This window comes from Eurosta solidaginis, chromosome 3 (genome assembly GCF_040869045.1).
Source record: "Eurosta solidaginis isolate ZX-2024a chromosome 3, ASM4086904v1, whole genome shotgun sequence".
Lineage (NCBI taxonomy): Eukaryota > Metazoa > Arthropoda > Insecta > Diptera > Tephritidae > Eurosta > Eurosta solidaginis.
The window spans coordinates 213853436-213914383 of NC_090321.1; the positions used below are offsets into that span (position 1 = coordinate 213853436).

Here is a 60948-nt window from a genome sequence, read left to right on the forward strand (position 1 = left end):
TCAGCCAGCAACAACAACAACAATCGCAACAAGTTGAAACTTCTAAACAATTAATGACTAGTGAACCACCAACATATCCGCAATATGCGCAAACATCAACACCAGCATATGTCGCCTACTTTGCAACACGGTGAAGATGGCCAAGGCCACTCTGATTCTAATACTGATAAAGGCGATCCATTGGCAAATTCAAAAACTCAAACAGACCACGAAAAATGTTGATGATGGTATTAGTTCTAGTACGGATAGTAAAGAATTTAAACCTAGGAAAAAAGCTAAACTTGATAAAAACTTAACCGAAGATGACAATGTTTCTAATTCTAATACTAAGGAAGATGAACCTTTGATAAATATGAAGCTTAAAACAGAGTTATCAAAAAATGACGATGATGATAATGATGTTGATGCAAAGTCCAATGTTGAAAATGATGAAAATTATGAAACAGAATATGAAAATAGTATGTTTGTGGATTATAACCTGAAGCATACCTGTCATATACGGTACGACCAGAATTAGATGTTAAGAAAAGAGCCTACATAAAGAGGCTCAGTATATTTATGGAAAATTTATCATGAGACATGTATGTATTTCAATTAAATTCAGCACATTGTTGGAAAAAGCATCTGAACTTTATGCATCGTGTAGAGAAACCAGAACATTTACAATTTAAATATAACGAACGAGGTGCAAAATGTAAATTTTGTGATATTCAAGCAGCTACACCAAGCTTCAACAAATTATTGGACCATGAGATTTCTCATATGCCTAATAGTCATTATTTAAAATGGAAATTATGCGATTGGAAGACGAAAATACATTCAAGTATGAATTTTCATTTACGTGTACAACACGCTGAAACAATTGATGTAACAACGAAAAGTTTAGAATTGACTGTTTGTCCATATTGTAATCACAATGGTATTTACGCAAACACTTAATACAGGAACATGAGAAATCAGTGGATGAAAGAACATCTTTTCTATGTTTAGAATGTGGTGAACAATTTAGAACAAATACAAGTTTACGTGTACATGTTTATGAAAAGTTTGCTCATTGTACACCACAATATTTGAACGGAAAGATCTTGAGGGTATGGTTACACCTATGTGGCATCTACAAGCTATTTATAATGACTAGTATGGAATGAATCCGGATATGGAAGAAAACGGAGGTGACGAAATGAATCACCATGCTTCTTTGGATTCTGGTGATACTCCTGACATGCTTCCTAATTTCGCTACGTCTGATGTTACTATACCTACCAAACTAATATGACTCTGCAAACTGATGAGCAACACAGGAAAAATAAGAACTTCAAAACAAGGTTTCGGAAAGGACACGACTATGAATAGACGTTAATGTATTTATATAGTTTATAAATATAAAAATTCACATATGTAAAGTTCACTAGAGTAATAAGCGAATAATTTAAATTGTAAAAAAACATTGTATATATGAACAATTTATAATTAAATATTATCTGAACATAAAGGACGCGTTTCATTCATGGAAAAAGCGATTTGACAGAAGGTAACCGATACGTGTAACCGATAGGTCAGTTACCCGTGTTGTTGTTGTTGCATATGTTTTGGTTAGCGATAACGAAAACATAACTGATGAAGTAACTTAAAAATGTAAATAACATCGAGCGAGAAGGAATGTCGAAAACACTATAGGTAAGAGCGAGAAAGCGAGTCACACGTACACTATTTTGAGAGAGCGCATGCGTTGTTGGTGAATTTATTAACTTTTTGTATATTTTATTTATTGTTTTTGATACGTTTTGACGATGGTTCATCTATATACAGGTTGGCTCATCTGTAAAGCAACAAAATATGCCTGTTCAAATCGTCAAAACTGTGTATTGGTGTTGGTGCGAATGGTATGGAATGGAAACATAAAACTTAGCAGTTTTTGTATGTGTAAGTAAAATGTTGCCAATGTGTTGGTTTCATTTTGAGTTTGCCATCTCCTTTTGACAATCCCTTCGACCATGCAATGACATAAATAAAATCAACTGATGAGATGAGCCAACCTGTACATAATTGAACCATGGTTTTGACTAAGAGACTAATTTTTTGTGGAATATGCTTGTAATTTTTTGCGTTTTCTTCATTTTTATGAAATCTTCACGAATTTTAGGTTAGGGCACCATTTATCGATCACATTGTAGATAGTTATGGACACAAATCACGCACAGAAGATTGCGCATTGCGCATGTAATCAAAAGATCAGCTGTTTTTTATAAGCAATTTTTACGTCATTTTCCTTCATCCCTTGTTTTTTCTCTTCTTTTTTCATTCTCTCAAGCAGTCTACTGTGACATATATGCGCAAAACGAAGCAATTTTGAACTCGTGAATGCGCAATCTTTTGTTTGTGATTTGTGGGTTATGGATAGGGTATGGTTACGACTATGGCGTTAGGATTAAAGGACCAATTAAATTTCCTTAACCCTAACCCCATAGTCGTAACCATACCCATATCCATAACCATCTCCAATATGATCGACTAATGGTGCCTTAACTTAAAAATCGTGAAAGTTTCATAAAAATTAAGAAAACGCAAAAAATTACAAACATATTCCACAAAAAATAAGTGTCTTAGTCATAACGTATGCATAACAATGAATAAAATCTACAAAAAGTTATTAAATTCACCAACTCAAATATTTTTAGGCTATAGATAGAGCGACAAACCAAAAACCAATTGTTTGGCTATGGTATGGTTATGGCGTTAGCGTTATGGTATGGCACCGTTAATCGATTACATTGATTTCCATAAGGTAGGTTCGATCAGCTGTTTTATCTGGTTATGGTTTTATGGTTATAAGTCACCATCATAGCGGAATGATACAGGTGGCAGCATGGTGACATACCTACAAACATAAATAAAAATTCGATGTACTTAGCTTTCGTAAATTCGATGGACAAATGTTAAAATCGTACTGCGCCGGAAGTTGATGTATCAAATCAAATAAAAAAAAATTTATAATCAGCTGTTCCATGCTGCCACCTTGTATCGTTGCGCCATGGTCACCATTAAGCTGGAGACATTGGTGCTTTATCGGTAACCGTATCGGTAACCTTTTAACAGCTGATTCGACCAACCTTATGAGAATCAATGCAATCGATTATTGGTGCCGCTAAGGTCGTAACCGTATCGTAGCCAACCAATTGGGGTTTGGTTAACCGTCGTAACGATAAACAGCTGATTACGTTAGGGATACGACTACAGCGATACGACATACGGCACCAATGACTCCCGCTTTAAGGGCGAATTAATGGTGACTTATAACCATAAAACCATAACCAGATAAAACAGCTGATCGAACCTACCTTAAGGAGCTCAATGTAATCGAGTTAGTGTTATGGTATGGCACCATTAATCGATTACATTGATTTCCATAAGGTAGATTCGATCAGCTGTTTTATCTGGTTATGGCTTTAAGCTGGAGACATTGGTGCTTTATCGGTAACCGTATCGGTAACCTTTTAACAGCTGATTCGACCAACCTTATGAGAATCAATGCAATCGATTATTGGTGCCGCTAAAGTCGTAACCGTATCGTAGCCAACCAATTGGGTTTTGGTTTACCGTCGTAACGGTAAACAGCTGATTACGTTAGAGATACGGATACAGCGATACGACATACAGCACCAATGACTCCAGCTTTATGGTTATAAGTCACCATTAATTCGGCCTTTAATTAGCCCTCATTATCGATTATACGTAGCCAAATCCAGTAACAAAGTCGATCAAGCTGTTACATTCCTATCGAAAGGGCCGATTTGAATAAGCAAAAGAAAAAAACGCCGCGCAGTAGTATTTATTAAAATCGCAAAATTGTTAAAGCATATTTGAACAGAAAGCACGTGCCACATAGACAATGGTTTTGGCAAAAGTGCCAATCACACCACAATGGAATTTAACCAACGGTAAATATTTTTATATTAAAATTACGAAGGTTAAAGTTAAATGGTAGTTTTTTTTTTTTTTTTATTAACCAAAGGTTGTGTGTGCACTCCGGATGGTGGTTTCCTTTATGTAGGTCCGCGAAGTATCAACTATGTAGGACGTATGAAGCAAACCAATAATGGAGATGAGCAGAAAGCGCCAGTAATTAAAGTATTTTATACACGCCAAAGTATTTTGAGTGTTGATGTAGATCCGGGTTGGCCTAGAAAATCTTCGTCCTCAAATAAAAATGGAAACGACACTGCCATGGTGGGGGGATTAGGTCAACAAAAGTTGTTTGCAGTTTTAGCACAAGATAATTCAGTACAGATATGGGACTTTGATCGTGGTTGTGCAGTGAGTGGACATAAAGCGCATTTCAATACGGTTTCATACTTGGAGGGCAATGGACCATCACCACAAAGCGATCATGTACTCATGAGTTATATGAGAAATCGTAATGTGCTATCTGTAAATGCGCAAGATTTAGTGGTTTATTGTGTAGCATCGAATACTTATTATCGTCGAGCTATGTTTGTTTCGACACGAAATCAAGCTTTGACTGTGCTGAGTTGTTCGCCGTATAATGAGAATATTTTTGCTATTGGTACGAATCGTGGTTTAGTACTTATTTGCGATTTACAACGCATGAGCGTTTTATATATGTTACGTGGCCATGAAACTTCCATCACTGCCCTCTCATGGTGTCCACGTCAAGTAGAATCGTTGAAACGTCGTGGTGCTGAAATTGGAGAGCATCGTATTAATAAAAAGGATAACGATCAAGGGAAATCGACACTTCACATGAGAAATGCAGCTAAAAAACCAAGTGATGACGATATTTTTGATATCTATGACTATGATTACTTAGATAATGAATTTGGTGCGCCTACAACACAGCAACCAAAGATTAAAGAGAAGGACCAACAATTTATAGGCATTGAGAAAGCTATGGAGCGTGATCCTACCACGAATTTTGATTTTAGTGAGGCGTGCCAGAGTTTGAAAGAAGATATTGCTGCCAAAAAGAATGAACCGAAGTATGATGAGGATGATTTTAAACAAATGCCTGATGTTACGCTTGCTGATTGTCAAAAAGTAGCACGTACTGGTGATTTGTCATCAAGTTGTGGAGAGGGTAGTAGACCTGAATCGACTGAAGGTAGCCTACACATACCTGAGCGTTGTTCGTCAGACGATGATATTTGCGTCGATGGTACCGACATAAATCTTAAGCAACAAATACTACACCAAGCGGAAGTGCATGCAGAGCAAGCAAATGATTTAGAGAAAAAAGATATGCAGCAACAAAGTACAGTCGACCAAATCGTGGTAGATACAAAAAATATGAAAGTTGATGTTGATCAAAAGGAGTGCGTTACAATTGATTTAACAGAAAGTGTTGATAAACAGGGAGCTATCATCGACGACGAGAGTAAAATAACAGTAGAAATTCCATCCATTGAGGGTTACGACAGCCAAGTCAATTCTGCATCCACATCGCCAAATAGAATACAATCCCCTACATTGCTCGCCTCAGCAAGCGTTGATGGGCATTTTTGGATTTGGAATACAAATACGGGTGCATGTTGCGACAATGTACGACCACAGAATATTAATAAGCATGGTAGAAGTGAGTATATTACTATTGTGCTTACTTTGCACATTTACATATTTATATATAAATATAAAAATATGCGTGTAGCCCTTCTTGGAGAGTCAAATTTTAATTTTTTTTTTTTACTGTGAACTAAAGATGCTAATATGTTCTTAAATGTACCGTGTCTGTCATAGGTTAGGTCGAACTGGCCGGTCCATGAGGACCTCACATAGACTGAATAAGTCCGTAGTGTTACCAGAAGTTTGTTTTAACGACCAAAATGAAAAACCCTATCAAAATCCAGGACCTATGTTATGAAATAACTCCGCGCTGTTGGCAAATACTAGAAGCTTCCTAGGATTTATGCCACTTGCTGCTTATAGATCTGACAGCTGTATCACTCCTAATAGCTGGAGTCTTAGCCTGGCAAGCGCAGGGCGAGAGCACAGAACGTGCTCGATCGCTTCCTCCTCCAGCCCGCACTTCCTACGTCTGCTATCACTGACCAAGTCTAATTTAAAGGCATATGACGCCAGAAGGCAGTGTCCAGTCAGAATACCCGTCACGAGTCTACAGTCCTCTCTTTCAAATGATAGAAGCAACTTTGTTAGTCTAAGGTTGTAAGACCTGCGCATAATCTTCGACACTTTACAGCTCCGCGCTTGAACCCAGGCCTTTCCAGCTTGGTCGATCATGTGCACCTCTCGCCTTCGCTTAATTTCACCCAGTCTAATTGGGACGTCTACGGAGCAAGCTTCAAGGGATGCGCCCTTTTTAGCTAATTCATCCGCTTTTTCATTCCCATCTATTCCCATATGCCCTGGGACCCAATATAGATGTATGCTTCTCCTGTCCCGATTCTCTCTAGGGACTGCTTACACTCTTAACACGCATTTAGATGCTGTGTTATGCGAGATTATTGCCTTAATTGCTGCTTGACTGAATATAAAAGTTAACACGATTGCAGCTTGGGCTATTTTCTTCCAGAGTTTCTACTGCTTTGGTTACGGCTAGTATTTCCGCTTGGAAAACGCTGCAATAATCCGGCAGCCGGTAGGATCTGTTTATTTCCGGATCAGCACAGTATACCGCAGACCCTACTCCTTCCACTACTTTGGAACCGTCTGTGTACACATGTATTGCCTCGTCCCCCATTTGAGCACCCTTGCGCCAACCGTGCACCTCTATTGTGGCCTTAAGATCGCCCTCGAAGCGCAGATAGGGAATCAGGTAGTCTGTTCGTCTTGTGATTAATGACGCTATACTACTATGGCCGTATGGTCGCGCTCAAGCTGCCCCGAAGCACCGTGCCTGGTTGCAGTTGTTAACGCTATGTTCTTTGCTACTAAGTCTATAGGTGGAATGTGCAGAATGGCATACAGTGCAGCTGTCGGGGTTTGTTTTCAGGGCTCCCCTAATGCTAAGCATTGATAGTCTGCATACCCCCTCTAATTTTTTGAGGTAGGTTGCTTTTTGTGTGGCTTTTCACCAAACAAGAACTCCATAGTATAGGATAAGGCTTACAATCGCTGTAAAAACCCAATGAGAAAGAGAGGGCGATAAGCCTCACGTACACCCCAGCATTCTTTTACATGCATAAAGTGCCGTTGAAGCCTTCTTCACCATCTCCTCCACGTTGAGCTTGCATGACAGCTTACTGTCTAGGATGATTTCTAGATACTTTGTGCAAGGTTTCTCCTGTAGGGTCACCCCTCCTAACTTAGGCCTGATCCAATTTGGGACCTTGTACCTCTTTGTAAACAAGACCATATCCGTCTTATCCGCGTTGACTTTCAACCCGACATTTGATGCCCAAGTATGAATATCCCGAAGCGCCCGATCCATCAAAGAGCTAATCGTTGGAAGGCACTTTCCACTTATGACAATTGCAACGTCATTCGCGTAAGCCGTAAGTTTTACGGGTCCTCATCAAATCGCCTGAGCAGTTGGTTGATGACCAGCGTCCACAGCAGAGGTGATAGCACCCCTCCCTGCGGCGTTCCCCTGTCCACTGATTTCGTGGCCTCGTACAATCCCCATTGTGATGTAATCTTCCTGCAATTTAACATGCAACCGATCCATCTGGTTAAGGCTGGATGTACTTTAATGTAATTAAAACCATTCATAATCGCCCATTTAGAGACATTATTGAAAGCCCAGGCAATGTCTAAGAAGACTCCTAGAGCATATTCCTTATATTCCAGGGCTTTCTCTACGCTTATTACCACCCTATGCAATGCGGTGTCTACCGATTTGCCTTTGGCGTACATATATATGTTGTGTTGTGGAGAGCAGCTTTTCATCCACGTTGGACTTTGTGTACACATCTATCAGCCTCTCAAAGGTTTGGAGCAAAAATGAATTTAAGCTAATGGGTCTATAATCTTTGGCATACATGTGACCGATCTTTCCTGCCTTTGGTAGGAAAGCTACACGAGCAGTTCTCCAAGAGTGCGGTACATGATTCAGTCTTATGCACCCATCGAATATTATTTTAAGCCATTCCACGACCGCACTACTTGAGACTTGTAGCATGGCCGGGAATATACCATCTGGGCCCGGCGATTTAAACTTAGAAAACGTCTTCACTGCCCACTCGATCTTGGTATCGGTCACCATCGGTCACCGGCACTACCCGCTCCGTGATCGAAGTGCGAGTGCTGTCTGCTTGCTCTTTTAAACCATCTCCCGATGGGAAATGTGTATCGAGAAGCACCTCAAGGGATTCCTCACTAATACGTGACCATTCCCCGTTCTCTTTCTTTATTAGTCCCTGGACTATATTTTCCTTTGCTAGGACTTTTCTCAACCGTGCTGTTTCGCTGGAGCACTCTATGTCCGTACAGAAACGAACATACATTTTTTCGCCAAACTCTAAGCCACTTTTCCTAATCCAGCCTAAATTTTAAATGTGAAAGTGGCACTTGAAAAATGTTATCTTATTGATCAAAGCCGAACACACAACCGAAGCAAATTAAACAAGCCCGGTGCATTCACAAATTAATTTTGGTCGGTATATTCTCGAGTTCTTAGCGCAAATCGTACGTTGAACTTTAAGAAGTTTTACTGTAATAAAAACTATATATTGAAGTATATATGTGTTTATCTATCCTCAGATACTAGCATTCACGTCGATTGGGTGAGTACAACTCAATTTCTTACGAACAATAAAGCTGGCGACCTTTCATTTTGGTCAACGGTACAAGATAATTCACCCGATGCTGCTCGACGTCAACATAGACATAATAAATTCAAAGAGGAAACTCATCAAAGCTTTGAACAACGCAGCGTTATGGCCTTTAGTGTTTCACACCGCTATAAGCTGTTATGGAGTCTGTCTTCACATCGTGAAATAAGCTGTGAAAATTTGGAAACAGGAAAGTTATTGCTCAAATATTGTTGTTCTTCCACTAACGTTGCAGCTATGCGTGAGTGTCCGGATGATATGAATAAGTAAGTGCAACAATAAATATACATATCTTGTCAATGTAGCGCTCTGGTAGGCGTTTTCAGAAAATTTCAGCCAGTTTATGCAATTGGCATGCGGATAAGTGAGCTCTTGCCTAATTTAATGTTTATATTTTTTGTATTTTTAGAATTGCATTGGCTTTCTGCGATCGTCGTATTGGCATTATTGATATTTCCAAAATGTCTGCCAATAACGTATTCATCGAAAATTTTATATCACGTGTAGATGCATCTGTTTTATCGCTTGTTTGGAGCCCAGACAGTAAAAAGCTGGCTTTTGGCACTCTGGAGGGGAGAGTAAGTAAAATTTGTTCGAAGTGCATATATATTTTGAAATTTTCTTTAAACTTGCTGAGTTCCCGATTGTTTTTCCGAAACGTATTTGAAATTTATTGAGTTCGTAAAACAATTCGTTAAGTTTTTTAAAACCATATACATATTTCTAATACAAAATGCTTTAAAATTTAAAATGCTTTACTTAAATTTAATTTACAAAACTCTTAAATAACGTTACACAGAGTGAAGCTAAATAAAACCGTTTAATGGTTGTTGTTTGACCCAGATTTTTTTTTGCATTACATATATTTTAAACTCATTTTCTAAACATCATCACGTTGCTATTACAGTAGTTTTTTTTTGCATTTATTCATTTTCAACATTCCCAAAAAAAATAGCTTCAACTTGAAATTCTCCAGACGCATTCTTACCGATTTTAGTATGCTAAGTGCAGTTTACATATGTTAATAGTATCCGTACATATTCTCATAAACACGTAAATTCGAGTATGTGTGGTGCTGCTATAAAATAGCAGACGAATCTGAAGCAGGCTCTCAATGAGTTTTGAATTCGAAATCAAAACAAGATAGCCTACAATATATTTGTGATTTTAGCAGCACATGGGTGAAGTACATAGAAAAAGACAGAACATGTGTGCTATCTGAAACGGTACGGGTGTATTTTCAAGGGGCAGACGCGGGAAAAATTTTTACCCACATTTAAAACAAGTAAGGGAGTCTAAGTTCGGGTGAAACAGAACATTACATACCCAGCTGTCCATTTTAAATGTTGTTGTTTGTTTTGTATGTGTGCTTAATAGTGTTACAAGGCTGCGCAATAATACATATACATATGGTTCTATTCTGAACTAATTTTTCTTCGAGTTATGGCTCCCCAAACATAGAAACTTGCTTAGTCATAAAATGGGCGGTGCCACGCCCATTTTTTAAAATTTGAAGTTTTTCCTTTTTGTTATAAATCCACTTGGGAAATGAAATACCATTGATATAAAGCTCTTTTTTGCAAAGATATAGCTTATTTTATTCGTCCACGACCCTTTTAAAAATCTTTTATATAAAAGTATGCGTGGTTCTTAACCGATTTCGTAAATTTTTCTTCAAAACATTGCTTATAGTAAAGGCAACCTCTCTGCCGAATTTTGTTACGATAGGTTTAACGATTTGATTTAAAAAAAAAAAAATTTATGATTAATAATATTTGTAAAATTTATTTTATCACAAGTGGGCGGTGCCACGCCATTTAAATTTTTTTTTTTTTCAAATTTGTATCAATAGTCTCAATATCAGTCCACACGTCAAATTTCAACATTCTAGGTGTATTATTTACTAAATAATCAGGTTTGTTGTGTTTTCCAAAATATTATATATATAAAAAGTGGGCGTGATTATCATTCGATTTCGCTCATTTTCAATACCAATCTATTCTGGGCCCAGGTAAGCTCGTGTACCAAATTTGGTGAAGATATCTCAATATTTACTCAAGTTATCGTGTTAACGGACAGACGGACGGACGGACATGTCTTAATAAATTTTTTTTTCGATACTGATGATTTTGATATATGGAAGTCTAGATCTATCTCGATTCCTTTATACCTGTACAACCAACCGTTATCCAATCAAAGTTATAATACCCTGTGTACAAGTACAGCTGGGTATAAAAATAGGAGTAGAAACATAAATGGCCATTAAAAAACTGCATTTTGCTGCTTAGCATTGCCACCTAACGCCAGTACAAAAGGGGATACTTAGGCCCAGTACGAGTTTAAATTACTGTTAGCTTTGAAAACAATTAAAAACTCATGTTAACTGAGTGCAACTCCAACTGCAATTCAAGCTTTTATTCAGAAACCGGGCATAATAGGGAATGTTATCCACATATACGCATGTACGTCAGTTATTGAGTTGAACGTTACTACCTTTCGCTGCACAAAATGGGTTTCGGACTCGACTTCTGATGCCTTTATGATGAAAAGTTTACGTGACTCAATTGGAATTGAAATTGTTACATATATAAGTTTTATTTCGAAAGTTTTGGTGCACTTGTTGTAGGAATGAATAAAAACATTCTCCGAAAGTCTTGGGTAGCGCTGCCCAAGAGAGAAAACACTTGGTTGGATAAAATAGTTTGTTTTTACAAATACCTGTTTAAATTTTTTTTTGATGGAGACGTCAGCAATATCGTATTTTTTAACACGGCTTTACTTATGAAAGCCAATACTGAAAATATCCAAATGAGAGATCGTTGTTACTTAAATCAGTAAGGATCCATCGACATTCAGCTAATACGTTAATGTGAAAATGGATTAAAATTGACAAATTTTACTCCTGAAAAAATGCAAAAAACAAAACTTTTTCGGGGACAACATTAGTTGTGTTCCAATGAAGCGTCATCTAGATACGGATAGAAATTTAGCATGCAATTGCAACAGCAACGCTATGATCCTGTTATCTATCTGAATCAGTTTCGGGTCTCTGCTGATTTGGTTTTTTGTGGAAAATTTTTGACAGCATACCCTTTGTTTTTGGTAGCACTTACCATGAACCAATAAACAGATCTCGCATTAAAAAATGAGAGAGCAAAAAAATCATAGTTGGCTGGGAAATAAAAGTTCTTGGCGTGACGTCACGCTTTTGACAACATGTTTTATTGCTGACTCAGTGTTCAGACTTTATTCCAATCGGAGTAGTTTGCTCCGTTCTTACCTCCTACTACATTTTTTATCTTAAAGGCTTATTTGGGTCGAGTTGAAAACTAAATAGTATTACTACCTAATATCTTTTGGTTGAAGTTTTCATTATATGTGACCCGGCCTATGAAAATGTGGCTTATGACTCAAAAAAGAAATTGCGAGACACAGCTGTTAAAGATAAACAATGCATTTCTTCAGTTTCTTAGTAGTTTTCTTTTTTTGAGTCATAAGCTACCTTTTCAAAGGCCTGGTCACATATACATCCGTATGAAAAGCTGATTGTTTACAAGTGACTATTGGATAAAATGGAGTGAATTCATTGTTCGTGTCTTAAGACATGTTTGTTCACATTTTGCTTACAGTTTTTTTTTTCGTACGGAATGAGAATTGAAGAAGTAAAATGTAAGCAAAAAATGTGTCCGAACGTAATCCGAAAATCCTACCAAAATTCAACATACAGCACTTCTTGAAGTTTTATATAAAAATAAAGTACGTTGAGTCTGTAAGGGCAGCGATAACAGTCGCCAATTGTGAGCATCAAGCGAGGTCAAATCTTCCTCGAAATGTCTCTCCCAACTCAGTGAAGGGCTTTTCTTTCCTCTGTTTAAAAACCGCGATAACTTTCTTTCTTGACCGGAGCGTATTCGTCCATCCGCATAACATGACCTAGCTGGCGAAGCTTTTTGTTTTTATTCGCTGCACTATCGTTATATCTGCGAAAAGCTCATCATTATACCTCCTTCGGTACTCGCCGTCGACATCACGAATAGGTCTATAAATCTTCCTGAGAACTTTTCTCTCGAATACTCCAAGAGCCATCTCATCTTCTGTAGACACCTTCCATGATTCCGAGCCATACATCAGGACAGTTATGGTGAGTGACTTGTAGAGCGAGAATTTTGTTCGTCGAGACAGGACTTTACTTTCAATTGTTGGCAAGAGTTATTCTCCGTTTGATTTCTAGGCTAACATTGTTTTTGCTCTTAATGCTGCTTCCCAAATAGACGAAATCCTTCACAGTCCCGAATTTTATATCAGTCAATAGTGACGTGGCTACAAAGGCCACGATAACAGCAATTTCCACATTTTCTACAAGCCCCATTTTTTTTTGCTTCTGTATCTTATACCAACTCTTCGCCTCCATGTTTGAGCAGCCCGGCGGATATCCCGTCATTACTTGGCACCTTGTGATTTCTTAGCCGTGATATTGCCATTCTCACTTCGCCAAAGTTGGATGCTGTGTTTTTCATCATTGGCAATTGGGGTATCGGCTTCGTCTTCCCTCACACTCTGTACGTCAGGTCACCATTATCATTCCTACAGGAATCTGCCCCGGTCTTGTAGCCTTCTGCCATTAAAAGAGCATGAAATATGTATGATAAACCGAAAATAATAATAATATTTTTTTGCGATAAATATCCGGGAGGTAGCACCCACTTTTCGGGATTCAAGGGGTTGTGTAGCGCAATATATAGCTTCTCCAACCCAATTGTCAACCTCACCTTCGAGCGGCGAATCCCGTTTCACTAACAGACGAGGCTCTGGCGACCCCAAGCTCCTCATGGAACTTGGGGGTGAGGAGGGAGGGATGGCCTGAAGGTTTAATGTGGCCATATAAATCGTTCCCGAGATGGTCGGGCCAGCACCTTAATGGTGCTGTGTTACCGGAGCGTGTCGGATCTGTATCCGACAAAGGACCATCACATCGATAACACTCCCCAAAACCTTCGGGGAGTAACTAATCGCTACAACAACAACAACAACAACAACCCACTTTTCTTCCAGAATGTTGTGTGCTAATGGGAGCTTTATGTGGTCATCCTACACGTTTTAGGCCGACTCCATGTGCATCTGATAAGGCAGATAACTTTTTTGCCGAGAAAGATTACATGGAAAAACAATCGAAGGGATTGCCAAGACACCAAATCAATTTGTTGTTGGTAGTTCGCCCGCTTTCAAAAAGGAAAAAAAATATACTCCGAAAATTTTATTTTTACTCCGCCGTAGTCGTTTACTCAGGTAACAGTTTTAAATACTCCGAACACTGGTAGCGAAATATGAGAGAAATGTAATAAATCGAAAAACTTCAAAAGCGCTACGTCATCAAACTTTTTTTTACAATTCGATTACAAATACAACAATTCCGGGATGCGGGATCTTGGCTCATTCGTTTATGAGCACTTACAGTCATATGCACTAGGGCATCCGATATTTAACATATTTCTTCCACTCGAAAACCCATTTAAGTAAAATTTTATGGAGTGATTCGGGGGGGGGGGGGGGGGGGGGGGAAGTTGAAAATAACAGGCACCTTATTATGTGTAGACATTCGTTGAGTGCTGCCAACTCTCTTAGTACTGATCCTGGGGGCCAATTCACGTTCTATGAAGTGATAAAATGGCAAAAAGCTCATATAAAAGTTTTTTCAAATGTATGAAAATCAGTTTTCATTTTATCACTTCACAGAACTTGAATTGGTCCCCTGATCGTTTCAATGAGATTTGATCGTGATCCACAGCTCGATGACTCAATGGAACGTTACTATTGTTATACTCAGCTTGTTTTGTACACAGAGTGTATTAACTTTGATTGGATAACCGTTGGTTGTACAGGTATAAAGGAATCGAGATAGATATAGACTTCCATATATCAAAATCATCAGTAACGAAAAAAAGATTGATTGAGCCATGTCCGTCCGTCCGTCCGTCTGCCGTTAACGCGATAACTTGAGTAAATATTCAGATATCTTCATCAAAATTGGTAGACTATAGATTGGTATTGAAAATGAGCGAAATCGGATGATAACCACGCCCTTTTTTATATATATAACATTTTGGAAAACACAAAAATCCTGATTATTTAGTAAATAATACACCTAGAATGTTGAAATTTGACGTGTGGACTGATATTGAGACTCTTGATAAAAATCTGAAAACATTTTTTAAAATGGGCGTGGCACCGCCCACTTGTGATAAAATTAATTTTACAAATATTATTAATCGTAAATCAAAAACCGTCAAACCTATCGGTAGAGAGGTTGCCTTTACTATAAGGAATGCTTTGAAGAAAAATTAACGAAATCGGTTAAGGACCACGCCCACTTTTATGTAAAAGATTTCTAAAAGGGTAGTGCACGAATAAAATTAGCTATATCTTTGCATAAAAAGCTTTATATCAATGGTATTTCATTTTCCAAGTGGATTTATAACAATAAATAGGAAAAACTTCAAATTTTAAAAAATGGGCGTGGCACCGCCCCTTTTATGACTAAGCAATTTTCTATGTTTCGCGAGCCATAATACGCAGAAATTCACATATCGTAATGAAGTTGTGTACACATATTTTCCTTATAACAGAAAGTATTTCTAGTAAAAATAGACGGGATCGGTTAAAGACCACGGCAACTTAGATATAAAGCAAAAAATAGTTTTGAATCAATGATAATTCACTTATCAAGTTTTATTGTAAGAGGAAATGGGAGACATTTTTTTTTAAACGGGTGGTGCCACGTGTTATGTAGAAAAGTAATTTATCTGAAATGAAATGTACAATTAAAGTTCACGCTGAGTATATAATGTTCGGTTACACCCGAACTTAGACACCTTTACTTGTGTTTTTTTTTTTTTGTTTTGGGATTTGCTCCAACATGTGTTGAGGATGATTGACGTCGACTAAACCGATAATGCCAGATCAAGTTATTCACAGTAGCTTTGTTATTCAATTTTATTTAATTCCATTATTTTTCGTAAAAAAGTAAATTTCACATCAAAGTTTTTGTTCAATTTTGTATTTTAATGGCAGTATGCCAGGCGCAAGTTTATAAGTTGTTTTCATTTCATTTTCAAATATATTTGTCATAAAAATTGGTTTTTAAATGGCACCACGCCAGGCATAAAATCAATAAGGTTTCTTTGCCTTTTGCAAATTACAAGAATTTCTTTCGAGAATTTAATTTTTTATAAATGTATGTTGTTTCAATACGTGACTTGTTGCCTTGTTTTTTTCACTATCCCGTTATGTATATAAAACGAGTTTGGTTTTTAAATGGCACCATGCCAGCTTTTAAATTTCAATGTTCCTCCGTTATTCAATCATATTTAAATTCCGTTATTTCTCGTAACAATGTTCATTTCTGGTTTCTAAATGGCAACACGCCAGGCACAAAGTCCGTAATAATTTGGGTTTTTAATGGCACCACGCCAGGCACCAAATCAGTAATATGTATTTATTTCAAAACTATTTGTCAGTTCATGTTGGGAGGACAAAAGCTATCCTTAAGACAAGCTCAAGGATGCTCTGCCCACCGCAACCTCTCACGTTGAACTCTAATTTGCGTTACTATTGTTGCAAAATTTACAGATAGCCGAATGACAGAATAAAGAAGAATTTAGAACAAGACAATTAACGGCTTACGTTACCTAGTTATTCCACCATGGTAGAAATATAGGCGTATTACGTACATATATGTTTAAAGCCAACGAAAATATTCGAAACGAAATACTTAAGACTTTATTTTATAAATGTCAGAAACTTCTGATCAAAGTGTAGTAGTCGATTAAAATTTATTGCAACAAAGTTTGAAGTTTAAAATAATATATAAACAAATTTGTTTCGAAATGTTTTACATTTTCTTCCGGCCGCTCCGCCTACCACAATGAAAGCCCTCGGTTCAATTCCCGGACAAAGCAGCATCAACAATTTAAAAAGAAGTTTTTCAATTAGAAATAAGTTTTTCTAAGCGTGTCGCAGTGATTTGGCAAACACTCCGAGGTATTTCTGCCATGAAAAGCTTCTCAATGCCTTGCAGATGCCATTCGGGGTCGTCCCAAAACATGTAGGTCCCGTCACGCTAATTTGTATGAAAAATTAAAAGGAGCACGACGCAAATTGGAAAATAAATAAAATCTCTTCGGAGGTTATCGCGTCTTGTGTTTATTTTTTATTAATTTTAATTTTATATATTATATAAAAAAAAAAAAATTGTCGATAATGTATACAAATTTGTATACTATTCAAACTTGTACTTCGTGAGACTAAAACTCATTCGACTACAAAACTGCTTACCTACCTTACTTCATACAAATGTCGTATTTTTTTATGAAGACATAAATTTTTCCAAAATTTTCGATCTATTTCGGAAACATTTTTACAATTGGTTTGCATATCTATCATTTTGCTTAAAATTAATTTCCTGTTTTTGAAAATTACCCTCCAAAATATAGGGCTGGTCTCTCGCAGTTCGAAATCAGAACATAAGCTATACATATGTATTTTTAATCCTTGTGAAAAACTTGGCGGAAATCTGAATTTTTTGTTGAGTATGTAGTTTTGTAGCTCAATCAATTTCAGTCTAATCAAGTACAAGTTATAGGTATCTTGAAATTCGCGTTGATTTTTGACAAACTTTTTTTAAAGGGTGTTTCGGAGTTTCTTCCACATAAAAAAAAATGGCCAGACTTTTTATGGAGGAAAATCTAAAACACTCTTTGGGGGAAAAAATGTTATAAATCAAAGAATTTTTATAGACATTTGCCTTGTACTTTGTTAGACTAAAATTGATTTGGCAACAAAACTGCATACTCAAAGAACCCTAAATAAAAAGTTCTAATTTTTCGAAACAAATTTTCCGCGATTTCGATTTTTTTCGAAAACGTTTTTGAGATTGGTTTGCATAGATTCTGTTACAAAAATTTAAGTTTTTTCTTAAAATAACGAAAGTAAAAAAAAAGCGAATTTAACTGACGAAATTTTGTAAAAATTGCCACTGCTATCTTTCTGTTAACTGTTCTATAGTATATAAAATTGCAAAGAATTTTGCCATCAAAATGAAAAAATAAAAAATCGAGTTACACTCGCATTCTTACTTTTTGTTGTGAAATATGTACGTTGATTTAAAAAAGTTTCGAAGTTTCGAACTGCGAAATTGCATAACTTTGAAAACGCAGAAATTGCTTTTTTAGTTATAGCTCAATCTCTGCAAAAAAGCTGTTTTGTCCAATTTCAAGAGAAATAAATAAAAATGATTTCGCTTTATATTGTAATATTTTTTCTCTTTTTTAACAGGTTGGCGTAATTAATGTAGAATCGCCTTCAAAACCCACAATTACCTTCAAACCATTTTGTGGTAAACCAATATATTCAATTGATTGGCAAGATGAACATATATTTGTCGTATGCAATGATATTTTAGCTGTTTATAATGAAAACATGGATAATAAAGGTAAGTGTGCAGTGTGCCAGACAATATAGCATTAAACAAATCTTATAAATAAGAACTATTAATTATTTAAGATGTTCCATGACCAAATGGCAAACATTCATTTTGTGCATTCATTGTACCAAATGATAATGTAGTCTGTTGTGAACGTGTTTGCAATTTTCGTATATTTGCCAAATGTATAGTTTCACGATGAAAATCCCATTTGTTCCAAGTACAATTAATACGTTGCGAAGGTCTAAGATCATTCTTACGTACCATTTCCGTTTGTGTGCCACTAGTCGCAATTTTACCTCTACGTTTCTTAATTTCTGCAACAAAATCTTGCTGTAAAATTTCATCAATCAAACCAAAAAGCAATATCAAATCTACAGATGTGTATATAGCTGATTTTAGTGTATAAATAAAATCTTCGAAATAACGTTCGGCATATTTAGCAAATTCAATGTTAGCAAAACCAAAACGAAATTGTGTATCCTCACAAAGTTTCTTTTGTAGTAGAGCTGGTGTTATTAGACCGTTTGTTAAGGCGATTGTTAGGGCGCAGTAATTTTTAAAATTTCCAGTCTGCAAAAAGGAAAGTGTATAGCTAAGTAGTTACATACATGATAAAAATATTACCAGGTAAAACCATTTACTCTTCTTGTCGGCCATAATGGTTTTTTAATTTTTAAAAAAATTTTAAAATCACTCTTAAACTTTGTGAAAATACCAAACCAAAGTAAACACACAAAAAATTGTTGGTTTCACATTTTTCACTTTTTTAAATGCCAAAAAAATAAAGTGCTTATGAAATGAGTGAGAAAATATTTTGAAAAGTTTTGAAATCGATTTTTATGTACATATATGACAAAAAAATGAGTTACCAATATAATGGATGTCTCAACACGTCCTATTTTTGCAAAGGGACGAAAGAAAAGGCCTTACTTCTTACGCCCCGATTCTGGTGTGGTAACAACATTTTTTACCACGGTAACGAAATCATGTGGCAACTTATACACCCTTTTGGTATTCTACGCGAATAAGTAGCCGGATAATTTTTCTACCAACAAAAGTAGGTGGTAACATCAAAATAACCACACAAAAGCTGTTGTTTAGAAACAGGCAATACTGAAAAATGAAAAATTGTAAGCGCAAATAAGTAAACATTATAGAGCGGTACGCAGATCACAAGAAAGTAAAAATTCCATATAAAAAACGCTCAAGAAATGCTCAAGAAATTTCCTTGTGGTAAATTTTCTTGAGGTAGTACGCAGTTTACAAGAAATTTAGTACGCTACTTTACTACTATTTTTCCATCAAATTTGCATACGTCAACATCGGTTTCCGCAAGAAATATGTCGAGTGCCATATATTTCTTGAAGAAAAAAGGTAAACAACCTGGAAAAATTAGGTAAGCGCATGGTTTTTTAATTTTTCTGCAATAAACAATTATTATTTTAGTATTTATCCGATCAGTTAATTTATCTAATTTAATATATAATAAGCTGGTCTGATCTATTTATGTGGGGTGCGAATAAGACAAAGCTTTTTCCACCTTACAGCTCAACGTTTCGCTAAGATTTTCTTAGCATCTTCAGGAGCGTAACTGTAAGTTTATTTAGAAATCCATAAAAAGAGCAAAAATACAAAAACAACATTAGTAGGTGTTGCATATATAGGTGCACAAGTTTAAAACACACATTAAACATTTATATCTAACTTACACTGAAAGTGGTCGACACCAGACTAGCAGAGCACGAGGCTGATATAAGAAAACAAAAACACAGCACAGCACTATCACAGCATGCAATAACAAACAACCACACAGCTGATTTTGCCAACACAAGAATACTAGATAAGGAACGAAGAGAAAATACGAGATATACTTTGGAGAGCCTACGTATAATGCAGAAAAGGGAATATACGTTTAACAAGAAAGTAGACACCGATGAAATGCTGAGACTTATTTGTTATGTTTATAGTTTAGTTTAGTATGACAAGAGTACCACGAATGATGGTATCAACATTGTATGTTTATGTTTTCGTAAAATTTAATGCAACAATATCATTGTTTAGTGTTTTTAACGTAAATATTTAATGTAACAAAAATGGACCACTTTCAGTGTGAGTTAGATATAAATGTTTAATGTGTTTTTCAAACCTGTTTTTGCTCTTTTTATGGATTTTTAAATAAACTTACAGTTACGCTCCTGAAGATGCTAAGAAAATCTTAGCGAAACGTTGAGCTGCAAGGTGGAAAAAGCTTTGTCTTATTCGCACCCCACATAAATAGATCAGACCAGCTTATTATATATAAAATTAGAAATGGAAATAACAATAGCTGCAGCACCAAAACGCAAAAAGCGCATAGTGAATTTCACGGCGGAGGAGAAACGGGCTTTTATAAGAGAAGTGACATTCTTTACATTTCCTTTGTTTATGTGCTCTTCTCCTTGCTTGATTCACTATTCACCGTGGATTTTTAAAAAAGTCAAAATTACTTCCATACTACTATTTTTAACGCAAGAAAAAAGGCAAAATTCTTCTTGAGCAATTACTTGCGATCTGCGTACCGCTCTTATAGTAGAAAAGTGTTGCCTCTTGCTATACCTATTTGTTTACATTATGTACTTTCACAGTATATATTACAATATAGATCTGTAAAAACTTATGCATGTATGTACATATATACACATCGTCCCGTTTATTCGTTAACCTCGTATCTACCAGTGACACATTTTCTGTAAAGCCATGGCGGAACCATACAAGGTGGCAGCATGGTGGCATACCTACAAACATAAATAAAAATTCCATGTACTTTGTTTTTGTAAATTCGATGGACAAATGTCGAAATCGTACTGCGCCGGAAGTTGATCTATCAAATCAAATAAAAAAAGTTTATATTCAGCTGTCCCATGCTGCCACCTTGTATAGTTCCGCCATGGGTAAAGCGAAGAAAGCTAACTTTTAAATTTCACCACAGACACTGGTGAGTTTTTCGGTGATGACAACGTTACCACTTTGGCCAGAATCGCGAATAAAAGAACCGGTAACGATTTTTGGTTACATAATGTTCTGGGTACTATTTTACCGGTAACGCTCAGAATCGGGCCGTTAACCTCTTCTAATTAGGAGGCGAATGTTGGAGACCACCCCTATAGATTTTTCATTCATCCTTCTTCACTTGGCTGATACGTCTTTAACCCTGAATATGCTGGAACTTCACTTTATAAGAGATCACCAGTCTCAAATGTCCTCGTTACTGCGGAAAAAAATGATCTTGGAGGTATTCTTTGGTTTGTTTTGGTCCTTTTCCTCGCGGTTAGAAGATACATTTTTTAATTGCCGCTTAACTGGTTAGGAGGTCCTGGTCGTTGCGTAACAAGTCACTCCAGCTAACCCTGTTTCGCGAGAACTGACGCCAACAGGGGGTACCAAGAGAGATCAAAGTCTTCCCCCACCTGCTTCTCCGAACCCAGTGGAGATCTTCCCATAACTTGCCCACGCCAGCAAAAACGCTGTAGCTCTTCGCAGCTTAGCTAAACATCCAGTTGGAGTGTGATAGTTCGTGGAGGCTGAATTTATCGGCTGAACGGTCAAAGTCTGCCGCGTGGTGTAGAGCTAGTGTGTTGGCCTATCCATCAAAAATATTTAAGAAAATTTATATAAATGGTATTGATTGTCCCTCGGCATTACCTTGGCACCAAAAATTCGTCCGAATTAGTGGAAAAATTTTTGGGTCGGCACAAAACATATATTTAGGTGAGCCAGTTCGTAGAAAAACGAATACACGATAAGTAGCCTTCGAATTGGATGGAAAGCTAGACTTTAATCTCCTCAGATATATATCACACCAAATTGTTATTATTAGTAGATATACATCTCTTCCGTACACCTTGGTGGTAAGTCGGGTTTTTCTTCTCGTTGTTGAAGAAAATTCCTCAGAAGAGTTTCGTGGCCTGATGCTTCCTTTTGCGGGAAACCACAATACAATTCTTGAATTGAAAATTCTGGAATGCGTTTGACCGTTGAGATTTCTTTCCCACCAAAAAAAAAGTTATTTCCACCAATAAAAATTCGGTTTTGGATAAAATATCATAATATTAATGCTAGAACGCAAAAATATATGGTAATTCTATACGACAGCATGACGCTGGTAATACGCCTCCAAAAATACCGAGAGAGGTGTCAAAAGACTCGTATTGACCTTGACAACAATAATCCGAAGGCGTAAAATAAAAATTTTAGATCGTTCAAAAGATATAAACGACAAACTGAACAAGTAAGGAAGGCTAAGTCCGGGCGTAGGCGAACATTACATACTCAGCTGAGAGCTTTGGAAAAAAATAAGGGAAAATCACCATTTAGCAAAATAAACCTAGGGTAACCCTCGAATGTGTTTGTATGACATGGGTTTCAAATGGAAGGTACTAAAGGGTATTTTAAAAGGGAGTGCGCCATAGTTCTATATGTGGACGCAATTTCAGGATATCGCCATAAAGGTGGACCAGGGGTGACTATAGAATGTGTGTTGTACGATATGAAATTAAAGGTATTAATGAGGGTTTTAAAAGGGAGTGGCCCTTAGTTGTATATGTGAAGGCGTTTTCGAGATATCGACCAAAATGTGAACCAGGGTGACCTAGAACATCATCTGTCGGGTACCGCTAATTTATTTATATATGTCATACCACGAACAGTATTCCTGCCAAGATTCCAAGGGCTTTTGATTTCGCCCTGCAGAACTTTTCCATTTCTTCTACTTAATATGGTAGGTGTCACACCCATTTTGCAAAGTTTTTTCTAAAGTTATATTTTGCGTCAATGAAGCAATACAATTACCATGTTTGATGTCTTTTTCATATTTGGTACAGAATTATGGCATTTTTTTAATTTTTCGTAATTTTCGATATCGAAAAGGTGGGCGTGGTCCTAGTCGGATTTCGGCCATTTTTTATACCAAGACAAAGTGAGTTCCGTTAAGTACGTGAACTAAGTTTAGTAAAGATATATCGATTTTTGTTCAAGTTGTCGTGTTAACGGCCGAGCGGAAGGACAGACGGTCGACTGTGTATAAAAAATGGGCGTGGCTTCAACCGAAAACATCGTCATAGAATCTATGCACCTACCAAATTTCACAATGATTGGTAAATTTTTGTTCGACTTATGGCCTTAAAAGTATTTTTGACGAATTAAATGAAAAGGGCCACGCCCATTTTGAAATTTTCTTTTATTTTATTTTGTTGCACCATATAATTACTGGAGTTGAACGTTGACATAATTTACTTATATACGGTAAAGATATTACATTTTTTGTTAAAATTTGACTTTAAAAAAACATTTTTTTTAAAGTGGGTGTGTTCGTCACCCGATTTTGCTAATTTTTATTTAGCACACATATAGTAATAGGAGTAACGTGCCTGGCAAATTTCATCATGATATCTTCAACGACTGCGAAATACAGCTTGCAAAACTTTTAAATTACCTTCTTTTAAAAGTGGGCGGTGCCACGCCCATTGTCCAAAATTTTACTAGTTTTCTATTTTGCGTCATAAGGTCAAACGCACCTACCAAGTTTCATCGCTTTATTCGTCTTTGGTAATGAATTATCGCACTTCTTCGGTTTTTCGAAATTTTCGATATCGAAAAAGTGGGCGCGGTTGTGGTCATTTCGTTCATTTTAAATAGCGATCTGAGATGAGCGCCCAGGAACCTGCATACCAAATTTCATCAAGATACCTCAAAATTTACTCAAGTTATCGTGTTTACGGACGGACGGACGGACATGGCTAAATGAATTTCATTTTTCGCGTAGATCACTTTGATATATAGAAGTCTATATCTATCTCGATTAGTTTACGCCGTTACGGACTACCGTTATGCGAACAAAGTTAATATACTCTGTGGGCTCTGCTCAGCTGATTATAACAAGTAAGGAAAGTTAAGTTCGGGTGTAACCGAACATTACATACTCAGCTGAGAGCTTTGGAGACAAAATAAGGAAAAATCACCATATAGGAAAATGAACCTAGGGTAACCCTGGAATGTGTTTGTACGATATGGGAATCAAATGAAAGGTGTTAATGAGTATTTTAAAAGGAAGTGGGCCTTAGTTCTATAGGTGGACGCCTTTTCGAGATATCGCCATAAAGGTGGACCAGGGGTGACTCTAGAATTTGTTTGTACGATATGGGTATCAAATGAAAGGTGTTAATGAGTATTTTAAAAGGGAGTAGGCCTTAGTTCTATAGGTGGACGACTTTTCGAGATATCGCCATAAAGGTGGACCAGGGGTGACTCTAGAATTTGTTTGTACGATATGGGTATCAAATGAAAGGTGTTTATGAGTATTTCAAAAGAGAGTGGGCCTTAGTTCTATAGGTGGACACCTTTTCGAGATATCGTCATAAAGGTGGACCAGGGGTGACTCTAGAAATTGTTTGTATGATATGGGTATCAAATGAAAGGTGTTAAAGATTATTTAAAAGGGAGTGTGCCTTAGTTCTATAGGTCGACGCCTTTTCGAGATATCGCCATAAAGGTGGACCATGGGTGACTCTATAATGTGTTGGTACGATATGGGTATGAAACTAAAGGTATTAATGAAGGTTTTGAAAGGGAGTGGCCTTTAGTTGTATATGTGAAGGAGTCAATAAACCAATCCAATCAACATGTTTCATCCCTTTTGTCGTATTTGGTATATAGTTATGACATTTTTTTCATTTTTCGAAATTTTCGATATCGAAAAAGTGGGTCATAGTCGGATTTCGCCCATTTTTAACACCAAGATAAAGTGAGTTCAGATAAGTACGTGAACTAAGTTTAGTAAAGATATATCGATTTTTACTCAAGTTATCGTGTTAACGGCCGAGCAGCGGAAGGTCAGACGGTCGACTGTGTATAAAAACTGGGCGTGGCTTCAACCGATTTCACCCATTTTCACAGAAAACAGAAGCTTTGCCCTTACCAAATTTCATAAGGATTGATATATTTTTGTTCAACTTATGGCATTAAAAGTATACTAGTCAAATTAAATGAAAAAGGGCGGAGCCACGCCCATTTTGAAATTTTCTTTTATTTTTGTATTTTGTTGCACTATATCATTACTGGAGTTGAATGTTGACGTAATTTACTTATATACTGTAAAGATATTGCATTTTTTCTTAAAATTTGACTTAAAAATTTTTTTTTTCAAGTTGGCCTGCTCTTCATCCGAGTGTGCTAATTTTTATTAAGCACACATATAGGAGTAATGTTCCTGCCAAATTTCATCATGATATCTTCAACGACTGCCAAATTACAGCCTGCAAAACTTTGAAATTTCCTGTTTTAAAAGTGGGCGGTGCCACGCCCATTGTTAAAAATTTGACTAATTTTCGATTCTGCGTCATAAGTTCAACCCACCTACCAAGTTTCATCGCTTTATCCGACTTTGGTAATGAATTATAGTGCTTTTTGGATTTTCGAAATTTTCGATATAGAAAAAGTGGGCGTGGTTATAGTCCGATATCGTTCATTTTAAATAGCGATCTGAGATGAGTGCCCAGGAACCTAAATACCAAATTTCATCAAGATATCTCAAAATTTACTTAAGTTATCGTGTTAACGGACAGACGGACGGACGGACGGACATGGCTCAATCAAATTTTTTTTCGATACTGATGATTTTGATATATAGAAGTCTATATCTATCTCGATTCCTTTATACCTGTACAACCAACCGTTATCCAATCAAAGTTAATATACTCTGTGAGCTCTGCTGAACTGAGTATAAAAATGACCCTGGAGTGCTCCGAAACCGAGGGTGGCATCCATAGTATTTTTACGCAGAACACCTTTCTGCATTGGCGGGCTTTGGCCGCTTATAAAAAATTACCTTGGGTGGGTCCAACACCGGTTTGGAGACTAAAACTATATCCGCGGAAAACACTTATGTTCACAATTTTTTATGTGTACCTCAAAATCATCAAAATTACAACAACCACATGAAAATTTTCAAAATTTCTATTGCAAATATCTCTTGACAGACCCAAAATTGTTTACCTCCGCTTTCGGATTCGCAATCCTGGATCCAAAACGCGTCTTTTAATACCCCTCTTGATATTGCAACGAATTTACTGCAAATCCTCTTATTTGCAACCTTCTGCTAAGCTCGAATCAATAAACTGTTGAATAAATAACTCCAATATTTAATAATGCAAAATGGCCTTTATTCAAGTACTTCACAATAAATAACTCTGCTATTGCCGACAGATAGCGTGCTTAATCGAAACTGATTGATTTGCCTGTACTGTTGTTGCCTTTTATACTATCTGATTTCCTCGTTCGCATCTTCTAGGCGCTTTCATTTCCAGAATCTACTAGTTGGCCATCAGCTATCAAATTTCTCAGCTGTAACTACAATTGCACGATTTTATAGCTTCTCTCATTGCATACTTTCGGGAGTATCTCAGATATATGCATGTGGTTGTGCGTTGCTTCTCAGCTGCATGTACGTACATGTGTGTAGACATAATGATTGATTCGTTTATGTAGATACATAATGATTGATTTATGGATGTGCATACAAGGCGCTGCTTAGCATCGGCTTAGAGATGGCAGTACCCCTTAGTGTTGCTAATATTCGTAACACTGCCCTCCACCTCCAAATGTACCACTCTTCTACTCCGTGGTTTCCCAATGGTTTGTATGCGGTAGATGGTATCACTGATCTTCTTCACAACTTTGTACGGGCCTTCCCAACTGCACCGAATCTTGGATGGAACTCCTTTCCGCCGGTGAGGGTTGTATAACAGTACCAAATCTCCCTCTAATAAACCTTCCGAATTATTGTTCTCATCGTACCTGCGTTTCATCTTACTACTCATTATCCTTGATCGTTCCCTCGCACTCTGTTGTTTGGCCAATGAACTACTTTGTAGAGCTTGCTCCGGACGGATTGACTTCACATACTCAGTATCGTTCCGACATTTCCCAACAGAAGTGCGCTCTGGCTTGAAACCACCCTTGCATTCTTTCTGGAAAATTCTTTCAGTCGTTTTAGTGCGTCCATTAGGTTTTGTCAATGCCAGTGTTTCTCTCGCAGGTACTTTTGATTTCGCTTTATTTGGCCCATTCGATCCATCAACCTTTGCTCGATCTACTTTCTTTGACTTTCGTCCCCTTTCTCCAAACTAAAGTTAAGTGGTATACCCTGGTTCTTATAGCGCATAATCTTCGCATATCGATCATGATGTCATGGTCAACTAAGAAGTCCACTCCCAATATGACTTCATCAACAATCTCCGCCACAATTAATTTGTGTAGAACCATGACATTTCCAATAAATACCTCACATACCACTTCTCCTTTGGAGTTGGTTATACTCGCCAGTGACCGTACGCAACCTTGCTCCAGGTAACGGTTTTACTCTCCTGTTGAACAAGTCAGATCGGATTAAGGAATGAGATGCACTCGTATCTACAGTCAGTACACGCTCCTTGCCATCCAGCTTTCCTTCGACGGCAAGACTGCTCGATTTTCTTCCAATTTGCGACACAGATATCACAGGACATTCAATAGCTGGGGCAAGTTTTCGTTCTTTACATCTGACACGCTCTTGCTCATCTCCTCCAGCTTTGCGTTTACGACCACCCACATTGTTGGAACTATTAGGACCAAGATTGCAATGACGTGCAATCTGACCGGGCTTCCCGCATTTGAAGCATTTGATAACTCTTTCACTCCGCTTTTGCGATCCTTTCAGCGCCTCCAATATTGCGTCTACCCACTCTGGCCCTTCTACTTCCACACGGCGTGCTTTGAAAACTGGCTTTCACAGAAGCGACGCTGTTTCCTGAATCAGAGCTTGTGACACCGTTTCTGCGAATGTTGGCTTTGGGTTTGCGTATGTAGCTCGCTTTGTTTCAACGTCCCATATGCCATTTATAAAGCTCTGAATCTTTACCCTTTCAGTGTATTCCACGGGTACGTCCGCATTCGCTAAATGTGCCAGCCTTTCAACATCCGACGCAAACTCTTGCAATGTCTCACCAGGCTTCTGGAAGCGGTTCAGTAACTCCATTTGGTATATCTGTCTCCTATGCTCAGTTCCGTATCGTCTCTAGAGCACCCATCAATGCTTCATAACAGTTCTGTTCGCCCTCTGGAATGGTTTGTAAAATCTCAGCTGCAGGCCCTTTCAATGCCATGAACAGTGCAGCAACTTTATCTTCGGCATTCCAGTTGTTCACTGTTGCGGTCTTCTCAAATTGTAGCTTAAACACCTGGAAAGGAACATAGCCGTCAAAAGATGAATTTTTACCTTCGTATTGCTTGCTGAAACAACTGGGCGATTTAGTTGCAACTCCTGTATATGACCTCGCAATGTTTCAATCTCGGCGTCGATTTTGTTCTCAAGTTGCAAAATTTGTGTGTCTTGCGCCTCCATCTTCGAAGAAATACGTCCTTCTTGCTCTTCCAGTTGTGCAGAGATCTGCGCTGATATTTGTGCCGACATTTCGGATATTCGTGCATCTTGTGCTTCAATCTTCGATGTTATACGGTTCTCCTGCGATTCCAGTTGAGATGCTATACGTGTCTCCTGTGATTCCATCTGTGATGACATATACGTATTCTGTTCTTCCAGTTGAGTTTCCATCTTGGATGTTATGCGTGTCTCCTGTGATTCCAGTTGGGATGCCATATATGTCTTCTGTTCTGCCAGTTGAGATGACACTGTCGATGTTTGAGCAGATATTACAGCCAAAATCGTGTTCAAGTCTGTGCTCGTAACCGTCTGCGATGTTTCTTTTTTCTCTTCAATTTTTGTTGTTGTTTCGTCGCCATCAAAATGAAAGACATACTCGTCCACATCAATTCCTTGCGACTCCATTACCTCTCGTAGCCGTGCTTGAAGTTCGAACTTATTGCCGGTTGTATTCAATCCACGGTTCTCCAACTCCTTTTTCAGTAGCTGGATCCTCAATTCACTCAACTTTGCCATGTCCAAGTTGTATTCCCAATCTTCGGAATTTATTCAACAATTCCTCTTCTGACACCAATTGTAACGAATTTACTGCAAATCCTCTTATTTGCAACCTTCTGCTAAGTTCGAATCACTAAACTGTTGATTAAATAACTCTAATATTTAATAATGCAAAATGGCCTTTATTAAAGTACTTCACAATAAATAACTCTACTATTGCCCGACAGATAGCGTGCTTAATCGAAACTGATTGATTTTGCCTGTACTGTTGTTGCCTTTTATACTCTCTGATTTCCTCGTTCGCATCTTCTAGGCGCTTCCATTTCCAGAATCTACTAGTTGGCCATCAGCTATCAAATTTCTCAGCTGTAACTACAATTGCACGATTTTATAGCTTCTCTCATTGCATACTTTCGGGAGTATCTCAGATATACATATGCATGTGGTTGTGCGTTGCTTCTCAGCTGCGTGTACGTACATATGTGTAGACATAATTATTGATTCGTTTATGTAGATACACAATGATAGATTCATGGATGTGCATACAAGGCGCTGCTTAGCATCGGCTTAGAGATGGCAGCACCCCTTAGTGTTGCTAATATTCGTAACAATATTCTTGGACGTATATTAAGAGTGTCATGCTGTCGTATAGAATGACTAAATATATTACAGTTTGTTATATTTTTGTTATGAAAACAAAACCAAAATAAAAAAAAATAAAAATGTGAGAGCACTGAGAATTTTAAACGTCATTTCGGCTCTCACCGGTTTTACCTTGTAATATTTGTTTAATGGTTACATACATATGTCTGTTATATAATAAATATTTTAAAATACTCATACATACAACATTTTGCAAAGAGGCCAACGCCGGATGATTTTTGTTTGTGCGTTCAACTAATTCAGCGAATGTGGGTAAGGCGGGTTCTTTAATTACTTTGCGACGCACTTCGGTCAGTTTTAATAATTGCAAAAAATTCGCTTTCACTTCCTCAGTTAGGCATTCATCTAATGAATCTTTTAATTTATTTAATTCGGCCAAATGATTTAACGTGAGTTGTAGAGAAGTCCAAAGCTCCGTAAGGTATTTGAAATGAGGCTGTAATTCAATTTATTTTATTTGTTTTGCGTTCTCTTGAAAATTATTACAGAAGTATGCTATACGTGTGCTCAGAGCTGGGTTAATTCAAGGCAAAAACACATTACAACTACATTAAAATTAAGTGAATTTTCTAAATTTCGACTGCAATAAGAAAAAGAAATGCGTTTGCTTTCGACTGACGTAATTGATTACATGGAACAATCATATATATTATTTCTAATTGCTGTTTTTATGTTTCGCTCTTATTTAGAATCCAAATCTATAAATAAAGTTTTGGTTGTAAAAATGGAGTTTCGGGCTATTAGCGAGCTTTGAGCAATTTTGGTCGTAGTGCTTTTGTTTAGCTATATTTTATCAAAATAATTTGTTAAAAATAAACGATTGTGAGCACACAAAGAAATATATTTGTACTATGGCACTATTGTGAATATTTGCACTGCATTACCGGCAGTTGCTACTATACCCCAGATGGCAGCGCAAGCTGTAAATTTTAATTGATTGATAGAACAGATGTTTTCTGTTGATATTTGATAACATACTTTTATATTGGTTGCGCAAGATGCGCACATTGAGATTAATTAAATTCTAAAACTAATCATTACTACCCAGCTTCGCTCTGACAGTCTTCTACTTAATACATACATACTTACAAATATCAACTCCGATTCGATTGCCTTGCGATATTTTAATATATCATTAATTTTTTCAATAATACAATCCATTTTCTTTTGATCGAGACTAACAAGATATTCGGTGTTTTTAAACGACTCAACTATTTCTTTCAATAGATTCTCATACGAACTGAATAAGACGACATATTTATTAATTTCACGCACTTTTTCGATTGGCCATTTGCAATGTACTTTCCTTTCTTTCGTATTTATTTCGTAAAGTTCGGTCATAGCTTCCATGCCGGTTGTTATATAATGCGCAATATCCTCTTGGGCAGCTGCAAGCGTTTCTCTAGTGTTGGTTTTGGCCATTTCAATATCGCTGAAAACTAATTCATTAAACATTTTTATATAATTTATACTCTTTGCACAATTGGAAAATTGATAGAGAAATAAACATGCGTCAGTACTTTTGACTATACATAATCATATATGGACAGTTGTGAACGCAACAATAGCACAAAAAATTACACTGACGAGCAAAACTGAAGCAATAATCTAGAAAATAAACTTTTTTTTAATAAACTACAATCAAGTGTTTTAGTGTTCAACATCTATACTAATTTTATAAAAATGCTTATATGGGCAGTGTTTGTAACGGCTTAATTTTTTTTAAAAGAAAGTATTGACGCAATTAAACACCCTGCGATTTTTATTTTTGCCATTTTCACAAACTAAACCCCTTTATATTTAGGATAAAGTTGATGAAAACCCCCAAATAATGCAAGTATAAGACTTTTCGATAGCCAAACCCAAGCTACAGCGGGCCAACAAAAAAATCTTCGTGTTTGCTAAGTGAACGTAGAGCAAGTGTATTTGCACTAAAGAGATACATAAATATACTCACAACAAAAGAGAGTGCGTCATTTCGCTCTTGGCAAATGCACGAGTTTTTTGCTCGCAAACCAAAATGTTTTTTGCTTTGATATTGTTTTGCGACAAACACTGAAAATCAACACAGTCAATTCTGTACAAAGCAACACATATGAACTTATGTATGTAGTAAAGTTGATTAGAAACTTAAATAATGCAAGCATAATGCGGCAGTTACTCACGAACGTACGTACCAAAAACGTGTCGATAGGTTTTGGGCTCAGGAAAAAAAAGTTCCACTAAGCATACCCAAAAAAAGTAATTTTCGAGCCTGCAAAATTTGAGTTTTTTGACTTTTTTCTTTGATTTTTAAGGTTTTTTTCATGACCTACTTAAAAAATTTTCATATAATTTTAAAATTTTCATGTATACCCTGTCCGACTCAAAATTGTCCGCTAAAAACTTTGGCGATACCAGTTTTTTGAAAAAAAAATATTTTTTGGGTTTTGAGGAGTGTTTTGGTGAAAAACATTTATTTTTTCGCCATTTTTTTTTAATTTTTTTTTTTTTGTTTTTGGGACTTGTGGTCGAAATCGATTTTTTTCATTTTCAAGGCTCCAAATCATTTTTTATGTATATGTTTCCGTTAGACCCACCAATAAATATACCAAAATGATGACGGGACGAGCTGAGTTGATTTAGCCATGTCCGTCTGTCCGTTTGTTTGAACGCAAACTAGTCCCTCAATTTTTGAGATATCTTGATGAAATTTGGTAAGCAGGCATATTTTGAGGGGGGATTTGACATTTGCAAATGGCGAAAACCCTCTTATTGAACAATCGGTTGTATGGGAGGTATATACTATAGTGGTACAATCCGGTCGATTACGACAAATGTCAAATCCCCTATCAAAATATGCCTGCTTTCCAAATTTCATCAAGATATCTCAAAAATTGAGGGACTAGTTTGTGTTAAAACAAACGGACAGACGGACGGACGGACGGACAGACGGACATGGCTAAATCAACTCAGCTCGTCCTTTGATCATTTTGGTATACTTATTGGTGGGTCTAACGGAAACATATACATAAAATATGATTTGGAGCCGTGAAAATGAAAAAAATCGATTTCGACCAAAACAAGTCCCAAAAACACAAGTTTTTTTAGTCGTCTTTTACGACAGGCATACCTGCTGCGTGTATATTCTAAACCCCCTAACCCGCTGGGGTAGCCGCACTACAGTGAAACATGGCCACTGCTACTGGCAAACTCGTTTGCAAAATATTGAGGAACCGCTCCTATTTCATTTTGCCAAAAGGTGTAATACATCCCCAAATCATCATACAACCACCACCAACTTTGATAGTTTGTTTGACTTCGTTAGGTTTAATTGCACCTAATGTATTTTCCCAATACCAAGACCGTCCTTGAGACTGAAAACGGGTTATGTAGGTCTCATTTATTACATGTTTCCAAACATCAGCCGTCCAATATTCATGGCGGCGCTAAACCGGTTGTATAGCTTTATCATTTTTCTTTGTTAAAGCAGGCTTCGATTTAATTTTTGCATTGTATCCTGCTCGTTTTAACGACCGCCCTTATGGCCACTAAACCGTTTTTGTTGTAAACGATATGCCTTCCTTTGGTGTGGACAGCCTATTGCAATTTAATGGTCTGCCAATGTGTCTAGCATCGCGTATTGTATATTCTTAGGCCTCCCGTTCTTGTGCCCTGCTGAGCTTTTAAAGTTGTTTTCCTTTGCGACTCGCAAGACGGTAATATGACTTATTTTTTACGGTTTGACCACGACGCAAAAAATTTTTCCTGATTATTTCATTAAAAGCACGCATTTCAATAAAGATCTAGACTTAAACCCAAAAATAGGGTATTATTTGTGCAAGAAGGATATATTTGAAATTAAAATTCCACGGCTTCTAAGTAGGAGCAATACTGGAACAATACGGCTAAAGTCCAAGTACACTAATATTTACCCATGTTATTAGTATTATGTAACAAAGGTTATATTAGCTGTGTTATTTTTACATCTATATACACATGCACTTAAACTTTATATGGGCTGCCAAGTTTATCTACAATTCTGAAATTGCTGCGCAGAAAATTAGGTTAAATTTCAATGCGCATTATACTCATATGGAACTGAAATGTGTGTCTATGTTTTACCTCTACAAATGGTGTGTGTCCACTATTCACCGCAACCGATTCAGTTATAGGTTATACACTATGGCCAACAGAGGTGCGTGTCTCCGCTCTTCGGTACAACCCGTTCTGTAGCTAGTTATTTAACCACTGCCGCTATATGGGTCTCCTAAACATTATCTAAGTGTTGATAAGTGTATTTTTTTAGCCGCAAATGTAGATGTATATACATGTAAAAATAAAAAAATTAAAAACAAAAATGTTTAAGTTAAACGGTTTTATTGAAAACAATACTTACATGAAGTAATAATAATACTAAAAGCTAGAAAATAATTAGGTTAGTCCTAGGTACTCATCAATCTAGGCCGTTGATAAGACAACTAAATAAAAGCGTTGGGCACGTGAAATTTCTAAAAATGTGAGGCGTAGCATAACCTGATTAAGGTTCAGTTGGTCTTATATATGACTATCAATAGAAATTTGACGCGTCCAGCGGTTTTAATTGTCTGATCAACCGCCTAGATTGATGAGGAGTGTGTTGACTAGTACCTAGGACCTACCTAGTTATTTTCTAGCTTTCAGTATTATTATTACTTCATGTAAGTATTGTTTTCAATAAAACCATTTAACTTAAAAAATGTTTTTTAATTATTGTATTTTCAAGTTTTTAGTCTTTATTTAATTGCATATTATGTCTCATTCTATTTAGTTCATTTAGTGACTCATTATTACAAGGACTCTTTCCTGACAATTTCTTACAATCTAAGTCTTCAATACATAATCCTTCTAAAGACTTTACTCAACTCGCTTGTACCTCCTCGAACTGCAAAATATTTTGATGTCACTTCTACTGGACTGTATTTAATATTTGTTCCAAATATGAGCCAAATCAGACATCATAGGTCGCTTTCTATTCATGTATGTGTTATGTGTTCAAATATGGACCAAATCGGACCACAAATACGATTTTTTTGAATATCTCGATCCATGCGCCACCTAGCACCGATTTATTCACAGGCCGCTTTCTATTCATGTATGTATTACTTACTTAATTGGCACTTAACCGTCTAAACGGTTATGGCCGTCCAACAAGGCGCGCCAGTGGCTCCTTCGCTCCGCCAACCGGCGCCAATTGGTCACACCAAGGGAGTTTAAATGGTTTTCCACCTGGTGCTTCCAACATAGTGGGGGCCGCCCTCTACCTTTGCTTCCATAGGCGTGTTCCGATAGAAACACTTTCTTGGCCGGAGCATCATCTTTCTTTCGCAAACATGGCCTAGCCAGCGCAGCCGCTGCGTTTTAATTCGCTGGACTATGTTGATGTCTGCGTATAGCTCGTAGAGCTCATCATTAAATCTTCTTCGGTACTCGCCATCGCCAACGCGTAGAGATCCATAAATCTTTCGAAGAATTTTTTTTGTGTTCCAAATATGAGCCAAATCGGACCACAAACACGATTTTTTTGAATATCTCGATCCTTGCGCCACCTAGCGGCGATTTTTTTCATAGATCACTTTCTATTCATGTATGTATTATGTGTTCCAAATCGGACCACAAATAAAATTTTTTGAAATTTTTCGATCCATGCGCCACCTATCAGAGTTTTTTTCTTATTATTGCATTGTCATCGGGTTCTGAACTATATTCCAAGTTTCAAGCGTGTAGCTTATCGGAAATTACTTAAATTTCAATTACAAAATTCGTGCCGGCCAGGCAGCCAGCTAACCAGCCTTATACATATATTATTGTTTCAGTTTTGCTTGTCAGCGTATTCACGAATTTAAAGTTTTTTTTTATTCTTCTATTAATTTTTTATTCTGTAAAACTTAAAAAAAACAAGTAAGGAAGGCTAAGTTCGGGTGTAACCGAACATTACATACTCAGTTGAGAGCTATGGAGACAAAATAAGGAAAATCACCATGTAGGAAAATGAACCTAGGGTAACCCTGGAATGTGGTTGTATGAAATGTGTATCAAATGGAAGGTATTAAAGAGTATTTTAAGAGAGAGTAGGCCATAGTTCTATGGATGGACGCCATTTAGGGATATCGCCATAAAGGTGGACCAGGGCTGACTCTAGAATGTGTTTGTACGATATGGGTATCAAATGAAAGGTGATAATGAGTATTTTAAAAGGGAATGGGCTTTAGTTCTATAGGTGGACGCCGTTTCGAGATATCGCCATAAAGGTGCACCAGGGGTGTCTCTAGTTGTACGATATGGGAATCAAATGAAAGGTGTTACTGAGCGTTTTAAGAGGGAGTGGGCATTAGGTCTATAGGTGGACGCCTTTTCGAAATGTCGCCATTAGGGTGGGCCAGGGGTGACTCTAGAATGTGTTTGTACGATATGGGTATCAAACGAAAGGTGTTACTGAGCATTTTAAGAGGGAGTGGGCATTAGGTCCATAGGTGGACGCCTTTTCGAGATATCGCCATTAGGGTGGGCCAGGGGTGACTCTGGAATGTGTTTGTACGATTTGGGTATCAAATGAAAGGTGGTAATGAGTATTTTAAAAGGGAGTAATCCTTAGTTCTATAGGTGGACGCCTTTTCGAGATATCGCCATAAAGGTGGACCAAGGGTGACTCTAGAATGTTTGTACGATATGGGTATCAAACGAAAGGTGTTACTGAGCATTTTAAGAGGGAGTGGGCACTAGGTCTATAGGTGGGCGCCTTTTCGAGATATCGCCATTAGGGTGGGCCAGGGTGACTCTAGAATGTGTTTGTACGATATGGGTATCAAATGAAAGGTGGTAATGAGTATTTTAAAAGGGAGTAATCCTCAGTTCTATAGGTATAAGCCTTTTCGAGATATCGCCATAAAGGTTGACCAAGGGTGACTCTAGAATGTTTGTACGATATGGGTATCAGACGAAAGGTGTTACTGAGCATTTTAAGAGGGAATGGGCATTAGGTCTATAGGTGGAAGCCTTTTCGATATATCGCCATTAGGGTGGGCCAGGGGTGACTCTAGAATGTTTGTACGATATGGGTATCAAACGAAAGGTGTTACCGAGCATTTTAAGAGGGAATGGGCATTAGGTCTATAGGTGGACGCCTTTTCGATATATCGCCATTAGGGTGGGCCAGGGGTGACTCTAGAATGTTTGTACGATATGGGTATCAAACGAAAGGTGTTACTGAGCATTTTAAGAGGGAGTGGGCATTAGGTCTATAGGTGGACGCCTTTTCGAGATATCGCCATTAGGGTGGGCCAGGGGTGACTCTAGAATGTTTGTACGATATGGGTATCAAAGGAAAGGTGTTACTGAGCATTTTAAGAGGGAGTGGACATTAGGTCTATAGGTGGACGCCTTTTCGAGATATCGCCATTAGGGTGGGCCAGGGGTGACTCTAGAATGTTTTTACGATATGGGTATCAAACGAAAGGTGTTACTGAGCATTTTAAGAGGGAGTGGGCATTAGGTCTATAGGTGCACGCCTTTTCGAGATATCGCCATTAGGGTGGGCCAGGGTTGACTCTAGAATGTGTTTGTACGATATGGATATCAAATTAAAGGTATTAATGAGGGTTTAAAAGCGAGTGGCCCTTAGATGTATATGTGAAGGCGTTCTCGCGATATCGACCAAATGTGGATCAGGTGATCCAGAAAATCATCTGTCGGGTACTGCTAATTTATTTATATATTGAATAACACTAACAGTATTCCTGCCAAGATTCCAAGGCCTGTTGATTTCGCCTTGTAGAACTTTTTCATTTTCTTCTACTTAATATGGTAGGTGTCACACCCATTTTACAAAGTTTTTTCCAAAGTTATATTTTGCGTCAATAAACCAATCCAGTTACCATGTTTCATCCCTTTTTTCGTATTTGGTATAGAATTATGGCATTTTTTTAATTTTTCGTAATTTTCGATATCGATAAAGTGGGCGTGGTTATGGTCGGATTTCGGCCATTTTTTATACCAAGATAAAGTGAGTTCAGGTAAGTACGTGGGCTAAGTTTAGTAAAGATATATCGGTTTTTGCTCAAGTTATTGTGTTAACGGCCGAGCGGAAGGACAGACGGTGGACTGTGTATAAAAACTGGGCGTGGCTTCCACCGATTTCGACCATTTTCACAGAGAACAGTTAACGTCATAGAATCTATTCTCCTACCAAATTTCAAAAGGATTGGTAAATTTTTGTTCGACTTATGGCATTAAAAAAATTCTAGACACACTAAATGAAAATGGGCGGAGCCACGCCCATTTTGAAATTTTCTTTTATTTTTGTATTTTGTTGCATCATATCATTACTGGAGTTGAATTTTGACTTAATTTACTTATATACAGTAAAGATATTAAATTTTTTGTTAAAATTTGAATTTAAAAAAAATTTTTTTTAAAAAGTGGGCGTGTTCTTCATCCAATTTTGCTAATTTTTATTTAGCACATATATAGTAATAGTAGTAACGTTCCTGCCAAATTTCATCATGATATCTTCAACGACTGCCAAATTACAGCTTGCAAAACTTTTAAATTACCTTCTTGTAAAAGTGGGCGGTGCCACGCCCATTGTCCAAAATCTTACCAATTTTCTATTCTGCGTCATAACGTCAACGCATCTACCAAGTTTCATCGCTTTAACCGCATTTGGCAATGAATTATCGCATTTTTTCGGTTTTTCGAAATTTTCGATATCGAAAAAGTGGGCGTGGTTATAGTCCGATATCGTTCATTTTAAATAGCGATCTGAGATGAGTGCTCAGGAACCTACATACCAAATTTCATCAAGATACCTCAAAATTTACTCAAGTTATCGTGTTAACGGACGGACGGACGGACGGACGGACGGACGGACGGACGGACGGACGGACGGACGGACGGACATGGCTCAATCAAATTTTTTTTCGATCCTGATTATTTTGATATATGGAAGTCTATATCTATCTCGATTCCTTTATATATGTACAACCAACCGTTATCCAATCAAACTTAATATACTCTGTGAGCTCTGCTCAACTGAGTATAAAAATGTGATAACGCGCCCTGATTCAATTACTAGAGGTTTGTCCAATGATGACAAAGCTTTGACACTCCCAAATTTAAAAATCTGGTCAGGTTGTCTTTACGAAGTAAAGAAAACGGGGAATAATTCAACCCCTTCAGCAAAAAGTGTAGTAGAAAAGTACCTTTAGTAGTTTATTGGTAGTGATAATAAATTCGTAAATGCCAGCAGGTTTAGGGGGAAATAATTAATGTTCTACTAAATATTTCGTGAATTGATAGATACTCTACTCAGCAGCCGCAATAAACTGACAAAAAAAAATGGGTTATTGTCTTAGATCTTTATATTCCGGCCTTGACTTTGACAGAACAGTTAAGCTTTTGTGCGGTCCTGCTACACAGTGAGTATTTACTTTTTTATTCTAAAATATTGGAAAGCTTTTTTCCGTAATGGTATTCATAGAATTTTTCCGGATAAGCCGTTAATTTAGAAAAGTCGGAACACGTTCGTTTGATACTACCTCACGAGATCCGAATATTTCAAATAAGTATATACATAAAACTATTCCACAAAGTCTTAAATGGAGACGAATGTTCCGAACATACGGAATGAATAAGTTAACATGCTCAATGAGTAATTTCGTTATGGCATATCCATTATTTACTAATGACATTTTTACATGAATCGATTTACTAGTCGAGTTTTTGATTTCGTATGTTGATAGATTTACGAAAGTGCACGATTCCTTGGTGTCCATACTTTTCATAAAATTACCTATGTTTAGAAACACTAATGCCATGATCTGCATAGTTAATAAATTCATCTTAAAATTAAAAACATTGTTCTAAGGAACTATGCGGTTCAGTACTCATCGTGTATTTGTAAACTGATTGCTTTCTATTTCTACTACTAATACACGGTTAACGGATGTCAATTCGATTTGGCAGCAAAATGGCTACAATTGTCAAGAAATTTGTCAGCCGATCAAACTCTTGTGATTGAATCATGATAATGTACGTAATGGAAACTATGTGAAACGATTTAAAATACGTTTTCGAGAAAATTCAAATATTCAAATATTTTTTTAGATAATCTTAAACAAATTGCAAGGCGAATCTATACCAGGTGGTGGCAAAACAAATTCAAGCAATTCGCCGTGCAGAAGAATGTGAAGTCAAAACAAAATTTTCATTGATTTCGATTAACTTACATATTGTTGTACAAGGCGGTGTGGAAAATAATCAAGAAGAACCACCTGGTACTGAACTCGCCTTGAAAAACTGCATAACGAAAGCTATGTATACCATTTTCGAAAAAATTCGAAAACTTGATTTTATAAAAATGTTTACCGCGGTTTCGAATCGAGCTCAAGGCCTAACAATAATTTTTTATCATTATTATTGTTATGATAAATTTTTTCTTAATTGAAAAAATTTTTAAATTAGAATAGAAGAAAGAAAAAATTTAGACAACTGCCAAAGCTCGTTGTATAGATCCATTTCGGGAACTGCTAAATTCCTTCATCGGCAAAGTTTAGGCGCCGCTGCTATAACCATTCAGCCATCATAGCGGTCATAGCAGCGGCGCCTAAACGTTGCCGATGAAGGAATTTAGCAGTTCCCGAAATGGATCTATACAACGAGCTTTGGCAGTTGTCTAAATTTTTTCTTTCTTCTATTCTAATTTAAAAATTTTTTCAACTAAGAAAAAATTTATCACAACAATAATAATGATAAAAAATTATTGTTAGGCCTTGAGCTCGATTCGAACCCGCGATCTTACAAATCAGTAGGCCGATATAACAACAAAAATTGTAAAAATGTTTACAAAAAACTTAATTAAACTGCATAATGAAAACTTCGACTTCGAAACAATTAATAAGTTTTTAAAAATCTGCAATTAAATTTCAAAGACATTTTTTGAGTACGTAATTTTATAGTCCCCAATCCATTTAAGGTGCTAATTTGGAGAGTCTAAAAATTCGTACTGATTTTGGCCAAATTTGTTTTTTGCAGCTTGTTTCAGATTTATTCCAAATACATTTTGGATGAGAGAAAATTTAAAAAAATCAATGTGATATTTAAGGGGCTTCAAACTTTGTTATACTACAATTAGTTCGATTAGTTGTGGCCGACTGGATAGAGATACACTACATATTATGAAGTATGAACGTTGGAGACTCCGAGTTAAAAATTCAGCTCCCGAAAAGCTAGCTGATGAAGAAGTGAAACTCAGAAACATGTCCTAGTAGCTACTGCCGTCTGCAAGTTTTGTAATTTGTCTCTAATATCAATTTGATATTGTCGAAAGTACATTTGACACTTTTTTAAGTACATTTGATTTTTTAAAAATCAAATTGATTTTTTTAAAAACGAATTCATTATTTTCTAAAGTACTGCTGGAAAAGATGTAGTTTGAAATTTCCAAAACTCTTCATGAAAATTTTTAAATATCCTTTAAAGATTCATGTTTTTGAGAACTTCTCGAACTTTTGAATCTCGTCAAAAACGTTGTCGAATTTTTCAAAATTGATTTACATAGTTTTCGTTAAACAAATGATTTTTTCTAAAATTAATGCAAACAAGTACGGAAGTCTAAGTTCGGGTGAAACCGAACATTACATACCCAGCTGTACACTTGAAATGCTGTTGTTGTTTGTTTTGTGTGCTTAATAGTGTTACAAGGCTGCGCAATAATACATATACATACATATGGTACATTGAGCTCCGAGCGTGATATATCAAGGTATGATTGGATGGTTCTTGATAGACCATCCTTCTCCGACCATGTGTATATCAGCTTCAGCATCCCCCTAAAGAGGGTAGAGAAGGGAGGAACCTTTAGAAACCCTAGGTCAACGAACTGGACTAAATTCCAGAAACATGTAGAAACAAAACTGGAACAATCCAAAGAGGTTGCTAATGTAGATTAACTGGAGGAGTCGAATGAATTCCTAACAAGGACGCTTATGACTGGGTATAACAAAGCTTGCCCTCTAAGAAGATTCAGAGGAAAAGCAAAGCCGCCATGGTGGAGCAATGAGCTGAGACTTCTAAGAAGACAGGTAAAAGAAATGTTTAAGCTCGCAAAGACCGCGGAAAGCGAAGCGTGTCGGGATGAGTACAGGGATCTACTGAGGATCTACCAGCGTGAAATTACCAGGGCAAAGAGAAACACGTGGAAAAGTTTCTGTAAGGACATAGAGTGCTTCAATGAAACAGCACGGTTGAAAAAAGTCGTAGCAAAGGGAAACATAGTCCAGGGACTAATAAAGAAAGAGAACGTTGTTATAAAATACGATTGATACAAAACTATTTTTCGCTAAGATTTAACATATTATTTTTGCCTACGACCCTTTTTAAAGTCATTTATATAAAAGTGGGCGTGTTCCTTAACCAATCTTATCCAGTTTTACTAGAAATATTTCCTGTGTACCCAATTTTGTTACGATATATAAATTTTTCTTCGAGTTATGGCTACCGAAACATTGAAAATTGCTTAGACAAAAAAGGGGCGGTGCCACACACATTTTCAAAAATTTTAGTGTTTTCCAATTTAATGTTATAATTCAATTTAGAAAGTAAAATTCTATTGATAGAAAGCTCTTTTTCGCTAAGATATAGCTTATTATTTTCGTCTACGACCCTTTTAAAAATCTTGTATATAAGTGGGCGTGGGCTTTAATCGATCTCCTCAAGTTTTTCTAGAAATATTTCCTGCTATAGGGAAAATTTGTGTACCCAATTTTATTACGATCCGTTAATTTTTCTTCGAGTTATGGCTCCCGAAACATTGAAAATTGTTTAGACATAAAATGGGCGGTGCCACGCCCATTTCTTAAAATTTGAAGTTTTTCCTATTTATTGTTATAAATCCACTTGGGAAATGAAATACCATTGATATAAAGCTGTTTTTTGAAAAGATATAGCTTATTTTATTCGTCCATAACCCTTTTAAAAATCTTTTATATAAAAGTGGGCGTGGTCCCTAACCGATTTTGTTAATTTTCTTTAAAGCATTCCTTATAGTAAAGGCAACCTCTCTGCCGAATTTTGTTACGATTGGTTTAACGATTTTTGATTTATGATTAATAATATTTGTAAAATTGATTTTGTCACAAGTGGGCGGCGCCATGCCCATTTTAAAAAATTTTTTCAAATGTTTATCAAGAGTCTCAATAACAGTCCACATGTCAAATTTCAACATTCTAGGTGTATTATTTACTAAATAATCGGGTTTTTTGTGTTTTCCAAAATGTTATATATATAAAAAGTGGGCGTGGTTATCATCCGATTTCGCTCATTTACAATACCAGTCTATTCTGGGCCCAGGTAAGCTCGTGTACCAAATTTGGTGAAGATATCTCAATATTTACTCAAGTTATCATGTTAACGGACAGACGGACGGACGGACATGTCTTAATAAATTTTTTTTTTCGATACTGATGATTTTGATATATGGAAGTCTAGATCTATCTCGATTTCTTTATACCTGTACAACCAACCGTTATCCAATCAAAGTTATAATACCCTGTGTACAAGTACAGCTGGGTATAAAAAATAAAAGAAAGAAATAGCTGTTTATAATTTTGGTGGTTGTCGTTGATGTAGCAGTGCTTCACCTCTCCAATACGTGCGACCACTCACCAATTGTCATCAATATTCTTTAACGTCAGTCCAAGAAATCTTGCAGTTTCAACAGGGTTGTTCCAGAGAGAAAGGGTGTTTGTTAGAGGTGATGGCTCCACATTGCAATTGAAAAGATAGTTGTTGTCATGTGGGGACACGTTACAAGCGGGACATACATTGGGTATGTCGGGGTTGATTCTGGATAAGTAAGAGTTCAACCTATTACAGTATCCAGATCGAAGTTGAGCTAGAGTGACGTGCGTCCCCCTGGAGAGGTTTCTTTCGTCTACTTCGAGTTTAGGGTATTTGTCTTTAAGAGCGGGGTTCGCCGAGCAATCTGTGGCACCTTTTTTTGGATATCTCTGAAGGTCTTACCATGCTTCTTTTTTTATACGGCTGAATGCTTAAGTGCCGGATTTCTACATAGTGCCTACGGATATGACGTCTTAAGTGCCTGGGAGCCGTGCCTTTTCAATCATACTCCTAGGTTTCTGGGTATTTAGCAGAAACTGTTTGTTCAGTATTTCATTTTTCTCTTTGGATATTTTCGCCTCACTGTTCTTACGAAGACATCTCGTTGCACTTCTGAGCGCGGTGTTTTGACAGGCCAGCAGTTTCCTCCAGTGTGTTTCTTTTAGGCTCGGCGACCATATTGGGAACGCGTACAAGTTTTTTAGTGGTCAGAGATGTTTGTATAACGACCATGTTCAAAACCACAGTACACTTCTTGTATATTTATCTGTCGGTATAAATCAATATAATTACTCACTATCTCGCATATTTTCCTTCTCGCCATTTGGATCACTATTATTATAGATTAATATACCGCAAACTGTAGCTGTCAAGCGTTGCAAATATTCGAATCGATGATAGCGTTTTTTCAAAACAAAATTTTGCAAATCTCCATTGCTAAGTACGCTTTTAAGACTTTGGCGCGTCTGCTGCAAAAGCTGTCAAAATAAATAACACATGGAAAAATATATATACACAAAAGGCAATATCTTTTTTTCTTTCAATCCACGTTAGCCCATTCATACTTACAACATGATTTTTCGGATCGCCAATATTATAGCATGCTATAATGAATACTTGGATTTTGTACAACATTTCATCCAATTGTTTATCATTGCTCGTTTCTGGATATTGCAGAATACCCTCAATCAAATGTCGTAATTTGCTTTCGAAATTCTCTTCATAAATTTCTTTCATGGATTGAATTTTTAATGTGCGAAAATTTTTAAAATAAAACTGCATTTTTAAATTGCACATTGTTGGATTATTTGCATTTTTATATAATTCAATTGCATTTTGGCGCAACTTCATAATTCTGCAAATGTTTGCATCCATCTTGTCGAGTCCGAGGCGTGCATCGCGCGAAAGTAAATGCACGTAGAAATGTGCAAATTTTGCATCGATATGCAAATCATTATTTTGACAATCTTCCATGAATTCTGTGTAAATGCGATTGAAATGATCTTTTGTTGACATTTTTTTTTAGTTGATTGAATTTTTAATTTTATTTTATTGAATGATTTATCCTTTGTTTTGCACAAGCAATTCGCAATATCGATGAAATGTTTTTCACCGTTTTGGTTTGGTTAAAAGGTTACCCGTGACAACGTTAAGTCGAATATAAACAAATTTATTTCGGAAATTTTATTTTACCTATACTCCAATTATTTTTATCATGCACAAATTTTACAAATCAAGTTAGGTTTGAACAATGGGTTTGAAAGAAAACAATTGCAACAACTGTTGCCAAGTTTCTATTATTTTTTAAACGGTTTTATTTAGCTTGACTCTGTGTAGCGAGCGTTTTTTACGAATTTTGTAATTGAAATTTAAGTAACTTCCCGATAAACTACAAGCTTGAAACTTGGAATATGATTCAGAACCGGATGACAATGCAATAAAAAGAAGAAACAAGTAAGGAAGGCTAAGTTCGGGTGTAACCGAACATTACATACTCAGCTGCCAAATTACAGCTTGCAATACTTTTAAATTGCCTTCTTTTAAAAGTGGGCGGTGTTACGCCCATTGTCCAAAATTTTACTAATTTTCTATTCTGCGTCATAGGGTCAACCCACCTACCAAGTATCATCGCTTTAACCGTATTTGTTAATGAATTATCGCGATATGGAAAATTTCGAAAAGCCGAAAAAGTGGGCGTGGTTATTGTCCGATTTCGTTCATTTTAAATAGCGATCTGAGATGAGTGCCCGGGAACTTACATACCAAATTTCATTAAGATACCTCAAAATTTACTCAAGTTATCATGTTTACGGACATACGGACGGCCGGACGGACGGTCATGGCTAAATGAATTTCTTTTTTCGCCCAGATCATTTTGATATACAGAAGTCTATATCTATCTCGATTAGTTTATGCCGTTACGGGGTATCGTTATGCGAACAAAATTAATATACTTTGTGAACTCTGCTTAGCTGAGTATAAAAACTCCGGTAGATGGCGCATGGATCGATATATTTCAAAAAATCGTATTTTTGGCTCATATTTGGAACACATATTACATACAGATATAGAAACCGCTTTCTGAAAAAAATTCCCGCTAGGTGCCGCATGTGTCGAGATATTCAAAAAACTCGTATTTGTGGTATGATTTGGCTCATATTTGGAACAAATATTACATACAGTCGGTTACAAGTGATATCAAAATTCTTTGGAGTTCGAGGAGGGACAAGCATACGTGACGCTTTGGAAGGATTATGTGTGAAAGAGTTAGATTGTAACAAATTGTCAGGGCAGAGTCGTAATAATGAGGCACTAAATGAACTAAATAGAATGAGAAATAATAGGCAAATAAATAAAAACTAAAAACTTGAAAATAAAATAAATGAATGGTTTTATTGAACAGAATATCTACATTAGGTAATAATAATACTAAAACCTTGAAAATAATTAGGTAGGTCCTAGGTACTAGTCATAATACTCGTTATCAATCTAGCGCATTGATCAGACAAATAATTAAAAGCGTTGGGCGCGTGAAATTTCTAAAAACGTGAGGCGTAGCATGACCTGATTAAGGTGCAGTTTGTCTCACTTATACATGTATGAAAATATCATTTGTGAAGATTTGAGCAGTTGACTATCAATAGAAAATTTACGCGACCCACGCTTTTATTTGTCTGATCAACGCCCTAGATTGATGAGGAGTGTGATGACTAGTACCTAGGACCTACCTAATTATTTCACTGAAAGAAAAAGAGTGGTAAAATCAACCGAAATACTACGGGTCAATTCAACCGAAATTTCTGTCAATTTTTATCCATCGCAACAAGGTGTTGAATCAAATGCGCATAAATCGTTGATTCGTGATTGACCGTTTTAGTAGTCAACTAAACAAAAAAAGTTGCTTCATTACACTTTACCCATAGTTTTGTTAAATTAACAATTATTACTGTCGCTCTGGGAATACCAATCAAAACTGTTAATACGAAAGGGATTTCTGTTCTTTTGAAATTAGCAGTGCAAACAGTTAAATTAACCGAGTTTATTATCGAAATGACACAACCACTGAAATCTATTGAAATAACAAATATTTCTGTTTTTTCTAGATTAATAGCGTAAACTTTTGCATCAACAGAGTTTTCTGTTCATATGACATTAATACCTGTGGAAAAAATAAAAGACGGATAAATATATATTTAAACTTGCTCAGTTTTTTTTATTTGTATAAATTACACATAAGTACATTTCATTTCTAATGATTTTATTGCCATATTTAGTAATATTAATTAAAGGAATAATAACTTAAATCTGAATTCAAATAAACAAAACTTGTTCCGAATTACCATCGACAACTTTGTACGAAAGTATGTTGCCATATATATACGTAAATATGTGAATACATAAATCCGCATGATTGCTACATATATATTTGCTACATACATATTCACACACGCGTTAGTACATGCTCTAGCGAACCACATTGGCGTCGGTTTCAAGAACTTTGTTTCAACTTTTTCTTAAAAAAATGTTCACCATATTTTTATATTATAATTATAGTTATATTTGTGTACGCACATTTGATATAAAATGTTTCCATTTTCTTTGAATTTAAAACAAAAATCGGACAAATAAGTGGATATGTATGTACTTACTAACCGAACTTCAATTGGGCGTACACCAAATATGCTGGCACACATTAAACATTATACACTTTTATTAAACGCACTTTCACCAAATTTTATTTTTTATAATTTATTTTATTTATAGTTTTGAACTTCGCTGCACGTCACTTCACTTTTCAAAGAGAAATGAAAATAATAGTCACGAAACTGTTTCTCAATTCTTTCAGTTGCAGCTCATTCTCAATTTCTTCTCTCGCATGTAGAGTATCAAGTATCAAGTGTGGATTGTTTCTACAAAACTTGTAGTATAAATGTTTGACATAACATTTTAAATAGAGAACTTGTAAGTTATAGGAAAGTAAAGAATCAAATCGCGGGAAGATAATTCACCACTGGAGTAACTTTACATGTAATGCGGCAAGTTTAATTCTCGTAACACTTTAAGATGAAACGATTCCAAAACAACTCAAACTTTTATACTGTCGGAAACATCAACATTAAAAAAGGATGTTTTTTATTATCTTATTCCATCGTTCGCGTGAGTGAAAATTCGTAAAAACTTGAACAAAATGTTACTAACTTTGAAAAAATCCTGTTAGTTCAAACAAAAGTTTTGCAACAAGAGGGCGCAATTTTTCATTTCGCTTGGAGAAGTTGCAAAATTGTACCCCATAGATAGGTGCCCCGGGTATCGCATATTTTTTGCAGTGTTATGCACAGTAAATTCAAAAAATGGTTCTTTCGTTTTGTATTGATAACTGGAAAACTAGTTTTTTGTTGTTGTACCAATTTCTGTGTTTTTTTTTTTTTTGATTTGGTGGTTTTCTTATTTTGGTGTTTTTTTTTTAACAAGTGGCACCATCGTCATAAGTACAAAGTAGAGAGCGCAGTGAGCATAAAATTCTCTTTGAAATTTGCTCATGCATTGACTGTTGTTCGCTGTTGAAATAACCAGTGAGATCAGTTGTGTTAACAGAAAAATCAGTTAGATTTATTAGGAATCTGTCAATTTTACAGAATTTTGTTAACTTAAGAGCGACAATTGCTCTTCTGTTTAAATGACTAAACAAATTTGTTCACTTGACAAAAAACTCGGTCGAATTAACCATAATTCGATCAAAAACAACAGGACCGATTTGTTGATTTTGCTAGCACCATTTCTTTCAGTGTTTCTAGCTTTATTATTATTACTTAATGTAGATATTCTTTTCAATAAAACCGTTTAATTTAAAATTTGTTTAAATTATTTTGTTTTGACTTATTTATCATAATGCAATAAAACCGACCGGTGGGACAAATAAACTCAAAACAAATATTCTAAAAAATTTATTTTTCTTAACATCCGCATTTTTCTTCTCACAGATGCCCACGTTATACGCGAAGTTCAAAGTGTTTCAACGGTATCTGTACGTGGTCACATACTCTATGTCGGTACACAACGTGGCCATATACAAGTTTATCATCGTAATCCAAAACTTCCATACTCATACATTCTAATGCAAGATGCCCCACTAGCACCTCGCTATATTACCGAAATCGCATGGAGTCCAATTGCTACCGATCACGTTGCAGTTGTAGCCAATGCCAATAATATACACATACTCAAAGTGAATGGAGCGGATGGTCTACTAACACCTGTCCAACGTATTGAAATTAAAAACCCAAAAGCTGCAAATGCTTGCATTAAATGGAGTAATCATAATGCCAATGAATTTCTTACATGCGGTTTCGATGGTGGTATACGTGTGTGGGATTTAACTTATAGTACAAATGAAGAAAAATTCCTTAAACAATTTCCATGTCCAATGACATGTGGACTCTTTTTACCAACCGATGAAAATATTGTAATGTGCGCTGGTAAATCTACCTCAGTGGAATTATTCGATATGCGTTTAGAGGAATCTGTTGTTTATTCAACAGCAAAATGGAAACGTTCGAATGCGCACACCTTGGATTATGTGAAGTGGGCATTGAAAGTTGCAAATCATCCTGATGCAGCCAAACCATTGACCACAGCTGATAAGCGTCGCTCTAAACGTGCTATTGTTGGTAGTGGTGCTGGTGAACCATCTGGTACTTCAGAATATTCGAATGGTGGTGGTGGAGGTGGTGCTGGTGGTGGAGAGCAAAGTGAGAATAGTGAAGCTGTTGTTGATATGTTAGGTGCATTGAAATTAAATGAGACTGCAGACAAAAATGCTACAACAGAGCCAAAGGCAGGTGATAATGCTTCGGCACAGCAACAAGTGGTTAAGAAAAATGAAAACAAATTGACGACTGGTGGCGCCTCGATATATATGAAGGTGAATTAATCATGATAAATAAGTTTTGTTTTTGTTTTGTGTGTGTGTGCGTGCTAATTTTTATATTTTCTTTTGGTGTATTTCTAGATTCAAGCAACCCTCCTACATATGACAACAAAAGAATTGAATAAAGATGTTTTGGAGAAATTGAATATGGTTTTGAATAATACAGGAAGTGGCAAGAATTTATTGTGCGTAAAATTATTTGGCACCAAAATCGATGCGCAAAAGCTGTTGGCTGATGAATGTAAGCACATATGTATACACAGGCGGCTGAGTGAAATCAATCTTTTTTACCATTTCGACTCGAAAATGCGCCTTTCTTTAGAAACATCCTTTCTTATGCTTGCTTTTCACTAGGTCAAATTTGACCACAGACTTGGCCATATCATGAAAACGGCTTGTCATACAACGTCAAATGCGTTAGTCACCCGTTTTGACTACAAAGGACGTTTCATTGCTCAATTGGCCTATTAATTACACTATGCGGCAAAATAAATTTTTTTTTCTGGGTATTGGACCAAACCCATTTTTTTGTAGAGATTGAGGCTTAAGTAGACAAAGTGCTATCTCCGTTTTTCGTAGTTAGCCTCCAAAAATAGATATCGGCTTTCGAAGTTCGAAATTCTACATTTCGAAATTTTATCTTTTTTTGTTAACGCGTTCAGCAAATTAAAAAAGAAATGTGGTCGTGGTCCGCTCTTTTTCCTTATTTGAAGGGCTGAATTCGTTTTTTGAGACAGCTGTTAAACGAGGTGAAAAGTCAGATAGTCCCACGATAGTGGCTACTACTTTCATGTCCTCACATACTGTGCACTGGAATTTCTCGTACTGTAATTTTTCAAAAAAAAAAAAAAAGAATTCAGCCATTCAAATAAAAGATAAAGGCGGGTCACGACCACATTTTTACTTTTTTAATTTGCTGAAGGCGTTAACAAAAAATAAATAAAATTTCGAAATGTGGAATTTCGAACTTCGAAAGCCGATATCTATTTTTTGGAGGCTAACCTCGAAAAAACGGAGATAGTACTTTGTCTACTTAAGCCTCAATCTCTACAAAAAAGTGGGTTTGGTCCAATACCCAGCCGGCTGTAGCAGTGTTATAGACCGCACAAACAATTTGTTTATAGGTTTTGCACCAAACCATTGCTTTTAAGAGATTTATCATAAGTAAGTAAAATAGTAGCTCTTGGTTTTTCGAAGTAGCTCAAGCTTTTGTAGTACGAAAACGGAATTTTTTAATTGTTTCCTTTACAAGCCTCAATCACAAGTGTCATACGGACATTTTAGAAAAAACTAAGAGCCATATATTTCTTAGTTTTTTGTCAATTTTTACTATAACCGTAAAAAGAAAACAATGTTTACCATTAAAATAAGAAAATATGTGAGGGCTTACGCATGTTCTTATTTTTTAGTTTTTCAAATACAAAACAACTTCGAAAGCCCTTACCTATATTGTGCAGGTTAATTTTGATAACGAGAGAAATTACTCTCACTCTATGGTCCAATATCTTCAAAAAAATTGTTTTGGTCCAATATGCAACAGAGTGAAAACTGCAATGAAACACTGGGTTTTCGAAGATGCAGAAGTATAACTTCCCTTGTTTGATAATTTCGTAGATAGTGTACTTTCAATCAATTCTGCAGGTTGATTGGTAAATTTGATCTCACTCACAAAATAAGGAAATTTCGAAAAACTTGTTCAGTGCTTTTTGGATGAACTTGAATTGTTTTTTCTTCTAAAGCTTGGCGTTAGCGACCGTACCGACGCGCCGTTAGAATTCAACTTTGTAAATTTTTCGAATTATGTTCGAAGGTACTTCATCTGTTTTTAGATAAGCGTGTAATATGTTCATCTTTTATGATTGGCAGTATCGGCACTCTTTTATGGTTCCGTGTTTCGAAACTTGAACACATTGTTTTTCTGATTTTGCCGTTTTTCTTGCAGTACAAGTCAGAAAAATCTTCCAAGTTCTAATTATTTTCGAATTCATTGATATTTTTGTATGGCATTGAAACTTTTTTCAAAGTTGCCGTCTGTTACTAATTTTGCATGAGTTTGGAATATCTTTATCTTTTACTACAGGCGATGTGGGACTTTATAGTTCCTTAATACAAGTTCGAAAATTATTCGAAATTCGAACATCCTTTATTTTTTTTTTTTGGTTTATAATAAAAATACAAGTTCGAAAAATTTTCAAAATTTAACGTCGTTTTTATTTTCCTTTTTATACTCAGCTGAGCAGAGCGCACAGAGTATTAATTTTGTTCGCATAACGGTACCACGTAACGGCATAAACTAATCGAGATAGATATAGACTTCTGTATATCAAAATGATCTGGGCGAAAAAATAAATTCATTTAGCCATGTCCGTCCGTCCGTCTGTCCGTAAACACGATAACTTGAATAAATTTTGAGGTATCTTAATAAAATTTGGTATGTAAGTTCCTGGGCACTCATCTCAGCTATTTAAAATTAACGAAATCGACTATAACCACGCCCACTTTTTCGGTTTCGAAAATTTCGAAAAACCGAAAAAGTGCGATAATTGATTACCAAAGACGGATAAAGGGATGAAACTTCGTAGGCGGGTTGACATTATGACGCCGAATAGAAAATTAATAAAATTTGTGGACAATGGGCGTGGCACCGCCCACTTTTAAAAGAAGGTAATTTAAAAGTTTTGTAAGCTGTAATTTGTCAGCTGAGTATGTAATGTTCGGGTACACCCGAACTTAGCCTTTCTTACTTGTTTATAATAGAAACATAAGTCAGGAAAATGTTCGAAGCCTGAATTATTTAACGGTACTACTTGTTTTATAAACTTGATTTTTAGTTGTGCTGTGAAATGGCTCTTTCGAAACAAGATCTTCCAAAAAATGCTCTTCGAAATGTCATTCGAATTAAGGAAATATTGCAGGCAGCTGTCAATATGTCTATACACATTTCTACTTAAATGATTTAAAGCTAATCAAATAATTGTCTTTTAATTCATTTTCTTTAGTAAAACATCATAAATACTCTAGACATGTAAACATATCAAATTTATTTATGACACAACTAAATTCAACGATAAGAGAGGAAATACTTAGTTGTATACAAAATAAGCAGTTAAGCGAATGGCATGTAGCGATTGCGCCAACCATATCCTACGGGTATGTAAAAAATTTCCTTAAAGCAATTTCCTTTAAATGTAAATTATTACTTTTTTACTTTTTTCTCTAAATTTTAGCTTTTGGCAGAAATGCTGTCAGGCATTTGCCGATCAACTCTTGGAACAGGGCTATGCCATTCAGGCAGCTACTTATATTATAGCAACACATCGGCATATTGAAGCTATCGAATTACTTATGTCAAAACATTATTATAAAGAAGCGCTACTTATCGGACGCGTACATTTGCAAAAGGATGATCCCTTACTTTCGAATATCATTGATAAATGGATTTTACATTTGGATATGAATGGAAATTTGACTGGGTCAGCGTTAGTGTGAGTAATATTATTGCAAAAGAAACAAAAAAAAATTTGAATTTGAAAATATTTTATATTAATATTTTAATTATAATTTAATTCACTTTTTAGTTGCGTACTCTCGGGTCAAATGAATCGTGCATACGAAACTCTCGCCAAGGTGCGCAATGTTCATCCCGAAATAGAACGTGTTATGGTGAAGATGAAAAACAAACAACTTGTTAAATAGTAGGAAAAAAAAAAATATATATATATAATATATACAATAATAACAGTTATACAACAAATAACTTTTGTTACATGGATTTAGATAAAGAATTTTTTTCTACAATACCATAAGTCATGTAATGATACTGAAGTACTGAAGTGATTAAGAATTGTTTGAATTAAATTTGTTAATTTAATTTTTTTATGTAACATTTGAATAGTTTTTCCTTTATTATATTTTTTATACAATACGTACATACATACATAAATGTACTATATATATGAAATTTTAGTAGTGGATTTTGAAGTATGTATTTAACAATAAAATAATGCTATATGAAGTTACGAAAAGACGTAGAAAACATATTATTTTAATTTTTCAAAAAGGTAGTGGAATGCTGGCGAATTGGGCTTGGAATTTGGGTTTTATAACAAAAAAGTGATCAAAAAAGCAACAAAATTTTCACAAACTTCGAACCACGGCGAAAAACCGTTTGAGAATTTATGACTCAAGAATAAAATTGTGACGAACTCTGAGGATTTCTGTTGGTTATACATCTTCTGCTAACGATCGAATCTCTGAACGGTCGAATAAATAACTCCAATGGTCTTTATTTGGACTACTTTGGGAGTAGTACAATTATACTTCAATATCACGTACTTCACAAAAGCGCGTTTATATCAAACTGATTAGTTGTTCCTCAGCTTGCGCGGCTTTTATACTCGCTGTTTTGGCAGCTCTAACTTAACTTGACTTTTATTTATTATCTCATAACTGGGCCTCCTTCTTCTTACATTGAACTGTAATTCAGGACCAAACCAATTTTTGTAAAAAGATGTAAGTCATTAGCAAAAATGTAATTTTTCTCTCCCTCGAAATTAGCCTCAAACACATATATATGAGCTTTCGTAGTTCAAAATTTGTTTCTTTGTACATTACTATACTGTAACGAATTCTGGGGATTTCTGCTATTGATGCACCTTCTGCTAACGTTCGAATCGCTAAACTGTTGAACTAATCACTAATTGCAAACTGGTCTTTATTTAGTTTACTTTGGGAGTAGTACTACACAATTATACTTCACAACCAATAACGTGTTTAAATCAAAACTGATTAATCATTCCTCAGCTTGCGCTGCTTTTATACTCTCTGTTGCCTCGTCCGCATATCTCTACTAAGGTCTAGACGTTTCGCCTTCTAGAACTCTTGTATCTTCTGCTTGGCAATTGAGCTATATGCGTGTGTATGTGTGAGTAACAACTTCGGCTGATGACTACATGTGTGTGCGTGACTTATCTCTTGGTCGCCTTCTATCTATGTGTTGCTAGCTTTAATGTGTACATGTACATAAGAGTGGCTGCTTCATGTTTTTGTTGTTGCGTGATTATTTACTAACAACCTAGTGATTTCAACATTCGCCACAATACTATATATTCATGAATTAGTAGTTAAACAAATTTTAAAAAGTAAAAATATGTGCACTTTCCGAGGGTTAAATTCCGACGTTTGAGGGTTAAGTTAAGAAAAACGGAGAGATAAAATTGTTTGATTATCAATCGCTTAACAAGGTCCTCATGGACCGGCCAGTTCAACCTAACCCTAACCTAATCGCTTAACAAATTGACTTGATTTTGTCAAAAAGTGTTAATTGAATCTGCTTCAGAAATTCAGTGAGGATTCCTATTCGGTTTTCATAAGACAGTGATTTCCGGAACGTATGCGACCAATATCGGGCGAAAGACACTTACATCGATTATACTCTCGAAAACTTATCGCTTCAAGAAGAAGAAGAAAAAGAACAGTCAGCTTTGTTATCATGAATAGGGGCTCAAGGCCGATACAATGCTTAGAGATAGACAGAAAAGGGTATTCGTCTCGCGTTGATTTATCGGCCAATGAAAGATCGATGTTCATCCTGTTTATACAGGGATTTAAGGGGTTATGGAGAGTAACCCTTTAAAGGTGTTGCCAGCGCAATTTATAGCTCCTCCAACCCAATTGCCTTGTTTATTTTGGGGGCTCAACGTGGCCTTACCAAATCGTCCACGGGATGGTCGTGATGGTAGTTATTGCTGCTATTTTCTGGAAGATACCAGTTCTGTATCAGGCAAAGGACCTACAACATCGATAAAACTTCCCAAAACCCTCTCGAAGTTTCCTTATAGCTACAAGAAGACGAAGTAGAATATCTCTTAAATCATAGTTCCCAGTAATGCCTTTACGCCCGTGAACTCAGCTGCGTAGCTAACTTTTGGTTGCAGTAAATAGCCAGTTTGGTAGCGAATCACGGGTGAAGCCTTTTGACCCTATAAGCTAATCCTTGCGATTTTTATGTAGTGAAAGACTCGGTTTACAGTTGTTTAAGCGACTTAAACTATGAGTTTTTTTTTTCGTTTGTTTCATAAGCGCTGAAATTCTCATCCGGCTTATGAAATATTCTGAAGACATAGTTTTAGTTTTTAATTTAAAATTGAGGTTCTTCGAGTAGAAGATGGGGTGCCAATACCTCAGAGCCCAGTGCTCGCCTCCACATCACATTTTTTAAGGGATCTTCAAATAGAAGATGAGGTGGATCATTAGAGCGAAACCTCAGAATTCCCTATGCTCGCCCCAAATTAAATAAATAAAGGTGTACCGATGCTTTGCATCGTCCCATGTTTTAAAGGCACCACTTAATAAATTAAATACATTAAAAATACCAAGAGGTTTTTCTAGTAGAAAATGGGGTGCCAATACCTCAGAGCCCCGTGCTCGCCTCCATATCACATTTTTAAAGGGGTCTTCAAATAGAAAATGAGGTGGCTCATTAGAGCGAAACCTCAGAGCTCCCTATGCTCGCCCCAAATTAAATAAATAAAGGTGTACCGATGCTTTGCATCGTCCCACATTTTGCTTTCATTTCAATTTGTTTTCCAAATCTTTTCAATTAGTTTCAAACTCACTTAATATAATAAAATGCGTACCAAAGATATGAAGTACCGATAACTTATGGAACCGGTTCTTCCATTGCGCAATTTTGGGATGAGTTTCCATAAAATACACAAAATCTTTTTCAAGCTATCACTTTCGAACTCTGATTAAATGCTCATTTAAAAAATTGCTTATTGGCGTACTTAAAGCTATGATACAACCTGCAGTAATATTCCGCTGGTAGAAGACCTGGGAATCGGTAGTCTCTCCTGGGTAGTGGGCAATGTCTGAATAACGGACCTTACCATTATCTTTTACTACGAGATGCTACGCGTCCCCAATATGTTCGCCGAGCCTAAAAGAAACACACTGTAGGAAACTGCAGGACTGTCAGAACAACGCGCTCAAAGCTGTCACGGGATGTCTTGTTATGTCTTCAGAACATCATCTACATAGTGAGGCGAGAATACTCCCCATAAATGAGTGAAATGAAATGCTGAACAAACAAATTCTGCTGAATACCCAGAAACTTGGGCATCTCAACAGATATCTTCCCCGCCTCTCAGGAACGTAACAATCTGTTATCACTGAAATGAAATCCGGCACATATGAATTCAGCCGTATGAAGAAAAGCTGCATAAAAGATATCTATGAACTACCATGGCAGGGATTGCCCGATGAACCCCGTTTTTAAAGACATACTCGGAACTCGCTGTTGAGGAAAGCAATCTCCACAGCGAGACGCACGTCACTCTATCTCTATTTAATTTGGAGACTGTAAAAGGATAAAAACTCTTACTTATCCAGAATCAACCCCGACATACTCAATGTTTGTCCCACTTATAACGTGTTCCCATATGACACAAACCATCTTTTGAATTGCAATGTGAAGCCAACGCCTCTAACAACCTTATCTCTCTGGTCCAACCCTGTTAGAGGATATTCATTACAATTTGTGAATGGTCGCACCTTTTAGATGGAGCGAAGCACTGCTACAACAACAACAACAACTTGAGTGTCTACCACATTCCGTGACTGAACCCGCAGAAATGTATGAGTTTCTTAGCCGAATTTTATATTGTACCAGCTAAGTTCAAGTAACGCTCAGTTTGTGGCTATCACTTTTGCCAACGGGAGATTGATAATGTGCCGGGACGGGTTAAACATGTGTGCAAAGGTTCTCACCATATGAAATAAGAATGGCCGGCTGTAAAAACGCAGATTGTATTAAGAGTGAATAATAAGCGAAACTAATAAATCCCCTAATTATCCCTTAAAGTGCGTTAAAAAAGGGGCGGTAAGAATGGCACTTATCGTTTTTCCCATTCAAACTACAACACATCGGTTCAAACAATAAAACAGGTACTCATAGTTTTTTTTCCATGAGAAGAGGATATATCAAACCTATAATTTAAAGCTTGACACATCATTGCATTCAGTAAGGAGGAGGATGGTGCTAGCTGCCACCTTTGTTGATGCCTAACGGATTGACGGGATCGGTCTATTTCGGGATTGCTTCATGAACCATTTCGGAATGACTGCAGTAAGACTTAATTAAGTCTTATTATAAAGGTCCTTTCGAAACTATGTCGGGGCAATTTTGGGACAGTTTCAGGATCACTTCTGGATTATTTTCGAAATATTTTCTATACTTTTGGGACCGATTTGGAACGATTTGCGGTTCACATCAGTATTATTTTAAGTAACATTTCGAGGACAACTTTTAGTTCATTTCGAGTCTATTTCGAAACCATTTTACGACTGTTGCAGGATCACTTCGGAATTATTTAGAGACTATTTCGGGATCAATGTGAAACCGGGTTCTTTATCACTAGTACGTGTGTAGATTGAATTGAATTGAAATGCAAATATCAACAGAATTGTGACAGATTCCCACAATCTAATTTTAGTCCATTCAAAGCATAAGAAAAAACATTCCAAACAGTATGTAAGTTAGCTCTGTCGCAATTTGGCAAAAATATGACTACTTTCTGTAAATACCTTTACGGTGATAGTAAGAGCCGCATCAAATCAGAAATTATACTTTTTTTATATACACATACTGTAATGAATTTGGGAAATTCCGCTTATTTCAAACCTTCTGCTAACGTTCGAATCGCTAAACTGTTGAGCAAATCACTCCAATATTCAGTATTGCAATATGGTCTTTATTTAGCCTACTTTGGGAGTAGTACAATTATACTTCAATATCACGTACTTCACAACAGCGTGTTTAAATCAAACTGATTACTGATTATTCAGCTTGCGCTGCTTTTATACTCTCCGTTGCTTCGTTCGCATATTTCTAGACGTTTCACCTTCTAGAACTCTTGTATAACCTGCTTGGTAATTGGTTATATGCATGCATATCTGTAGTTCATGCCTCTCGCATAACCATATGCGTGTGTTTGTATGTGTGAGTAACTACTGCGGCTGACGACCACATGTGTGTGTGTGAAATATCTCTTCGTTGCCTTGTATGTATGTGTGTAAATGATGACTGATGTATTCATGTATGCAATTATGGCTTGCTTCATGTTTTTTTTTTGTTGTGTGATTATTTACTAACAGCCTAGTGATCTCAACATTCGCCACAATACTATGTGCAAATTTAAATGCAAACCATGAAAGAATTGCGGTTGTTTATCTCCAATCCACTACTTTATCCACAGTTTCTTCTGACATTTTAGTCTCATTCGTGGTAAAATTGCCGGGCCAACTTGCATGGAAGTTACAAATACATGGAAGGTGGTAGTAGTAGTAGCTACAGGTCAGGTAGTCACATCGACTTATTGGCTAATGAACTGTCTTGCAAGCAGAGGTCATCATCATCATCATTAGTTGGCGCTTAACCGCCTAAGCGATTTTTGTCATTTGGTAACAGTACACGACAGCTAATGCATTCGAACGGGTAAAGATGCCGCCCTTGGACTAGGCATTAAAAAAGTCCACAATTCGTCTGGAACCGCACTGACGGCGCCGACCAGGCCTTCACGGCAACAAAAAAATCTTCGGCCACCTGTGCAAGCTAGCGGAAGAACTAAACCCCTTGAGGGCAAGTCCAATTCCGCAGCAGCCGGCAAAGCTAGCCCCAAAGAGGGGAAGCAACGTCCGACTGAGCAAGCACAGGAGGCCCGTCCCACGCCCGTACCGGGCACCTCTTGTCAGCAGGTGGCTGGTAACAGCACTAAATCCTCCACGGACAAAAGTACTGCCTCCACCGCTGCAAAGTTACCTCGCAAGCCGGCTGAACCCCTTGAGGGTTCCAAGGCAAATAAGCGAATCCCGACTTCGGTCCGCAACCAGCGGAACATTCGCAATGCTGTCAAAATCGTTGAGAAACTTGGCAACTCTCCCAGCGACAAGTTGACGGCAGAGCAAAAAAGTTCTCTGGCCTGGGCCAGGAAGATTATTGCTGCTAAGAAGAGCAGCAACAACAACCCCACCCCTTCCTCTTCTGCCACCAAACCAACTTCTGACCCGAAGATGCCGGCCCTTAAGAGACAAAGGTCTATGGGAAATGCCTCGAGCGATCCCAAAAGGCACCGGCCTTCGACCTCTACTCCCCCTGCCCTGACCAAAACCTTCAGCGAGGCGGCTAAGGCCAACTTTACGCTGGCGGTTTTGAACCGTGGTCACCCGGATGGGAACATGACCCCGGATAACTGGAAGGATATCCTTAACGGCCTTCTCAAGATCTTTAAGGACATCATGACCAAGCATCCGGGGCCGGCTCCCACTATCCGTGATGCCGGCTGGTACCAGGGTAGGGTCAAGCTTGTTTCCTGTGCCGATGAGCGCTCGTGCGAGCTCTACAAACTCGCCATAGCTTCGCTAGGACAGCTGTGGCCTGGGGCCAGGTTGGATGAGGTTTGTGTTCAAGAAATTCCGAACAGACCGAGAGCCTGGGCCTGGGTCTCAGACGGCATAGCGGATCCTGGCGAGATCCTTGATACCATCGCGGAGTCCATTCCGGGGCTACCTTCGAGCGATTGGAGGATAGTCCGGGTCGCCGAGACAAGGGCGAAGCAGCGTTATGTTGGTTTCATCATAAACGAGGCTTCTCTCCCTTGGCTTGACGAATGTGGTGGAGTATTAAGCTACGGCTTCTACTCCATCACGTTGAAAATTCGACGGGATGGTGCGAAGGAGGAAACACCGGACGAGGGCGGGCCTGTCCCTCAGGGCGAGGGGTCAGACAGAAACACCCGGAGTGGATCTGCTGCCCATGGCACTGGGGAAGGGACCGCCACCGCGCCGGAGGATCTGGTGATCGGGGATACCGCCTCGAGCGAATCCGCAACCGCCACAATGAATCTCACGGACCCATGCAACACCTTGAGTGGACATGGGGCCGATATCGAACTGGCACGCAGCACTCCGGATGCCGAGAGCGATACACTCTAGGTATCTGAGTTTGCGGGCCAGTTCTTTACGGGCTTGGAAGAGCAGCTTTTGCTGG

At 36.9% G+C, this 60948-nt stretch overlaps 2 protein-coding genes across 2 annotated transcripts; one reads left to right on the forward strand and one right to left on the reverse strand.

Annotated features, from left to right (window-relative positions):
• Positions 1-3768: 3768 nt before the first annotated feature.
• rig (rigor mortis) lies at positions 3769-53923 on the forward strand. Its single transcript, XM_067775008.1, has 10 exons — positions 3769-3938; positions 4013-5590; positions 8674-9010; positions 9154-9322; positions 18075-18231; positions 48955-49895; positions 49983-50142; positions 52901-53051; positions 53129-53386; positions 53480-53923. The coding sequence occupies exons 1-10, from the start codon at positions 3890-3892 to the stop codon at positions 53595-53597; spliced, it is 3918 nt and encodes a 1305-aa protein (XP_067631109.1). The 5' UTR covers positions 3769-3889; the 3' UTR covers positions 53598-53923.
• LOC137245026 (cilia- and flagella-associated protein 206) lies at positions 16943-44989 on the reverse strand. Its single transcript, XM_067775009.1, has 5 exons — positions 44543-44989; positions 44271-44451; positions 30929-31278; positions 30024-30275; positions 16943-18795 (listed from the first exon to the last, which is right to left on the reverse strand). The coding sequence occupies exons 1-5, from the start codon at positions 44987-44989 to the stop codon at positions 18298-18300; spliced, it is 1728 nt and encodes a 575-aa protein (XP_067631110.1). The 3' UTR covers positions 16943-18297.
• Positions 53924-60948: the final 7025 nt, after the last annotated feature.

Bases quoted from the DNA above. Each gene is read 5' to 3' on its own strand.
- rig (XM_067775008.1), top strand. From the start codon at position 3,890: ATGGTTTTGGCAAAAGTGCCAATCACACCACAATGGAATTTAACCAAC. The intron at 49,896-49,982 runs GTGAATTAATCA...GTGTATTTCTAG, and splicing joins GCGCCTCGATATATATGAAG to ATTCAAGCAACCCTCCTACA. The intron at 53,387-53,479 runs GTGAGTAATATT...TTCACTTTTTAG, and splicing joins TTGACTGGGTCAGCGTTAGT to TTGCGTACTCTCGGGTCAAA.
- LOC137245026 (XM_067775009.1), bottom strand. From the start codon at position 44,989: ATGTCAACAAAAGATCATTTCAATCGCATTTACACAGAATTCATGGAA. The intron at 31,279-44,270 runs GTGAGTAATTAT...TTAATGAATTAG, and splicing joins GAAGGAAAATATGCGAGATA to TTTTCAGCGATATTGAAATG. The intron at 30,276-30,928 runs GTAAGTATGTAT...ATTGAATTACAG, and splicing joins TCGAATCGGAGTTGATATTT to CCTCATTTCAAATACCTTAC.